This window comes from Phoenix dactylifera, unplaced genomic scaffold (assembly GCF_009389715.1).
Source record: "Phoenix dactylifera cultivar Barhee BC4 unplaced genomic scaffold, palm_55x_up_171113_PBpolish2nd_filt_p 001348F, whole genome shotgun sequence".
NCBI classification, from domain to species: domain Eukaryota; kingdom Viridiplantae; phylum Streptophyta; class Magnoliopsida; order Arecales; family Arecaceae; genus Phoenix; species Phoenix dactylifera.
In genome coordinates, this window is record NW_024068676.1 from 1 (window position 1) to 72089 (window position 72089).

Below are 72089 nucleotides of genomic sequence, written 5' to 3' on the forward strand. Positions count from 1 at the left end.
AAATGATTCAAAAAATGTAATTTTTTGAGAATAAATTTACAATAAAATATATTTCAGGGCTAAATAAATATAAGTAAAAGATAAAAAAGGTTTTTGACAACCCAAACGAGCATAGTATTCCCTCCGCAATCCAATCACGTTTTTCCAAGTTTAACACTCAGTAACGATCAAACTAGTTTTCTTACCTAACTTTGACTATGCGAGACAGCCATAGAAACCCTCTCCCCGAGTCTCCGTTTCTTCGGCCGTTACCTTCTTCTTCTCAGCGACCAAAAACCGAACACCTCGAGGCCGATCTCGATCTCCTCCAGTGTCGCCTCCACGCCGAAATCGAATGGATTTTCCCAATGGGGGCCTCTTCCTCCTAAGGCTTCTCCTCCTTTTCGGCGCCTTGGCGGATCCGGCGGCGGCCATCCGGTTCCCCGAGCGGATCCCGGAATCTGGCCGCCGGCAGCTGACCCAGCCCCTCAGGGTCGCCGTCTTCGCCCTCGGGAGCTTCTGGCGGTCGGAGGCCACCTTCGGATGCCTCCCCGGCGTCGTCCGGACCTCCGTTGGGTATGCTGGTGGGACGAAGACCAATCCAGGGTATCCGAATCTGGGGGACCACGCCGAGTGCGTCAAGGTCGGATTGATTCCGTTCTCAATTGCATGAATTTGGTGATTTTTTGTTTATTTTTTTCTCAATTAAGTTGTCAAAATTCGATATTTGGTTCGAGGGTATTGAGAACAAGGTTAGGTGGTTGATGATACTTGTTCCTACGGGTTGTTTTTTCTGTATCGATGATATTAACTATGCTAATTTATAAAATGATGCTAGTTTAGATGTCGATTCTAGTAAGGAATTGGAAACTTTCATGAAAAATGTTATTTTTATTTGAGAAAGCAGTAACGGAACCTTCAATGAATCCTAACAAAGCCTTGATTATGTTTCTCATTTTCCTTTTTTTGCTGATTTGGAATTTAAATTTAGCTTGTTATGCTGGTATAGGGGTCATTTCCATGTAATGATTGGTGTTCTTTATGTTTCTTCCATGATTCATCGGCATATTTAAGAAAGTAAGAATGATTTTTCCACTTTAAGTTGAGGTGTAACCATAGTCTTTTCTTTTGCTTCGCTACTTTGACGTAATACTTCATTTTATCTTGTGCAACTTGACTGAGTACTTTCCTTTCAGTTCTGTGAATTTGTCCAGACGATCTGAGTGTCTTTTGACATATGACAAGACTTGTTATTTAATCAATTAGAAGACCATCTATTGCCAGTGTTTGCTGTGCTCATCAGATAAATACAATCTTTTATTTGACCTTGTGAAATTTCTTTTAGCTTGCTTTCTTACAATTCATCACTTGGGTGTCGGAGGCCTGAGAATTGGTAAATTCTTGATTGAAAATTTATTAATAAATATTAAAATTTATTAATAAAAGTTAATGTTTACCAACCTATAATGTGCTTAAGTAAATCTGTGAATTGGATTCCTTCCAGTTTTAGCATAAATTGGAAGAACCTAGTTGGTGAGTAAGCATAGTACAGGAGTGTATGCTTATAGTGACACTAGAGATCAATAATTATTCTTTTGGTATCTCCTAGGATCAGAAATGGATTTCTCCCCCTGATGAGTTACCTTTCTTTAGCTTAGACAGCACCTCATTTTAACATTGGTTAGATTTAAGAAATAAAACATCTTCAAAGTTTGCAATGTTTTGTTACTGATAATCAACCTGACATGGATGCTCTAGGAACAGTGTCAAGTTCCTAACTGTCACAAGTTAAAGCTATGTCACCTATGGGAGCAAAAACAAAAAGCATATATGGTTAATCTTGATAATCAGATGGCTGCCACTGCCATCATCATTCAAGCTTTTCATATCTGATGTGGTCAACTGTGGGTCATGGCTCTAGGTTGAGAAGGTTCTAAGAAAGGCTTTAGCAGATCTTAACAAGTGATTTTCAACCTAATGCTTATTGTCTTAAGAATTGGTCTTGAGCCTAACCTTAGGAAAGAAAAGAGTTTGTCATGGCTCTGTGAGACCAATTGGCAAAACAAGAAGATATATCCTATAAACTCATGGAACTAGGCAGCAACTCTTTGAAATCACCCTAGAATTGCAAATAATTTAGAAAAAAGGGAAAATAAGAAAGTTCAATATTAAAAACTACATGTATCTCCAAGGCACAAGTTATAAGTTGAAGAGTCCAAAAAAAAAAAACAAGAAGTGGAAGTAGAAAAGAAAAGGTTTCAATGATGATCACATGTTCCTCCCTTTAGTAGGGCTGCAAACAATCCTTGCCACCGATGAGCAGGATCAGCTTGTGTGGGCTCGGTTCAGCAAGGAAACAAGCTGAATTCAAACAGATGTCATAACAGCAGAGCTTGAACACTTCCTCTTAAGCTCCTTTCAAGCTTAATCTGATCTCAAGCACCTCTTTTATATAACTAGCAAATGCAAGCAACCTGCTACTTGGCTTAGCTCAGCTTGTTTGCTCCCCTTCTCTTTAACACCTTTTTCTTTTTTTTTTCTCCCAAAAGAAATTTCCTTTCAGTTGATACACTTTAAATGTCTTAGCAATACTTCTGTGGCCTTCCTACCACACTATCAATTAACAAAGAGAGTGTACGGATACGGAGGAAGTATCGATGTTTATATTTATCAACCAATTAAAGGATTTACTTGCAGTTCTGATATGTACATTTTATTTTGTAAAATATAAATTCATATTCATCTTCCCAACCTGGTGGTAAGGAATAACTCTTAATACAATTAACTTATGAGGTGCTTAGGAAATACCAATTTCTTCCTTCATTACTTAATTCAAGTTTTAAGATTTTAAAGCAAGATGCTACATTAATATCTTTTTTACAATAAGCACAAGGCTGATAACTACACCTATCTTTAGATCATCTTTACCATGTAGTCCAATGAAAGCAAATTTAAATCCATTCCTTGCTCCAAGAAAATATCTGTGCAGGAACATGTCATCCTGATTAACAGTATGCACTTCTCTGGATCTCCAGTATTCTTAAAGATCTATACACGGACAGCAATAGAATTATATTGCTAATCTAATTGTTGCATGCAACCTTTTTTTTCACTAAAGTGATGTATAATTGGAAAAGGGATAATCCTAATTTGCTTCTTGATAGCCTTAAAGGATAAGTTTATTGCAGTTATTCTATCAAGTACTCTTAGTTTCATCACGAAAATAGCTTAATATTTAATCTACAATGGGTTTCTTCTATATATTTTCTCAACTTTCTAAAAGCTAAAAGTTGTCTATTATTGACAAAATACATAGCCTTCATTGCAATTTTAAATAAACTAATCCACAATAATCTGGTTACACAAAAGAAACAATGATTGCGACTGGGATTGCTATTACTCCAAAATTTACCTCTACTTCTTACTCACATATTAGTCTTTTTTTTCTATGTAAATTAGCTTCCACCACTCTCTCGGTATGTGTTAAATCTAATCTGGAAGTCAAAATTGCAAGAAGGTTAGGATATCCATTCTGTTAGAATATATGTTCAAGAGTAAACATAAACATTATCATGCAATAGATCCTAGCTTGTCTGAACATGGATGGTAGCGAATCAGCGCAAATTCCTAGCAGGTACTCCATTGTTGACTGCCATGTTAAGGCTACCATCCATGTTATTCCATTGTTGACTATTGTTATTCCTAAATTTAAGAAATTTAGGTACTCCATTTTGACTATTGTTATACCATGTTAAGGCTAACTCATACGACATCAAATTTAAGTAAAAAATAAAGGAATAATGCGCACAACTCTAAAACCAGTTGTTCAAGTTTAAAATGAAATTTCGGTATCTTAACATTTAGACTATTTGCCCTATTAATATCATTATAAGTTCTTCTTTCTAAAATGTCAGATTGGGTTGAGCACTATGAGAATAATTGGGTTGAGCACTATGAGAATAATTGGATTGACGTGGATACCTACAAGCTGTTGACAACTTATGCTATTTATTTATCAACAACATTCAGCAGTAGTCTTGGTGGTGATGCACATAATGAAGCTTTAGTTTACCCCTTTTTTACTGGGATGAATTAAAAACGAGCTACTTCCAGCTAATTGCTTTGTTTATTATTCACATCCCAAACCATGAGAATATTGCAAATGGTGAAACTCTTTTATGCTTTATTGTATTACTAGGTGCTCAATTTCTCTTGCTAAATGTTAATATTATGTTCCCATACTTGCATTCATTTGTTGACTTCGCTAAGGTCTAGGTAGAACTCTTAATTTGGTATTCCAGCATAGTTTATATAAGGATATGGGATTCATTTTACTTTTCGAAACAAAATGATTCCCAAGTTCCTTATGATATATGTGTGTACACACACCTGTCAGGCTTTCAATTTCTTATGTTGCACATGTTGTGAAGTAGTACTTATTTCTTATCCTCTTTTGGTAAAATTATGCAGGTTGAATATGATCCCAAAGTGATTCAATTCAAGCAGCTTTTGGATGTCTTCTGGGCTAGTCATGATCCTAGGCAGGTCTTTGGCCAAGGACCAGATGTAGGTAACCAGTATAGGTAATTGAACTCTTAAAGAAAAAGAAATCTCAAACTACTGATAATGTTTGACATTTTAAACAGGAAAAAATAATAGAGCTTTTCAAATATTGAAATATTAGTTTGAACCTATAGCAGCCGCTGAAATGATGCTTATAGCTGATCACTCCTTAATCTGGATTATCTATTCGATTAATCACACTTTTCAAAGGTTGATCAAAAACATTGCAAAAGTTGGAAAATTCTAATCAATTAAAAGATGAAGTGATTTTTAATAATGAAAAACCTGCATATTCCATAGCGTTCAGTTCTAGGCTTAAGTGTACAGGGGGTTGGGCAGATATCCATACATAGGATAGATGTAGATTTCGATGTTTATATAACCTCTGATATATCCTTGATGTTTGAAAATCATGTGACCGAACTTTTTAAAAATTTGCATCCCTCTTAAACAAGGACTTTCCTCACTCTGCAGATCAATTATATTCACAAATGGAACCCTAGAGGCTAGGTTAGCTGCTGCAAGCAAAGAAAGGGAACAAACCAAGAGTCGGAGCAGTATTGTGACTACACAAATCCAACAAATAGGAACATTCTATCCTGCTGAATTTGAACACCAGGTATTTGCCTTTTAGCTTTAGTTTTTGGATATTTGATGCATTCTTATTTATCGCTCAAAGGGATAGTGCTGTAGTTGGTGTACAATTGATTGTAACCTCCTGTCAGTTTTGTGGAAGACAGAAAGTTCAGTTGCAAACAAGAATTAATTGATAAATGTAATTCCTTTGTTTCTTTTAATAGACCAAAAGAGTGCAGTTGCTAAGTTTTTAATACAATTTGTTACATATCCATATAAGTTAGAAGCAACTTGGAACTTGCCAGATAAGATTTGGATATAAATGATTCAGGTATCCTGCCAGGAACAGCTCGTCATGTATTTGGTTGAGTCGCCTTTAACTTTTTCTTTTCTAAAAGAACATATTTTGAAGTTTGAACTAACAAACAACAAAGGCAAGCTTTTTCTTACATCTTCATTTGTGGTTTTTGCTTGTTTCATGTGGCAAAGGAACCATGCTTGGGAGTTATATTGTGCCTAAACTAGATTAACTCAAACATTTCATGTTTTTTTAAATGTCACATGACTTTGGTATTTCTCTGTGCCCAAGATATTGACAGAACCAGGATGGTCTTGGCACTAGCCAATTTAGTAAGAATAAAATGAAAGTAGTGGGTACAGATATTCTCTTCTGCAGAGTTTTCATTATTTTTCTTGCTATTAAGCATTCCTTTATCTCTGGTGTCCCACCCAAAGTGATTATATACGCCTATCATTTTCTGATAGCTGAGTGGAAGTTATAGTTGAGATAACTAGCTCAGAAAAGGCATCCTAAAAAATGGATTAGGAGGGAAAGGTAATTATATATTCTTAATTGACGAAAGTAATTATATTTCCTTTTTCACAAAATTATATCTGGTAAATACATGATTTGAACTGATCGTACTAAATTAAATATAAGGGAGTAAATCGAGTGACACCAAGAATTTAATAATTTGGGGTGCCAAAGGTGGAGTCAAAGTCATCGAGTTCAGTGTGGAGTATGGAAAAAGCACCTAAGTTTGATCTTGTTTGTTTCATTGGTTGAGATCACTTCTCATGTTTAATCTAGAGAGGTCTTCCAGACCTTGGGTTTTCTATAAGTTATCATTTTGTTGGAATTAGGAAAGATCATAGGAGACTAGGCTTGATATCAAGTCTGAGCATGAAAAGCAATCCGGCTTGCTGAATGCTTGGAAGGATAGACCAGGCTTTTGAAAGAAAAATTCAATATCGAGAAGATTAGATTGGTTCTTTGGAACATGGAAAGAAATAGTATAGATCTTAAGATAATCTGATATGCATTTTATGGTCTGAGAAGTATATAAGCGGAGAGGAGTAGAAAGAAGGAATTTGGACGACAACTGTAGGAGCAATTTGACGTCCACTTGAAAGCAGCAATTCTTTAGCCCTTCAACATTAACAATTCGCTATAAGTTTTCTATTTAGTGTTCACAACAACCATAAAAGCTCATACAAACCATCATATGTATTCTAAAATGTGACTATTGTTATATGCTAATGTGCAGCAAAGACCCAGACAGGTACGGTAGCTTAGAGGGTCAGAAATGAGAGGAGGCCTAAAATAACATGGATAAAAGATGTGAGGAAGGATTTGAGATCTAGTGCTGAAAAAGGACCTTATTCCTAATGAGAGTGAATATGAAGAAGGATTTAATAATGTCAACTGAGACAATTGGTTTGTAGAGGTCATGACTTTTACAAAAAACTGAGCTGATCATCCACCTAACATGTTTTCTCCTGGGTAACATTTCACCACTTTTGTTGCTTATTCACCCTGATACAGACCATATAATGACATACATATTAGTTCTGAACCAAACTGGTTGAGGATCCGGTGATTATAAGCTTTTGACAACTTGAATGACATGATGTGTTGGATATTGATCATACATGAACTGCCGTCCATTACTGGAGATGGTTAAAATTGATACAAACATTTAGATTATCTGTACTCTGTTGTACAGACCTATTATGCAGCTGTTTCAATTCTTGATTGAATGGCTTTCCGTGAAGAAACAGTTCAACTTATGATGAGGCATCTCCTGCATGTGCCATATGATGCTTCATAATGCGGATCAATGTGCATTCATCACATTTATGTGAAAGTTTCTCATCATTTCAATAGGTTTCTCATCAATCATGTGAATGGCTTTTGCCAAGCCTTGACAATGAGATATATTGCCTTTCAGACTTCGATGCTGCCATATTTTTCACCAGCAAACCTCAGGGCCAGAAGAAAGGTTCCCTGATGTGCGATAGGCATCTAATTTATAGTCATAATTATTGCAAACATATTGACTTTATTGACAACAGATCTTGTCAAATCTCGTTAAAATGTAACAAGTTCAGATGCTCATGATGTTCCTTGCTTCTAACTTTCCTGCTTAAACCAAAACACTTCCGTCAGTCTGCATAGACACTGAATCCTACTAAAACCTCTTTACAATGACTGTAGTTTATATGTTCTGCAGAAATTTGAGCTGAAGCGTAACCGATTTCTCCTGCAATTGATTGGAAGCATGCCAGAAGAGGAACTTATGACATCAAGCCTAGCTGCAAAGTTGAATGGCTATGCTGCTGAGCTTTGCCCTCCAAGAATCCAAAAGAAGATTGATGCCAAGATTGATGAGATACTAAAAAATGGTTGGCCTATATTAAGGGAGGTTTAGATGTGTTGGGGCAAGGGAGCTTTGGTGTGATGAATCTTGTCACATTAGTGTCTAAAGTCTTGTAGCAAACAGCCATTAGCTTGTAGCAGGGTGAGGGTGGGAATTGGTGTTGCATGGTGTATGTTTAGATGGTTTTGGGTGCTGATGATGCTGACATCTCCTTCCTTTCTTTTGTATCTATTGTTTATTTGCAACATTCTCTCTCTTGAGTGTAATGAACCTGCTTCAGATTTGTTTCTGGCTGAGTGAATTGGGAAATAACCAGACAACATCGATAATCTCCAGAGGACCAGAGCCGTCATGCTTTGCCGCAAAATTCACTGATCGGCTTCCAATGTGATTGGAACCATGGGATCCCTTGTTGAGACTTCATCTGTCACATAACCTTCTTATCAAAGCTAGCTAAATGAAAGTATAATGGTAGGTTTCTTGCTTTTTCTTGTTAAATTAGCCAATGTCTTAAAGAGTAAGACTTTGGAAACCTGCTGAGGTTTCAAATGAAAGGTGATTAACCGTAAATGTGCGTTATAGTTAAGGTTGAGTGGTGTTTAGTGATTGCATCTTATGAAAGAGGATAATACCATCCGCTTGAGAGAAGGGTTTTATGGTATCGCCGGAGCCACAAATTAAGAAAACAGAGTTAATATACAGTTATATGCATATGATAAAGAAAAGGCATAAAAGTTCAACTTCCAATTCTAGCCTTTCCCCTCCAAAAAGGGAGATTATGGCTTCATTTGAAAAAGCTTTTGGAGGGCTAAAAAGTACTTTTCGGCCCTCCTAAAAGTATTTTTTGATTAAAAAAAATATTTGGTAAAAAATTTGAAAAGCTATTTTAGCTTTTTCATAAAGCTAAAAACAACTTTTTGCAAGAAGCTTTATTTTGAAGCTTTTTAAAAAAAAACACTTTTAGGCCTCGTCGGAAAGCTATTTTTTTGGCCAAAATATCTGTAATAAAATATAATAATTACACAAAATATTTCTTTATAATCCTAAAAAATTAATTTATACTAATAATTATAATATTTTATGCCTTTATTATTTATTATACTATAACTATAATATTATATTACATTATATCATAATACATTAATATGCTATGTTAAATAATTTAATAATAAATATAATATTTTATATCTTTATTATTATATTATAAGATAAATATAATATTATATTACATTATATCATAATACATTGATATGTTATGTTAAATAATTTAATATTATATTAAATTATTATGCTATAGTATACAATGTTATAGTACTATATTATAATAATATTATATTATATTACATTAATATTATACTATATCATATATTTATATATTAATATATATTATATTTTATTATACTTTGTTGTATAATGTTATGCAATGTTTTTTATGGTTATTTTGTCATACCAAAAGTACTTTCTCAGTTTGTTTACCAAACACATGTTAAAATGCTACAGCACTTTAAAAATATAGTTACCAAACAACAAAGAATTTTTTATTAAAACTCTACTTCAAAAAGCTTTACTTCCAACAGCTTTACTTTCAAAAATTTTACTGCCAACACTTTCCCAAATAGGGCCTATGTGATTGGAAGAGTTCAGTTATACACAGCGTGCCCAAAATTTATACATTTCTAAGTTAAAGGCTGCGAACAGTTTCACGCCCCGAACCCAGCACCCGGGACCGGTACGCGACCGGCCGCATCAGCCCTAGAGCAGTGCCCTAAAGATCATACAAAGCCTATGATTAATAAAAATTTCAATAAATCCATAATTAATTTAGTAATTCAAATAGACAAATCCGACATGTCCAAATAAACAAATTAGCTCAATTACAAGATCTTCAAATGTTCATCGACATCAAAGAAGGATAAACTAACTAACTAACTAACTAATGACTCTGGTACTCGCACTCTGCGCCCATCCTATCCAAATCTATGCATCCTGCAACTCTGATAAAAAAAAGAAGAAGGGGTGAGCTTTACAGTCCAGTAAGAATCCCTACACATCCATACCAATATAATAATATTATGAATTTGAAACCACGACAAATCGAAACACATATCATGAAGTCACATACCGACTGTCAAAATCTCAAATAATAAATATAAGTATGTACTTCAAAAATCAATAAAAGTCCAATCATACAAGAATGATAAGGCATATGATAGCTCATAAATCTTTGTTATAGTTTCAATGCTTTTTCTTCAACTTGATCAGGATCAATTATTCTTCTGACTTTGGGCCAAATCCCGATCACGTTTCCAGCCCGTGACGGGGCAAACCGACATTATCACACTTAGAGCCTATGACGGGCAAACCAATAGTGTCACACTTAGAGCCCGTGATGGGCAAACCAATATTGTCCCACTTAGAGCCTATGACAGGCAAACCAATAGTGTCACACTTAGAGGCTGTGACAGATAAACCAATAATGACGAGACGGCCCAAAGTCAATGTTCATTTAATCAATTTCACACCCACACATCAATCCCTTTTTATTTACAGTAATAGACTAACCCGGTCATGTTTCCAGCCCGTGATGGGGCAACCAATATTAACAAGGTTAGTCTATAACACCACATTCATAAATCTAATTATGCAAGCGTAGGTTATGTACATGCATACATCATAATATCAATCACAAGCTAACACAATCAAAATATAATTTAATATACTATTTTGATTTGTCTGGATCATAGCATATTAATTTGGATCATAGCATTTCAAACATATATAAGTATAAAAATATTTATATCATGCAGGATTGGCGTACGAAGATTCTTACTTTTTGTTGAAAACTTAGATAACCAATCACCTGTTCTCACGGCGATAAGGAACCGGAATGCACAGAATCCTGCTCAGCGTCCTCTCGTCCAATAGATCGTTCCCCTACAAAATCAAATCAATATTAAAAATTATTCAAGATATATGACAATCCAAAACCCTCAAAACAATGATCTCCCTGAATCTAAGTTTAGAGAGAGAGAGATCCCAAGTAGAGATAAACTAGAGAGAGAGAGAGAAGAGAAGGATAAAGACGAGTGGCCCTTCCCTCTCTCTCCCTCTCCTTCTTTCTATTTTTCCTGTGGCGTGCTCGGTGGCAGTGGCCACCTGTGGCCGGTGACCCTAGTGGTCGACGGCCCCCAACGTGGTGCCAGCCATGCGCCACGCCCGATGACGGCCGGCCACGCGCCACCTCGACGATGGACAGTCAGAAAGAACTATTCAGATTTTGGAAGACATGTTGAGAGCATGTGCCATGGATCTAGGAGGAGCGTGGGATGGCCACTTATCACTGATAGAGTTTGCTTACAATAATAACTATCAAGAAAGTATACAAATGGCTCCTTTTGAGGCGTTGTATGGCCGGAAGTGCCGATCCCCTATTTGTTGGGATGACGTGGGCGAGAGAAAATTGTTAGGCCCAAAGATAGTACAACAGACTATTGATAAGGTACAAGTTATTAGAGAATGACTTCGTACAGCTCAGAGTCGCCAAAAAAGTTATGCTGATAATAGAAGGAGAGAACTAGAATTTCAAATTGGAGATCATGTTTTCTTGAGAGTGTCATCTACAAAAGGTGTGATGAGATTTGAGGTTCGTGGCAAATTGAGCCCTAGGTATATTGGTCTGTTTGAGATTTTGGATAAGGTTAGGGAGGTAGCGTATCGACTAGCTTTACCACTGACGTTATCCAGTGTACACAATATTTTTCATGTGTCAATGTTGAAGAAATATGTCCCAAATCCGAGTCATATGGTAGCATATGAGCCATTACATCTTCAAGAGAATTTGACCTATGAGGAGTTTCTGGTACGGGCGTGTGTTTAGTCCCACATCAGTTATTCGCTGGGTAGATCTTGAGTACTTATACAAGATCAAGGAACCCAAATAATACCTTCCGGCTAGCCATTTTGGGTGAGATTCTGGGTTGTTACAAATGATATCAGAGCGGACCCGGCCCATAACCTATGTAGACTAGGGGACATTGCAGCACGGATCCATTAGGGCTGACCACGAACCAATCATGATGTTTGTGATTAGATTTGAATAGATTTGAACCCTTAGTCTGACGAGAACGTCAGGGCTTGAACGAGGGGAGTATGTGAGGATCCGTGCGGACGTGTGTTTAGTCCCACATCAATTTTTCGTTAGGTAGATCTTAGGTACTTATACAGGATCAAGAAATCCAAATAATACCTTCCGGCTAGCCATTTTGGATGAGATCCTGAGTTATTACAAACAGTCCCGGAACCTGATAAGTAACACAACCATCAAAAAATAAGCTGGTTTGGTTGCAGGCAAAATGCAATTCTTTATCAGCTCAATTTTGGGCATGGTCATACCAATCATGGATAACATTATATTCAGCCGGATAATTAGAGGATAAACAATAGTGAATTCAATTTTTAGGAATAAAGAATCAAGTAGAATTCAATAATGAAACTCTAATAGAATCCCACAGGGAAAATTTGAGCACAAACTCTGAACTTAATGATCCATGATGTTTATAATATAGATGATTTCTAAATTTGCATTAAAAAAAACTAACTTAACTCATTCCAACAAAAGAAGTCAATGCAATACTAGAATCCATGATCACTCGGCAGATCAACCTGACGTATCTTGGCATGGTTATTCACTTGAGTGAAGTTTTGCTGTCAGGATTCTATTGATGAAATTTTGCGCATTCAAGAACCAAAAAACTTCGATGCAGTCATCATTCAAGCCTGCTTTGAGTGTCAATTACAGAAGACCTTGATGGAACCAATTTGCCATTCGAACCAGCCTCAAGCAAAGCCATTGGTGGTAGTGTCGTAAGTAAATCCAGATTTAGCATCACAAAATCTTTATGGGGCCGACTTCTCCCAGAGCTTAAGAAATTTCCAGCACCATAAATATGTAAAGCTCATGAAAATATGTCAAAATAAGGGGAGAAGGTGCACTGGCAATAGTAAGAAAGGAACTACAAATATTGGCTCCATAACAGAGACACTTAAAATTGTCATCTTTCTTTTTTATTTTTTTCAAATTCGCATATACCAACTCCTCTTTTATCAGAACAGGATAAATGTCAACCATCCTCCTTGCAGTTTTCTTGGGAAAGAAAGGAGGAACAAGCATGATGCCGCAATCAATCAAAGTAAACACTCAAATCATGTCCTTGTGAATCAAGAGACAGAGATATGTATTTCCAATTCAATGGTGTCCTTTTGCCTCCGCTTTTTTATGAGATTTTGCCTTTGCCTGGAAAAAGGAAGAAACAGGTTATTGCTCACTACAGTTGTTTATTGGTGTGAGATCATGTACTTATGATGTAAATTTTTTAACAGTCTAATATGAACAAGATACCTTGGTGAAAATGCCATATTTCCACGAAGAATGCTATGGAGGTAAACAAGTTGTTTGTGGCTAAATTACCTTGGAGTGGAATAAACTAACAATTAGAGCTATGGAAAAATGAAAGAATGACTATTTTAATATGCCTTTGGGAAGTAAAAATGGTGACAAGGTGACAATGTTTTGTGAAACATTCAAGCTTTCCTAATATCAAGCAGTGAAACACCAATTGTAAGGTCACCAAACACCAATCGTAAAGTCAAGATTAGACCGAAAGGTGTGCAGTGTCTCCAACCCATTACAATAATATACTGAATGGCTTTAATGTTCCCTGACCTGTGGTAGATTGCATGACATGCCATACAAGCCAATAATTCAAGGTTTAACACTTTCAAAGAAGGGAAAATAAAAATCCATGTTGCAGATCCACGGTAACACACTGATGAAAAAAAAATCCTATTTGAAACAGTGTCTATGAGAAATGACTACCATACTCTAGATACAAACTAAATATGTCTGACTCCTTTAACCAAACAATATATCCAAAATCATCATGAAGAGCATCAAATTGCTATGAACATTAATAGTAAAAATAAAGAAAAATGAAAACAGAGTGGCTGTTGTTAAGCAGTAATTGAGTTTTCTTTCTTGATAACCTCTATGGGATTATAAATTGGGCACCAATTCGTGCGCAATCTAGTTTCATAAAAAAATGATGGGTTAGTAAAGAATTTGATATTATATATATATATATATATATATATATATATATATATATATATATATATATATATATATATATATATATATATATATATATATATATATATATATATATATATATATATATATATATATATATATATATATATATATATATATAAAGTCCACATCTATATTTTAAACTCTTTCAGATAAAAATTTTACTAAAAAGAAATGCCCATGTCAAATGCTACTCGAATATTCTTCCATGGTTTCATTGTCCAATCCATGAATAAATAAACATTGCTGGTTACCTAACAAATTTAAATTTACTATTATCAACAGAAGTAATTAAAAAGAAGAAAAGGACAGGAAAAAAACATGGTTCCTACCAATTCCAAGCTCCAATAAAATCATTTGTTCTGAGATAGGTCAAAAAGTATAACAAATCAAGCCATTCAAAAAGGGAAAGAATAGGGCAGTCCACAACCTTGCTAGATGCCTTTAAATAAAGGGCATCCCACAATCCTACTAGACAAGTACCTTTAGTTCCTAATGTAGTCCTCTATAATCAGGGCTTAATTTAGGGTTTGAGGGGATCTAAATCTGAAATAAGTTTCAAAGCAAGTTGCAGACAAAGAACTTACAAGGATAAGCAGGAAGAAAGAAAAGTGGAGAGGGGAATAGAGAAAAACAAATTTTGATAGGAAGAGGAAATATGAGCCAACATGCTCAACAACTCCTTAATGGTAGCCAGCCATAGGGTCGAGACAAGAGAGAGGGGAGGGATCAATGCATATAATCATTTAAGCTTTAAGGGGTTTGTGACGTCCATCTGCCCCATTTCCACTTGTCTCTCCTCTTCTTCAGTTTCCTATTGGCTGGCCCTTTAATAAAGGGCCTATATGCTAATTAATCCTAAGGTCGGACATCTAAGTTAATTTGCCACTTTACTCCCTCAGATAAACCCTCCCTCAAAATATTATATTTGATGCCCAATCTCAATCATATATCAAATAAACTCACCAAAATAGCAAAATAATGACTAAAAACTGCAAATCAAGCTAAATAAATTGAAAATAGAATAAACTCAGCAAATCAAAGCTTCAAAAATCCTATTGCATCAATTCATATCAGCAAAATATGACAAGAAATGATAATTAACATTATAAGCTTAAAGAAGTGCGAACAAAGAGATGGACTCCACAAAACCCTCTTTCATAGGCGAGGAGAGATGAGTTAGATGAAGAGGATGCAAGAAGGAAAGAAGAAAAATTAAAGAGGAGGAAGCTCAAGAATAGGCAGAGACAAAAAGGAAGGAGTTGCTTAGATTAGAGTAAGAAGATGAATTTAAAAGGTATAAAGTTATATTATTTAATTAAAATTATATTATATCCTACATATCCCCAAATCTCCATTTTTCCTCTTGCTGAGTCAGACACTTGAATGTGTCCAAATCTGATTCCCATTTCATACAACACTGATTGATTGAACCCTACTAAATAAATAAAGATGACTCTAAAAGCCTCTCTGATGACTTGAAGACTCCACAAAACAATCCTAAAACCAAACAAAGTGCTTTGCAAAATAACTACTATATGACTTCCAAACAAGGTTTGGAAGCACAATGCCGATAGCTTATGCAGGACAGTACGGTACACCTCTATACCATATCAAAACATGATATGCTGCTAGAGGTGAGACATCAACTATACCATGTGTTGGTATTGTGTTTGCATCAAGTCCTATATGGTATGCCCAATACTAGGCTGTTACAGATCAATATCGCAAAACTTGCTCCTGAAGACATAAGACCCTATTTCCCTATTCAGAAACAAATATCAAACTTCAAAATTAATATATATATATATATGTGTGTGTGTGTGTGTGTGTGTGTGTGTGTGTGTCATGTTCTAATAAAATTAATACTCTCCATAATACATCTAATTCTTCATTGTTTGAATAACTATGTAAATATACAAACAAAAAAACTCAAATATTTACACTCTTACTCGCTACATCCCCTCCAACAAGAGAGAACTTATCCCCTAGCTCATCAGTGTTTTCACTTTACAGCGTCTCATACAGGCTAAAGCCCAACGCAATTTGTGATTTCAATCTTATGACACTATGTGATCCTCACAGCCAAGTCTCCATCATGACAAAGAAAAGCACGATCAATGAGTGCTAAGAAAAACACAAGTGATAAGAAATAAATGCATAATAATAAAAAAACAAAAGATGCATTGAGACCTTATTTATATAATAAGACCAAAAGCAAAGAAGACAAAAGCTTGCATGTTTGGAAAAGAAAGAAGGGTTTGAGCAGCAACATCATCTTTAAGATGGATAAGATAGATATGATGAAGGCAATGATGAGGAAGACAGAAAAAGGAGGGTTTTAATATAGGAGATAAGGAGCTTAATAAGGGGGGAAAGGAAAGCAAGAAGAGGAAAAGGAAGGAGTGCAAAGGAGCGGGGATTTTGACCAATAGAACAATTAGTCATTAATTTTCAAATTATAAATTTTGAAATTTCAGGAAGCGATAGATATTAAAAACTTTCAAATCACTAACAACATTCATATGACATGGGGACTCTCCTCTCCAAATCATCCTTTTGCTTTAGAACAAAATCAAAATACATGATTAAATATTTAAATTTTTAGGTAATGCCTGCTATCTTATAATATTCTTCCTCACTGCTGGGTGTCTCTCCCCTATAATTAGAAAGAGAGTATAGTATTTTTATAAATATGCATAATGACAATTTTAAAAATTGAAAATAATAATTTTTAGTAAATTATGATATCTTCTATTAGTCAATTAAAAAAGATTAAGGATGACTAAGCCAATCATATCATGTGTGACAAAATGCTCGCCAATTTATTATAAAATGATTCCTTGGATACCTATTAGGAAAAAATGGTCTGCCATGAATACATTATATGTTATTTAAAATATAACAAATGATAAAAAAACATTATAATTTCCATGAGACTGACACTCAGCACTGGACAAATTCTGACCATAATTGTCAAAGAGAACTCATTGGGCCAGACCTGCCCAGCTGATATGTACATTATCTCGCTAAAACCAAACCTAACACAACCATCAACAGGCATTTCTAGAGAGCACATATCATATTGATTGCTCATGTCAATTTCGTATCAGGTTAAGATCAAGTCTCGACAGAGCAACAATCAGACTCTGCCTAACCTGACTCAATAGCTCCTTGAAACCCAACCTAGCCCCATCATATGGTTCAGTTTGTTAGCCTTATGAATTAAGTGTACTCCAGGACATGGTATTATGCTTACATAATTATAAAAGGTAAGATTTAATAATTTAGTAACGATACTTCATAAGATAATGATGCTTTCTTTGTGAAATTTATGAGGTCATATTAATTCGAATTCATGCTTGGAATAGCATTTGAGAAACAAGATGTCAATGGAATCTGGAAGATGTATGAGGAAATGCTGGCTTATGGGCCTGTTGAGAATGTGGATACTTTCAATTTGGTTAATTTTTTGTGAACCTTCTAAACTATTTGTTAACGGCATTAAGGGGCAAATAATGCACTGTACAGAATTGATACATAAATTGGCTAATTGACACCTTTTAAGGTTTTGGTGGCTAAGTGTTTCTCACTAAAAGTTGAGAGGATCAAAGTGTATATCTTCCTCATAATTATATGGTCCCCCACGACAATGTATATCAATGAGTCCAAAAACGTGGAATTTTTTTTCCCAATGGATAAGTAACAGTCCTGTGAGTCTATAAGCAAGATGGAGGAAGTTCCTAAAAATAATGTACTATTACTAGGTTTAACTGATCTTGTGTGTATATCTGTACCTAATCGTCATTCTACATCGAAGTTAACCCAAAAAAAGAAAAACAAAGAAATTTGTATGTGAGATGCCAACTCATCATCGCTACCAGCATCAAAAAATATCAAAAGTAAAAACAATAAATGGACTATTTTACAAGCAACAATATGGTAATAAAATCTGTTTTGTAGTTGTTATCTGATTTATCCTCGATAGAATTCGTGAGTAAGTCATGGTCATCAATATACCATCACTTAACGAGGATGCCTTCAGATGGAAAATTAGAAACAACAAGCACTTCTCATATGACACACATGTTTAAAACAATCTGCAAACACGCAATGCGAACACAATCTTGGCTGAATAATCCAGCATGATGCATATAACAGCAAGAGCAGCAACCATAATTATAAGCACACCAATAAATGACATAAAAAAATCTTAAAAGAATTAGATCAAAGATGCTGGCCTTGATCTAACATAATACAAAAATATGAATCTAATCACATCATTCCAGTCCGAGATCCAGCAGATAACAGGATATTTCTCTCCCGATATCATGCTATAAAAATGGATAACGATTGGCAAATGGATAGAGGATGAAAAGAAAGGTTCCAATCTGATACCTGGAGGTAGGACAGCTTCATGCTCCCGTAGACGATGCCGAAGGCGAACGCCGATGCGCGAGCTACCTATCAAAGTTCGCAATCATAGAGAGAGGGATTCAGAAACGAAACCCGAACAAAGCATGGGAGGGAGGAAGGAGAAAAAGAGAGGGAGAGAGACTGACGAAGGCGAGGGTGCTGACGCCGGAGTAGGGGCCGGGAATCGCCATGGATGAGGGGAGAGAATGGGCAGGGAGAGATCTAGAGACTGATCGGGTGATTATGTGGGAGACGCCAAAACCCTAGTGATGGACGCTGGGACTGTTCTTTTTTTTTTTTTTCCTTCCTTATTACTGTTTTTTCCTCTTTCTTCTTCCTGGCTTTTTGAAAATATTACATAGTAGGGGTGGTGCTACCGAAGCCCGCTTAAATGCGGTGTTCTGATGAAATCCGGTTCATTGTTGCTAGTATGATAAAATCAGTCCTATTTTAAACATTTTCCGCCAGGTTCAAATTCGACCTGATTTAGGTTGATATTAGATGTAACTTTTTTCGGAAAAACAAGGGGATATTTCATATTTTGGCCAATGCACATAATTTGTATGTTGGTTAAAGGGTGGGGATAAGAAAGTTATCTAGCTGACCAATCAAACACTACTCAAAAATGAATAAATTTAATAGTTAATAGCTGAAAAGGTTCTGAACTAGATTAGAATTGTTTAGAAAGGTGAAATATTTTTTACCATCAAAAAGTCTTACTCTGTCTTTACTCTCTTTTTTTTTTTTTTTCTTTTTTTTTTTTGCTAAACCGGGTGATCTATACAACACGTGTACAGATACACCCAATAAAATCGGAAAACAAAACATTCCGGAGCTCCCGAGGCAGCTCCCCGTCCCTAGCCCATAAGGTACTACCGGCATGGTTAGCCACATACGTGGCCACCCAATCCGCAGCCCCGTTGGCTTCTCTAAACACATGCTTCGCCTGGACCACCCCTCCGTCTCTCATCATCAACCAGATATCGCGGATCAAGAGATGGTCGGCAGCACCGGCTCTCAGACCCCCCCTGGATCCAACTAATGACCGTAGCCGAGTCACCCTCCAAGATGACTGATCTAGCTAAGAGCACATGTTGAGCGTGTCAAAGACCCGCCCAGGCAGCTCTCAGCTCCGCTCCAGGAACCGTGCAGTCAAATACCTGACAGCCTCCGCCGCCACTACCCTGGAGGTCGGGTCCCGAATAACAAAACCCGCTCTACCTATCGTGCCACCATCCAGCACGGACTCATCAAAATTGACTTTGAGGAAGCTTGGGGGTGGGGGCTCCCAGGTGAAAAACACCGTGTGAGAAGCTGCCGAGGCAGAAGGGGAACCCCAGATATCCCGAGCTATCAAAAGTCCATCTAAGGAGGAAGCACGACTAATCTCTGCCGCCTGCGCCCGGGCGCTCTCCGCCACGAGCCTTGGCGACTTGCTCTGCTCACCAAAGGTTCGAGCATTTCTGGCCAGCCATATCTGGTATGCTGTGCAGGTCGCTCTAACCGCCTCTTGGCGTGTCAATGGGTTACCCGACCACCAGCGGATAGTTCGTAAGAACTGGTCCCCACGGGTCCAACCCTCCCATGGCAGCCCCGCCGCACACCACGCCGCCCTCGCCCATATGCACTGAAACAGTACATGGTCCACCGACTCATCAGCTCCGCATGCCCCGCACTCGAGGGGCATCCTTAAGCCCCGTTCGCTCAATACTGCTCTTGTCGGAAGCCGAACCCAGGCGACCTTCCATAAGAACAGTGCGACCCTCGGATGGAGGCCTAGGCGCCAGACCCAGACACACTCCGGCCCTGGCTCATGCTCTGGCCGGAGCACACGGGAGAGGTCCCCCACCCTCACTCCGGTCCTGCATGACGTGCTCCACACCCGGGTATCCGGACCCACATACCCCGGGATCGGAAGGGACCTAACCCTCTCAGCCAAGTGTGCCCCAAACATGTGACCCAACCTAACCTCATCCCAGGCAACCCCGCCCGGGACAAGGAGGTCACAGACCCGCAGTCCCTCCACTGCCTCAATGTCAACCATAGTCGGTTAGAGTCTCAAGGGTAGGGCACCCACCCATGGGTCACCAACCACATCAATACTCTGCCCATTGCCTATCAATCATCTAGTGTTCTCCTCGACCGTGGGAAGATATCTGGCGATCTCTCGCCACATGAATGAACAGCGACGCCCACTGCGAATCGCCCCTGTAGTGCCAGTACGGCCATATCTGGTAGCCATGGTCTGACTCCAGAAACCCTGTGGCTCCAGCGTGAATCGAGCTGCATGTCGGGCAATCAGCGCCTCACGTCGCTCCACCAGAGACAAGACTCCGAGGCCACCCTCACTCACTGGTGGGCAGACGCTCTCCCATGCCACTAGATGCATTCCGTGACCCCCTCCATACGACCCCCACAGGAAGCTCCGAAGTAGCCGCTCAATCCTCATTAGCACTATTTTCGGAACTACTGTGTTGGCCATGAAGCGGACAGGCATGGAAGCTAGCACTGACCTAATCAGCGTCAATCTACCCATCATGGAGAGTGAAGATGCCCTCCAACCCTCCAGTCTACTCTGAATCCTCTGCACCAGACCAGAACACTCCGCCACCCGTAACCTCCGACCCGTGATGGGTACTCCCAGGTAACTCCAGGTCCCGTCCTGATCCGGCATCCCAAGTAACCCCCGAATCTCCTGTCTGACCCTATGCTCAGTGCTAGGGCTGAAGGAAATTGTTGACTTCTGAAGGTTTACCTTCTGACCCGACATAGCACAGTACTCTGCTAATACTCTCCTGAGTACTCGTGCATCCTCTATCTACGCCCTGGCCAGGAGTAGACAATCGTCTGCGAATAGTAGATGCGATATAGACCTAGACCCTGGGGCGGGAACAAATGCCTCTAGCTCCCGGTTAGCACAAACACCCTGCAGAGCCCGAGACAGGACATCTGAACGGATGATGAACAAATATGGGGATAAAGGACATCCCTGTCTAAGCCCCATAGTAGACCTAAAGAAAGGGGAGGGTGTGCCGTTGATCAAGATGGAGAATCTCGACCCCTGGACACACCCCAACACCCACACAATCCAGGTCTCATGAAAACCGAAGCACTCCAAAGCGCGTCGCAAGAAACTCCACCGAATTCTATCATAAGCCCGTTCCATGTCCAGCTTGACAACCATCATACTTCGTCGCTTAGAGGCCCGTCGCAGATCTCACATCATTTCTTGGGCCATCATACTTCGTCGCTTAGATACTCTTTTTTTTTTTCACCGTTTCACAATTTTGTTCTACTAACCATAGGAACGCCAACCGGATAGCGAATGAAGTGGTTGGCTGGTTAGAGAATGAATATGAATGGATAAAAAGTTACTTAAGAGACAGCTATTCAACATTCAAACATAGCCTATAAGTACTTTTATGTAAATCACTTTTAAGGATGATATCAACTCTTTCTCATCTCTGAAAAGTTGATGTCATATAAATCTGAAGCAATAGATAACTCTTTTTTGGTACTTTGGGCAAAATTTAAATAGGACTCGAAAAATGATTGATTATATTAAACGATTTTTTTAGTGACTTTATATAATAGATCAATTAAATAATTCATGAAATTATAAACTAATAAAAATTTGTTGATAATTAGTTCTTTAAGATCATTGAGTGGTTTTCTTAGTTCTCAAGAAAGATAGGGAGATCTATATAAGATAAATTACCTAGATTCGAATGCCTAGAGATGCACCATTCAAGATTTGAACCCTAAACTTTTATGAAAAAGAGAGATGCCAATAGTAGGGCATTGCATAGTTGATAGAAACTTGGCCTTTTCTGTAATGAATAATATTTGATCTAAAATATTCAATCTGACTGCGTTGTGGTATCCACTCTTCTGACACATACAAGCCTCCAATCACTTATTTGAGGATTCTCTTGAAACTTCAAATATTTGTCATCATCAAGTTACAGCATTTGTTCCCCCGGCATTACAACATCCCATTACGTAACTATTATTGGATATTAATATTCCTACCTCCTCTCGTAGATTCATTAAAGTTCACAGTTTTCTTCACAGGACATGAACAAATTATTTAAGTAAATCGTGCTCATCTCCATGAGCGCATCCACTAATTTGGAGAGATCCGATGATAGCAATCGGGGAAAACAAGCATACAGTTGACAAACCAAAAAAATACTCACTGAAACAATATACTTCGAGCCACCGAGTTCAAGTGCTGGTTGGCACCTCTCCCAGCAGCAGTTGAGCTCAGGAGAGGTTCCCAGTTTGATCCCAGGCAGTGTTGGTTTGCAATTAAAGATAAACAGCGAACTGCAAATAAATCATATATAGCAACTGCAAATAAATCATATATAGCACTAATCCACCCATTAAGGTCCTTGAATAGATCCCATGGGCAAAACCTCCAAACTTCAGTACCAGACCAAGAGTAGAAACCAGACGTAGCTGACAATCTATCCATAGAACTGAAACCACCATAGTTATACAATGAAGTATACTTCCATCAACGAAGTTTTCTACTTCAATATATCTGCCATCGATCTATCTATAGAACTGAAACCGTGACTAGAAACTAGAGGAAACTAGCAATCTCTCGAATGGAGATCACAGTAAGTTGTATAGAGTAATTACAATTTATGTATTTGCCATCAGTCACCACCCACTTGCCTTTTCCAAGAGTCCTCCACAATTAGCTCATCGACTCCCCAATCTTCATAGCTGCCAGTGTCACATAATGGTTCAATATTATTATTCATGATGATGAGCTGCCTCTTGATTTCACTGGCAGAAAAATAAATACAAATCATTCATACCTTCCATCAGGTAAGTACCGGCGAATGGTGAAAGGAATCTTCCGTTCCCTAAGCTCCTTCATTGCGATCTGAAAACAATGAAGAATAAAATGGATGGGCAACCACGTAAGTGTACAGCTCCCGTCAATATAAGAGAATATTCCAAGTTACCATGCCAGCCAAAAAATAAAATAAAACAAAACAAGTTTGTTACCAGATCAGAAAAGAGCATTCATTAACAAAGCGAACACTATGTTAAATTGCACTATGCTATGCCATAAACAGTGATCATGGTACTTCCGAGGCCAGGTTAACTTGTGATCACTAAAGTATGGCTGGTTGCATGTCAATATAGAACATGCACGTAAATCATTCTATTGGGGCATTATAACAGTCAGGAGTCAGGCGAACAAATTACAAACTTTTAATAGATTTATAATAGTCCAAAAAAATAATCTCCATAATATTTCCAGACATTTAGAATCTAAAAGACTGCCAGGAAAGATATTGCAACCAAGGAGTAAGAAATTTGCTTTTCCCTAACAGTTTACATTAGGTGCCATGATTGGTTGATACCATATCATGAGACCTAAAATCAATTATCCATAAATGCTTGCCCCATAGAACTTCAGTAAGTCTTTATACCTTGATAAGAGATCCATAAAGCAATTAATGACAATTGCCATTCAGGAATATTATCCACAATATGGTGCCATACAACTTCACACTCATGGAGCCTTAAACATTAGAAATCATATTTATAGTCTCCAGGGAAACACCGTCATGCAAACCAGTATTCGTAAGGAAAAACCTTGACCAAATAATCCAATTCAATTCCTAAAATAGAGAAATGCACAAGCAACAAAACTAACACCTGAAGATATTCAGAAACCGCTAGAGTAATAAAATAAGGGCAAAAAAGTGGGAACTACTAGAAACCAATTTGCAGGTGCTCTCCAATGTGTTTACCATATGTTTTTCAACACCTATTTCATTTCCTGAAACCTCCCTCCCTCCCTCTCTCACAATAGTTTCACACATCATGTACAATCTACCAATTGGCAATTGTCTTTTTTGAGTAATATGAGGCCTACAGGTTATTCCACCCCTAATGCACTAGGTTTGCAAATAAGGTCCAGCCGATGTTGCCTTGGCCCAAAAAGATCAGGCAGCTCGAGCGAGCAAGTATAATAGTCTAATTATGATAGCAATAGATACAAAAATCATGTATACAGAGAATTTTTAAATATGTGATCATGTAAAAGTTTATAATTATGCTGTAATGTATCTACTTATGTGTGCCACTGCTCAACCAAGGGGCTTACCTCCAGTGGATCAGTCTCCCCCTCCAGCTCAACCATCACAGGAGCATTCATGCTGTTCAATCAAGTTCAAATGCCACAACAAATTTAATACCCTGATATTCAATGGACACATATTTAAATGTTATGACACAAGTGTGGGTGGAAACCTAATCTGAAGAGCACGTGTACCCAAGATTCTTGCACGCTCATACTTGGTCATGTACTTCGTAGTTCTCCGAGGTCGTTCCACTGGTGCTTGCTCCTCCTTTTCTTCAGCTCCTGTGCCTACAAAAGTATCAGGAATTTCTTCATTGCTATTATCTGCATCCTCCTCCTCTGCTCCTTCCTGTACAATTACCAGCCAACATCTTCACTTGTTTGAACTCAACACAAGTGAGAATCTTTATTTAGTGCTTTTTCCAATATATCCATACCTCAATCTCAGGCTCTGGAGGCTCATCCTCATATCTGCAGAAGCCATCTTACTAAATCAGTGAGATGGAATGCTCAAAAACGTCACAGAGTAGAACCATGACTTAGTTGTGATGATTACTAAATTTATCCATTTGCAACAAGAGACACCTAATGAGAATGGTCTACTGATATAAAACCCATAACACACTGATGGGAGTAAAATAACAATGAATATTAATAAAATGGAACTGATGAATTTCAGATACCATTTTAGGTCAGTGATGTAAAGAAAGGAATATTTAACTTCAACATCATAATGAACTACTCAACCAGAAGTGCTCCAATAGCTTAATAGTCACACCCAAATCTTCTTTATATTAGTTGTGAAGAAACCACAACTATAAAGCATTAGATGCTCCAAATACAATATTCTCTTTGTTTGCGTTTTTGTATTCAGTTCTGTAAAAAAAGTGCATGCTTTCTGAATTCTACATAAGGTGAAGAGAGTGCATCAAGTCTTGTAGGAAAAACAACCACATCTGAATTTCCATCTTGAGATTACAGTGAATAAGAGAACGGCCTGATCTTAAGCTGACAGCATGCATATAAATTAACTTCATCATTGAGATTGATACCACTATGGTTCAGCTTTGCCACACTTTCATGATGTTTCATTTTTCATGAAAGATGCTAAGCTTAGCTATTTTAATCAAAATGTGGTTTCAGAGAGAGAGAGAGAGAGATTGTGAAATTATCCAAAAGACAGCTTGATGCTGCTTTTCACATTGATCAAAGCCTTGAAGAAATTCAGGATTTTATTCAACAAGAAAAACTGAGGTTTTCGAGTATTTGAAATTAATCCAGATGTCACCAAACATTATAAGAAAATCCTGAGATACAAACGAAAACCTGTATGACGAGTACAAATGCTTCGAGCAACTAGGCCAGAATGATTCTAGCTCCCAGTCATGATGCTAGTGAGAACCAAAATATCTCGAAAGATTCTCTACATATATAATGCAAGCTCTTAAACGATGTCTCAACTGACCAAGCAAGTTATAAACCCTGTAGCCACCTGCTGTCCCTTGCAAATCCAGTGGACTAATGTAGTTGAACTGCCCTCGTGGTAAATGCATTCAGTTTCATTTTTATTTTTTTACTTTTCAGCAAAAAAAAGTGGTGGCAATTATGTATTGTGTACCGTGAACGGCTGGTTTGACTTACATGGGATGTCTAACTTTTTAAGAACAACAAGAAGAGAAGGGGGAAAGTTATGACCAATTTCTCGAATGTGAAAACTGTTTTTTAGCAACAAAGATATTGAGAAGAACAAGTTGGGAAAGAAAGGTTAAGGAATGAGGTAGAGAGAGAAGGAAGAGGGACAAAAGAATGAAAAAAAGAGAGAAATGTAGGCAAAGTAAGTAAAAGATAGAGAAAGAACAACAGACTTCCCTTTATATGGGTGACTACTAAGTGGTCGAACGACACTGATATGTTTAGAATATTTTTTATTGGGTGATATGTCAAACATTAACCACACGAGCATGCCATCAATTATATTGTTGCATATGTCATGAAGAACATGAGATATCAAACTCATCAAAATATTGATATAAAAAAAATCAGGAAAAGGATGATGTCCCTTTGTTTTTATTTTTTTTACATTTTTCTGATTAAATGATTTTGAACACTAAAACATCAACAATGGTCCTTGCATCACACTGCCCAATAGTTCATGTTTTTTCATTCAATGTCTTTTACCAGTTACCAATCACGTATAACCAAATTCCGTCACAAAGCTTATTAGCAAAAGCGACACACTCTCATTTCTTCATGCAGCAGCAAGAATTCATCCATCTTTTTGGAGTTTTACTCCATTCATAATTCCATACAGAATTTCACTTAAGGCAACAGTTTTACTCATCCTTCAACACTAATCATCCACTCTTGAATACATAAAAACTCAATTCACCCAGCTTGCAGGATTTTTTCTTAAATTTTCTTTAAGACTTGACCTCAAAAACAACAGAACACAGTAGAAAACTTTCCTACTGATTTATGGTTACTTGGTAAAAATAAACCAAATGGCACTATTAAAGCAGTCCACTGGGATACTAACAAATAATGTTCCTACACTGCTCTGCATCACTAACAAGTCAAAGTCGTGTTCCTTCTGAATGACCTCATCAAAATTCCCCCGTCTTTGGAGATTTTCAAATGACCACGAACCCTAATTCACTACTGAACCAAATTACGTTAAAACTAAGATATCCTCAAGCCAAATCATGATGAAATGTGTCGACTTGATTCGAAAATTATCAAACTTCAAGCTGAAATTTTAAAACCGACGCTCAATTTGCTAAAATCTGAACTTAAGAAGAGATCATAAAATGAAAGAAAGAGATATAACAAGATGAAGATTCCAAATTCGATATCGGGATTCATAACTCGCTTTCCCCTTCTGTCAAAATCATGCATAACACTAAAGTTAGATCAAGTTTTCCATGCATGCAATTAACTAAACCCTAACCCTAAAATTTTAATCCCCCTTCATGGTATTCAGAGATTCTAACACTCCGTCTACCGAAATAACAAATCAAAAGAAATATCTTGCATCGAATAGATTGAGGAAAGAACTCGCGTGAAAAGAGTAAGGAAATCTTTCAACAACAATACTAAAAAACCTCAAGGAAACACCGAAAGGTAAAACCAATCCCTCAAGACTAAGAGAAGCAGGAGAAAGAGAGAGAGAGAGAGAGAGAGAGAGAGAAGGCGGAGGGGACGAACCCCATGTCCATGTCGTTGTAGTCCTCGTCCGCCATTGGGAATTTGGAGACCTCGCTCTCGCTCTCGCTCTCTTCCCCAACCAAACCTCCGCTGACCGCGCGCTACTTTGAAGGAACAGCGAAGTATCTAATCACGAGGGTCCGGCGAAACGACGAAAGCACCCCTCCCCTCAGCGTTAGAAGTTTCTGGAAACTTAGGAGACATGTAAACGGGTCGGGTTCAAGTTGGACCCGAATAAATCTATCCAACCAACTCAACGGATCCAAGTGAGATCCAATCCGTCACTCCAATCCGCAAACCCATTTACAGACCCGTCCTAACCTAGACCCATACCCGACCCCGAACCCGACCCTAGACCCCGATAAATGGGTTGCATGTGGGTCCTCTCCTAGGGCTTTTAGACGGACCAAATCTCGATCCCAGTTAATTAACAGGTTATTTATATATAAAACATATTAGTTTGAATTATATATCTCTTAGTATATGGGAATTTTAGTTTAAAACTTAATGGGATGGAAAGAGTAAAAACGGCCACATGTTTGAATATGTTTGAGTATATCTTTTCAATTTTTTAATTATTATTGTATTGTTAACTATTAAGTGCTTGTTGGTCATAATTTAATTTTTGGATATATTATAATTAGTTTATCAAAGTATAAATGCTTTTAACTTGATTAATCTTTCAAGATACATGTTTGATGCTCGATAGAATCTCGATTTATGCTCCAACAAGACCCAAAGACTTCATGATTTTTATGATATCTTTTTATAACCCAATCTGAACTTGACCTAATCCTTCTATGGCCATGTAGAGAATAGAATTTAGACATAAAACCATAATGGTGCCCTATTGCACATGATATTTGGATTTGTTAACAACTGGATATCCAATCCAAAAAAAAATGATAAGATGATTTAAACGTTGGTGAGGAGGGAAGAAGTTTGTTTCAAGTAGTATCTTATTCAAGAATTTTAAATGAAAGACTTGAGATCACTGGCTTACTTCTTGGATCTTAAAATTACATGAAGCTCTGATGGGTATTATTTATCACAGGCAAATATGCATCTAATCTCATTTTTAGAGATGGATTAACAAATAGCAATGGCAAGGTTACTTCTATACCTCTTGAGGCTCATGCCAAATTAATACCTAGCAGTGGAACTCCTCTTTTTGATACTATTCGTGATAGTTAGTAGGTGGTTTTGTATATCTCACAGTTACTTGCCTTGACATATGATAAAAGCACAAAAGTACGATCTACATACCGCTTAAATTAGTATTATTGCTAACCGATAATGACAAAATTGCCGATTTAATATTATATTTTTGTTGAGTGCAAATGATCGTAAAATCAAAGCTGAAATATACATTGGGTTCAAAAAGATGCATCACCGTAGGTAAACAGTCAACCGTATGGGGTCAGCCCCAGTTACACACTAGAAGGAGCATTAGCAGATTAAGTGCAGCCACATGCAGCAACAGCATACCCTTCCCATCAGTGATCTTCACCGTCTGCGAGCCCAAGCATCTCAGTTTCTTCCGCGTTGGATCTGCCCTCCACGCGTCTCCGCGTTCGCATCTTTTTGTGGCCCAAAGAAGGAAACAACGCTTCATTCTTCCAGAGCCCATGATCCATGCTTCCTCTTCCGTATCTTGCCATCCAGGATGGACCCGCATCCGAGCTCTCACGATTCTGCGCCCAGCTCTTCTCGGATCTCCTTCCGAATCAGCTTCCGGATTAGCATCCCGCAATCAGCTCGCTTTCAAGTCCATGTCTCGATCTTCTAGTTCAGCTCCCACGCGTTCCAACCGATCCCAGCTCCCGCGATCAACACCCTTCCGCGTCCGAGTCTGCAGCTTTCGAAGTTTGCGATCTCTCGAAGGTTTCCACGTCCATTCATCGGTCCGTTCACAACACATCCTAGCATCACACGAAGCATCCGGATCCGCATCCATCCGCATCCTAGCTTCTTCCCGGCCGTCCGCATGCAATCCTCTTCTTCCGCCCGTCTCACGCGACTCCCAGCATCCCGCGATGCATCACAGGTTTCGCATCTCATCCAGATTCCAGCTGTTCGCGTGAAATCTCCCGTTTGCGAGCATCTCGGTACCCATCCGCGCGTCTTCCGGATTCGCGATCGTCTCAGCTACCTTTTCCATTCCCAGCCGTCTGCCTCTTCCCTCCACGTCCGGTTATCCCGCGGCCAGCCGGGAGGTGCATTTCGAACGATTGCCCACTCCCAGCAAAATTCAAGGGTCCGTTTTGATTCGTTAGGAAGTTTATTTGAAATTTGGAGAGGTTTTCCTTGAATAAATAGGAATAAAAAACAGAGGAAGCTATGTTTTTCCCAAAAAGAAAAGAAGAGGGGAGATTTTCATGTCAATGGCCGGCTAACTTCCTTGGTCAAGGGCGATGGAAGAACCCTTGACTTATTGCTCTCATGAAGTAAACTCTGAACTTTGGTTTTAATTGATTTACAACTTTTCATATGTTCTGATTCTCTCATATTTATTTATTAGATAGATTTGTTATAGTTTATATTTATTGATGCACGAATTGCTCCGATATTTGATTTGTCGTAGACATAACCGATACAATGAATGCTTAGAAGTTGAGTTCATGTATTCAATCGATATATTTCATGATTAGAACTATTTTATTTATTTGATCCTTAATCGAGAATCGTCAAGTTTATTTGCTAAAAGTAATATTGTCAAGGAGGATTATGTATCCCTAGCCATTTCCATATTATCGAACTTAATCTATTAATTAGTTTCTCTAAACTTCTAAAAGCCATCAAAAATCACATCTGAAATTACACTAATAATACATAGATCGCTCCCTGAGGAATCGATCTCGGACTTCCGAGTTTTACTACTTGTGCGATTCTCCTGCACTTGGGAGAGTAGTTTTGCGAACGCATCAAGTTTTTGGCATCGTTGCCGGAGAATGGCTGAATTATTAGTATATTTTCAGATTTAATTAGAGATTTAGTTTAGGTAAGTTTCAGTTTTTTTAAAATATATATATATATAAAATAAAGTAATAATAATAATAATAATTATATGTTAAAGTGGAATAGGGATGACACCGGTCGATTGAGTCGTTCATTTTTTTGACAATTTCTTGGGACACAATCTTAAAATTCTTCGTAGTATTTTACACCCTGTGAGATGACTGATTTAAATGAAGATGCGGGGAGTCACCCCGATCGAGATTATGAACCCCCCGCTATGACTTTGAGACATACCTACAACCTACTAGAACTAATCAGCCTTCATGCATAATTTTTTCTGATAATGTAGGACATTTTGACATCAAACCAGGGGTAATTCAATTACTACCAAAATTTCATGGATTAGAGTCTGAGAGTCCTTACCTTCATCTGAAAGATTTTGAAGAATTGAGCATTATATTTAGAGTGCCAAACGTCACTAAGGATGTCCTCAAGCTGACGTTGTTCCCTTTCTCTCTAAAGGATAAGGCCAAAACATGGTTAAACTCTTTGCGACCTAGATCAATAAGAACTTGGCAAGATATGAAGAGAGAATTTTTGAAAAAGTTCTTTCCCGCACAAAGGACCAACTTTCTGAAAAGATGTATCTGCAATTTCCAACAAAAAGACAATGAAACTTTTTATGAATATTGGGAGAGATTTAAAGACCTTCTTCTCTCATGCCCTCATCATGGGTTCGAAACTTGGAGAACTATTAGCTTCTTCCATGAAGGTTTATCTCCACAGTTGAAACAGTTTGTAGAGACCATGTGCAATGGTAGATTTTTAGAAAAATAACCTGATGAGGCATGGGAGTATTTGGATTCCCTTGCTGAGACTGCCCAACTTTGGGATAACGGGGATAGAAACAATAAATCTTTGCCCAAGCCTACTAGCTCTACGCAGGGTGGCCTTTACAACTTCAGAACTGAGAATGATCTTCATGCTAAAATGGCAACCCTCACTAGGAAGGTAGAAGAGATTGAACTTAGGAAGGTCGAGCCCGTTAAGACTATAAAGCTCAGAAACGAGTGTTGTGGGATCTGCGACATATCTGGTCATACCACTACAGATTGCCCCACCATACCGGCATTCAAGGAAGTTTTGCACAATCAAGCAAATGCTATAAACTCCTACCAGAAGCCTTATAATGATCCATTCTCGAATACCTATAACCCTGGTTGGAAGAATCATCCGAATTTTAAGTAGAGAAACGATCACCCTTAGCAGTCATACCATTCAGCTCCTCCACCTGCACATCCTAGTTTTGCATCACCTCCCTCTCAAAAATCGAATATCGAGGATACCTTGCAATCTATACAATCTTTTCTACAAGGTCAAGCCAATATCAATGTTCAAAATACTCGAAATTTTGAAGATATAAAGAACAATTGTCAATGTTGACTACCGTCCTAAGTACCTAGGAGAAGGGTAAGCTTCCAGCTCAACCCCAAACTAACCCACAAGTGCATGGTAGTAATAATACGGCTCCTTCTAGTTCGCATACAGAGCATGCAAAGAGCATCATGACTTTGCGTAATGAAAAAGTCATTGATCAGACTGTCCTATTGAAACCGCCAGTCACTTCTAATTCTGATGTGCCCAAAGCCGATGAAAAGGGCAAAGAAGAAGTTGAGGTCCCAACTTCTACCAAGAAAGTCGAATGCTCTTTTCCTCCACCTTTTTCACAACGGTTAAGGCCGTTGCAAAAGCTCGAACCTAATTCTGAAATTCTTGCTTTTTAAGAAAGTAAAGATCAACATACCTCTTCTTGATGCAATCAAACAAGTACCTTTATATGCCAAATTTTTGAAGGACTTGTGTACTATCAAGCGCCGATTAAATGTTAAGAAGAAGGCATTTTAAACTGAAAATATGAGTGCTATTTTGCAGCACAACATTCTCCCTAAATATAAGGATCCGAGTTGCCCAACCATCTCATGCATCATAGGCGACTTTAGGATAGAGCGAGCATTGTTAGATTTAGGGGCGAGTGTGAATTTGTTGCCATATTCTGTATATGAACAACTTGGTTTAGGTGAGTTGAAGCCAACCTCCGTTACTTTGCAATTAGCTAACAGGTCAATCAAGATCCCGAGGAAGATTATCGAGGATGTATTGGTCCAAGTAGACAAGTTCTACTTTTCTATCGATTTTATTGTATTGGACACACATCTGGCTTCGAACTCACAGTCTCAGATTTCGATCATTTTAGGACGTCCATTCCTTACAACTTGTAATGCATTGATTAATTGTAGGAATGGCGTCATGAAGCTTTTCTTTGGTAACATGTTGCTGAAACTGAACATTTTTAATGTGTGCAAGCAACCCAATGATCACGAAGAGAGTAAGGAGGTTGATTGGGTTGAAACCATCGCGGAAGAATATTTGTTAGCTGAAGCATTTAACGATCTATCCAGCGATGGCTTAATTAATTGGTGTTCTCATGGCACCGATGGAAATGATTTGTTAGTTACACCTAGTATGGACAGTTCGAATGCCATGATGATCAATGGTTGGAGACCAAAAGTAGAAGATTTTGAACAGCTGCCACCTCGAGAGGCAAAGATAGTACCAACCCATGAACAAGCGCCTAAGCTCGAGTTAAAATCCTTATCGAAGAAACTCAAGTATGCCTTTCTTGGATCCAGGATACTTTTCCTATAATCATCTTGTCTGATCTTGATCATGCCCAAGAAAGAAAATTATTTGGAGTTCTAAAGAATTATAAAGGAGCCCTAAGGTGGTCTATTGCCGACTTGAAGGGGATTGGCCCCTTAATTTGCACGCATCGGATATATTTGGAGGACTATACCAAAACCACAAGGCAAATGCAACAAAGGTTGAATCCTACGATGAGAGATGTGGTTAAGGTAGAAGGCCTCGAGTTGCTTGACATGGGTATTATTTACCCAATTTCCAATAGCAAGTGGGTAAGCCATACTCAAGTCGTTCCTAAGAAGTCGGGTTTGACGGTAGTAGAGAATGAGCAAGGTGAACTAGTCCCAACTCGTGTCCCAATGAGTTGGCGCATGTGTGTCGACTACCGAAAGCTGAATTTGGTCACAAGGAAGGATCACTTCCTTCTACCCTTCCTAGACCAAGTGTTGGAGAGAGTTGCACGGCACGATTTCTATTATTTTCTCGATGGCTATTCTGGATATTACCAAATCGAGATTTCACCAGAAGATCAAGAGAAGACTACCTTCACTTGTCCTTTTGGCACATTTGCTTTCTGTCGGATGCCATTCGGGTTGTATAATGCACCTGCAACATTCCAAAGATGCATGCTCAAAGAAGTTTTTGGAAGAGTTCATGGACGACTTCTCCATTTTTGGCGACGCATTTGATGATTGCTTGTCATATTTACAAGCAGTCTTAGCTCGATGTATGGAAAAAAATTTGATACTGAATTGGGAGAAATGCCACTTCATGGTGCCAAAGGAAATTGTCCTAGGACATATTATTTCATCGAAAGGCATGGAAGTTGATGGAGCTAAAATCAATTTAATCGCTAATCTATCTGCACCCAAGATGGTTAGAGATGTTAGATCATTTTTAGATCACGCCGAATTTTATAGGAGGTTCATTAAGGACTTTAGTGTCATAGCTCGACCATTATATAACCTCCTATCCCTTGATACACCGTTCAATTGGACTGAAACCTATCAAGATGCATTCGAAAAGTTGAAGTCTATGCTTAGCACTGCACCCATCGTGCGGCCACCCAATTGATTACTATCTTTTGAGATCATGTGCGATGCTAGCGACTATGCGATAGGAGTTATCCTAGGACAACATAAGGATAATAAGCCATATGTCATTTACTATGCAAGCAAAATTTTAAATGATGCTCAAATGAATTACACCACCACCGAGAAGGACTTGCTTGCAGTAATATTTGCATTAGACAAATTTTGCTCTTATATCCTTGGTTCTCCTATTATTATCTTCACGGAGCATGCAGTGTTAAAATATTTGCTGGATAAGAAAGAGGCCAAACCACGCTTAATACGATGGATACTTCTACTCCAAGAATTTGACATCACTATCAAAGATAAAAAGAGAGTAGAGAATGGGTTGCTGACCATTTATCACGGCTAGTTTTTCATGATTCGGTGTCACAGTTTTCCATCAAGGACTCATTTCCTGAAGAGCAGTTGTTTGCACTTTCTACTATACCATGGTATGCTGATATTGTAAATTTTCTTGTTACGAACCGAATTTCGGAGCATTGGGGGTCGATAGATAGAAAAAATTTCTTGCGCGAGGTGAAGAATTATTACTATGACGAACCATATTTGTTTAAGTATTGTAATGATCAAATCTTCATACGATGCATACTAGATCATAATATACAAAGCATACTCTCTTTCTGCCATATTGATGCTTGTGGTGGACACTTTGCTTCTAAGAAAACCGCTGCAAAGATCTTGTACTGTGGTTTCTATTGGCCTACTATGTTCAAAGATGCCCACGAGTTCTGCAGGACATATGATCCATGTCAACATATTGGAAGTCTAACCCGTAGGCAAATGATGCCTCTTCAGCCCATTACTGTTATCGAGATTTTTGATTGTTGGGGTATTAATTTTATGAGCCCATTTCCACCATCTTTTGGATATGAGTATATTTTAGTCGGCGTTTATGTGTCCAAATGGGTAGAGGCTGTCGCTTCTAAGACCAATGATCACAAACCTGTCCTGAAGTTTTTAAAAGAAAATATTTTTTCACGATTTGGGATGCCTAAGGTCATAATTAATGATGGTGGAAAGCACTTTTGTAATAAACCTTTCGAGACCTTATTGAAAAAGTATGGTGTCACTCACAGAGTTGCTACCCCATATCATCCGCAAACTAGAGGCTAGGTAGAGTTAGCCAATAGGGAGATCAAGCGTATTTTAGAGAAAACAGTGAACCCAACGAAAATATTGGTCCTTGAAACTATTAGATGCATTATGGGCTTATCGTACTGCATATAAAACCATTCTTGGCATGTCTTCCTGCCAGCTAGTCTACGGAAAAGTGTGTCATCTGCCTGTAGAAATAGAGCATAAATCGTATTGGGCAATTAGAAAATTGAATTTTGATTTACATGATGTCGGTCTAGCTAGAAAATTGCAATTGAACGAGCTTAACGAGATTCGCAGAGATGCTTATGATAATGCTAAAATTTGCAAAGAACGAATGAAGATCTTACATGATAAATCAATTTTGAAAAAAAAAATTTGAATCTTGCAAAAAGTTCTTTTATACGATTCCCACTTACATCTATTTCTTGGTAAGTTGTGATCGAGATGAACAGGTCCTTACATTATAAAAACTGTTTTTCCACATGGGGCGGTTGAGATTGAGAGTCCGCAGGATGGTAATACTTTTAAGGTAAATGGACACAAGTTAAAACCTTTTTCTGAGAATTTTGCCGATGAAGAGAACTTCTTTTTCTTGGAGGAGCCTTCTTATGACTGAGCATTACGGCAAAGGAATGTGTATATTAGTTAGAATTATTTTTTCTTTTATTTTTAGTTTTCTTCTTATTTTGTAGGTCTTCTTTTCTGGATATCAACAGCTCAATGTATACCTCTTCTTTTCCATATTATTTTCTCTATTGTCTCTCATATATAGTTTTCTTGTATCTAGTACATTGAGGACAATGCAATGTTTAAGTTAGGGGGAGGGAAATATTTTGCAAAAAAAAAAAGAATGAAAAAAAAAAAGAGAGATTTTGTTTTTACATTTGATTTATTCTATTACTTTCTTTTCTGAGCAAATACACATGTATTTTCATATTGAGTTTGTGCGACTATTAAGGCAAGGAACACATGCATACTATGACTGATTAGAGACCTATTATTAGATCCCTGCACATGTACTTAATGACAATAGGAAGGCCTCAGAAGTTTACATTTGTTAACTGCATTTTTGTTAGCCTTATCCGTAAAAGAAGTACGAGTATCTTTGTTCGTACCATAAAGTTCATGATTTGGTTTTCACACAAAGATAGAGGTTGAATATCCCGACTAGATTACTTAGGTGCCTTATGATCCGACCTTGGTTGACCTATAGTCACGATGCAGTCACATATATAATAAAAATATCTATATGGTTCAGTCTACCTTCTCTTTTCTTGCATAATTATTATCAAAAAAAAATCCTTATGATGACAAGTCTAGCCTCATGGCGTAGTCTGGTTCGAGTAATTAAGTCTGAGGGGTGTTTCACCTAATGTCTTGAGCCAACTGGATTGGGGGTCATTGGCTGAAAGCTCGCTACCTGGACCTTACTAGAGCCTAATGGGGTTGGACAGCTGTAGTCGTTATATGTGTTGAAAAAAAATGAAATAAAAATAAGCATGAATGGGTTGGTCAGACTGAATCCCGTGACTTGTGGTAATGGCTGGTTTGACTCCATTGTATTGGACCTCTGTGTACCTGGGTTGTTTAGTTAGGATTGATAGCTCTTTTTTTACATGCGAACTATTCTTGACAAATTTAGACAATATTTGATATTCTGAAAATTTGATGAATCAGGTTCTAACAAATTGTAGAAAACACTTGTGAACTTGAGTAGTACACCTAAAACTCGGGCGGTGCCCTGTTGTGGTGGAGGTATTAGTACTCTGAGAAAGTCATGCTATTTTATGCACACTACACTTTCATATTTTTCTTGCTTTGATAGTTGCTATGCTTGAAAATATATATTAATTAATTATATGTGTATTAGCTTAGAGTTTATTTCACATTTTTATTAGGATCTCATATTATGTCATATCATTCATGATGTTTGTAGGTAACATCTCTGCAAACCCTTACGAGATAACACTCGTCCACTAGGGTAACCTAAGGATTTAACGACTTATTGCACGTGCTAAGTGCAATCGTGATTCCCTACGAAAATGGGTACATATCTTAGTTTTATATCTTTAGCTTCAATAAAAAGTCATAGGTTAAACCACACCTTTTGCACTCTCATTTTCTTATTTGCTCATTGATTGCTAGAGACTAGCAATAAGCTAGTTGGAAGGTGTGATGAGAGCACAAAAGTGCGATCTACATACCGCTTAAATTAGTATTATTGCTAACAGATAATGATAAAATTGCCGATTTAATATTATATTTTTGTTGAGTGCAGGTGATCATAAAATCAAAGCTAAAATGCACACTGGGTCCAAAAAGATGCATCACCGCAGGTGAACAACCAACCGTATGGGGTCAGCCCCAGTTGCACACTAGAAGGAGCATTAGCAGATTAAGTGCAGCCACATGCAGCAACAGCATACCCTTCCCATCAGTGATCTTCACCGTCTGCAAACCCAAGCATCTCAGTTTCCTTCTGCGTTGGATCCGCCCTCCATGCATCTCCGTGTTCCCATCTTTTTGTGGTCCAAAGAAGGAAACAATGCTTCATTCTTCCGGAGCCCGTGATCCATGCTTCCTCTTCCATATCTTGCCATCCAGGATGGACCCACATCCGAGATCCCACGATTCTGCGTCCAGCTCCTCTCGGATCTCCTTCTGAATCAGCTTTCGGATTAGCATCCCACGATCAGCTCGCTTCCGAGTCCACATCTCGATCTTCCGGTTCAGCTCCCACGCATTCCAACCGATCCCAGCTCCCGCAATCAACTCCCTTCCGCGTCCGAGTCTGCAGCTTTCAAAGTTCGCGATCTCTCAAAGGTTCCACGTCCATCCATCGGTCCATTCACAGCGCGTCCTAGCATCACACGAAGCATTCGGATCCGCATCCATCCGCATCCTAGTTTCTTCCCGGCCGTCCGCGTGCAATCCTCTTCTTCCGCCCGTCTCACGGCAACTCCCAGCATCCCGCGATGCATTCCCAGGTCCCGCATCTCATCCAGATTCCAGCTGTCCGCGTGAAATCTCCCGTTCGCGAGCATCTCGGTACCCCGGTCAATCGCGATCGTCTCAGCTACCTTTTCCATTCCCAATCGTCTGCCTCGTTCCTCTGCGTCCGGTTATCCCGCGGCCAGCCGGAAGGTGCATTTCGAACGACCGCCCACTCCAAGCAAAATTCAAGGGTCCATTTTGATTTGTTAGGAAGTTTATTTGAAATTTGGAGAGGTTTTCCTTGCATAAATAGGAAGGGAGTCAGCGAGCCAAGGATCTTCTGCTCTCTCAAGTTGTTCTGGTTCCCATGAAAAAAAATAGAGGAAGCTCTAATTTTCCCAAAAAGAAAAGAAGAGGGGAGATTTTCATGTCAATGGCCGGCTAACTCCCTTGGTCAAAGGAGATGGAAGAACCCTTGACTTATTACTCTCATGAAGTAAACTCTGAATTTTGGTTTCAAGTGATTTACATCTTTTCATATGTTCTGATTCTCTCATATTTATTTATTAGATAGATTTGTTATGGTTTATATTTATTGATGCACGAATTGCTCCGATATTTGATTTGTCGTAGACATAACCGACACGATGAATGCTTAGAAGTTGAGTTCATGTATTCAATCGATATATTCCATGATTAGAACTATTTTATTTATTTGATCCTTAATCGAGAATCTTCAAGTTTATTTGTTGAAAGTAATATTGTAAAGGGGAATTTTGGATCCCTAGCCATTTCCATATTATCAAACTTAATCTATTATTTAGTTTCTCTAAACTTCTAAAAGCCATCTAAAATCACATCTGAAATTACACTGATAATACATTGACCGCTTCCTGAGGAATCGACCTCGGACTTCCGAGTTTTACTGCTTGTGCAATTCTCCTGCACTTGGGAGAGTAGTTTTGCGAACGCATCAACATAGCTTATGCTATTCATATCGTTGGTCAGTTTATGATAGCTCCTCGATTCACTTATTATGTTGTTGCTCTGCATATTCTATACTGTGTAAAGAGTATTTTGTTTTATGGTTGCATTTTACTGCCAATTCTTTTTTGCACCTTAGTGCTTTACTCTAATGCTTGTTTAGGCTGGTGATCCTACTGAGAAATGCTCTACATCAGGTTATTGTCTTCTTTTGGGTGACTTTTCCTATTTTTTGGCATAGTAAGAAGCATAATGTTGTTTTCAAATCCAGCACCAAGACTAATACAAGCTATCGAGGTATGCGAGCCACTCATCATGATATTGGTACTCTTTACTGATATATTTTTCATGAATGTACTAGATATATTAAAACAGATTGTCACTTTATTCGCTATCACATTCGTTGTGGTGTTGTATAATTACGCTCTATTTCCTTTACTAACCAAGTTGTAAATATCTTCACTAAGACCTATCCACCTGGATGTGAATCCATTCATATCGTGGCAATGATGGAGTCATTTGGGCAACTTGTAGCAAGGATGTGTTTCCATTCTCACTTGCATCAGTGGCTATTGACCTACCTTTCAGCTGAAGACAGCTGCTGAGAAGTTGGTATACAAACGTGAATGGTGTGGTCTTAACTCCAAAGCTGGGAAAGGAACCACCTTGGCAGAAGGATCAAATGTTACTTAGAAGGGCGTCTCTAAAGTGCACTACTAGGGCTTGCATGCATAAGGATTTTCTGATACCCATGAAGCAAGATAAGCAGTCTTCTCATCCATAACGTGTTGAATTATGTTATTTCTATCTACGAACAAATTCCTTCTTCTTAGTTTTGGTAGGGGTGAGCCGGGCCCGTGCGGTAGTGCAACGCATAGGCGACTCACAAGGACCCCAGCGGCAAGCCACTGTCGATGGGCCCTTCCCCACAAGAAATTAATTTAATATCATGGTGGGCCAATGGCCCACGTATCAGATATTAAACTGATAAGAACAGATACTACACTTGATCTTAGCCAAAAGGCCGAGAAAGGTATGCTTTGGCCCGTCGCCCGTGCCTGTCTTTTATCGGGACGGATCCTGCTTCCACTTGTCCTCGCAGCCGATATGGGACTAAAATGATTCTTAGATGAGCCTCACAAAGAGACGTATTGGAGGAGTTCATACCATATAAAAGAATAGGTGCATGTGTATATTTGTATGATAAACTTAATTCGAATAGGAGATTTAAGTTCTAATGCGATCTATCATTCCAATCTATAGAAAATAAATATATAAGAAATAGTTTTCTTTCTTTTTATCAACATTCTGCATGCAAAAAAGATGCACAGAAATCAAGATTATAAAAGAGCTGTTTTTCGGAAAAATAGATATCAATAAAGTAAATTTATTAGTAAAAGCTAGTATGGATGTTATGTCAATAAGTGTTATTTGTTTGTTTGGCTTGAAATTTGACTTATAATTCACAATATGCTCTTTCAATAAAGTAAGCTCACTTACTATAGGATGAAATTTTTATTTATATTTTATTTATCAGATATCATTTTAATATCGAAATTATAGAAGAGTAATCAATAAGTTGGGTAGAGTGTATCCAGCAAAAATAAATAATATTTTATGAGACCTAGAAAGAGAGAGAGCAGTCAATCCTTAATTTGATTGGTTGGTTGGAGAAGAAGAGGAGAAAAGTTTAAAATATCTTTACATATTTAAAAAATCAAAAAATCAGAGAGGTCTAATCCTATCTATTGATCAATGATAATTAATTGATAAGACTATTATATTCCATAATAATGGCGTCTGACACTTTGTGCATTGTAACCCATGCCACTAGGTTACGTGGTCATAGCTTGATATTTTGTTTCTGGTATTTCTTTTTGAAAACAATAGTATACTTGAAAAAGAAATATGTATTATTTGAGAAATGATTTAATTTTAGTCAATATCTTGTGCTTTTAACTAATTATTTGACATGTTTTGATCCCACTTTAGGATATCATGTTGCTTACTGAGCTAGTATAGCTCATTATTATGTTTTTTTTGTTTTACAAATCTGGATACATAATTACTCGAAACTTGGAGAGTGCGCTAGTTCTTTGAAAGATACTTTTAGTTATTGAAGTTTTTAGTTAGAATATTTTATTTAATTTATAGTTAGCAAATGTTGACTTATGCCACTTTAGAACTATTGTAAGAACAATTTGAATAAGTTCTTGATTAAATTAATTTTTTAAAAATTATTATTATTTTCATATGATCTGTAGCCTTGTATGCTTGTATGGTCCACTATACAGACATGAGACATCTATTACGCTCTAGGTTAGGGGCGTGACGATTCCAATGCACATGATATTTTATTTTGTTAACAATTGGATATTTAATCCGAAAAAAAAAAGATTAGGGCAGGATGATTTAAAAGTTGGTGAGGAGATGAGAGGTTTGTTTCAAGCAATGTCTTACTCAAGAATTTGAAATGAAAGCCTTGAGATCACTGAGTTACTTCTTGGACCTTGAAAATGCATCAAACTCTAATGGATATCATTTATCACGGGCCAAATATGCATCTTATCTTATTTCTAGAGATGGATTAATAGATAGCAAGGTTACTTCGATACCTCCTGAGACTCATGCCAAATTAACACCCACCAATGGAACTCCTCTTTTTGATACTATTTGTGACAATTAGTTGGTGGTCTTGTATATCTCACAATTATTTACCCTGACGTAGCTTATGTTATTCATATCATTAGTCAATTTATAATAGGTCCTTGATTCACTTATTATGTTATTACTTTGCATATTCTATGTCGTGTCAAGAGTATATTGTTTTATGGTTGCAATTTACCGCCAATTCTTCTTTGCACTTGAGTACTTACTCTAATGCTTGTTTAGGCTGGTAATCCTACTGACAAATGCTCTACAACAGGCTATTATTTTCTTTTGGGTAACCTTTTTTTATCTTTTGGTGTAGTAAGAAGCAAAATGTTGTTTTCAAGTCCAGCACCAAGACTAGTTATAGGGCTATTGTTGATGCCACTGCTAAATTTTTCTAGCTTAGATAATTGCTAGAGGTATGTGAGCCACTCATCAGGGTACTAGCACTCTTTATTATGATAATCATAATGTCATTTAGATTGCTCATAGTAATATTTTTTATGAGTATACTAGATATATTAAAATAGATTGTCACTTCATTCGCCGACACATTTGTCATGGTACCGTGACGCTCTATTTCCTCCACTAATCAAATTGTGAACATCTTCACTACGGCCTATCCACCTGAATGTTTTTAGTTTGGAAACTCAAGCTCACTTTTGTCATACCATCTAGAGTTGGAGGAGGGGAAGGTGTTAACATAACCAGCTTGATTAACATAATATTAACCAAGTTAGGTAATGTACTTATCATAACTAAGAGTTGTTATCATAATCAAAGTTTCTTATAAGTATCCATATATGGTGGAAGAATATCTTTTTTGGCCTTTCTATGGGATTTGCGCCCCTAATGCATCTCAAGCCCGGTGCTCTTCTTTCCATGACCAAACAATGGCAGCCATGACCAGGTTTCTGTTCTGCCCCAACTCGGAGGCTTAATTGTTTTAATTGGTTCTGATGCTTGCACCTAATGGTCTCTGTATATACTTGATCATGCCAGTTTGAGATACCATTTGAATAATCCACAAGCTCGTATGGTAACATGCCAAGATTTCATGGATTAGAAGTTTAGAACAATGTGCACTATTGTGGGTGTGGTGCCGAATTTAGTTCCATACCGAGTAGGCAGCGGAAAGGTCTGTGCCTTATAAGGAGGGGAAATCTCTTTCCTCACGAGGCGCCTTTTGTGGAGCAAAATCGTGCGGGTATCTCTCCGTCAGTGCTGGACGCGCGGGCCGGAGTTCCAGAGCGGACAATACCTCGTAGAGGATGCGGGCCGTTCTCTGTCGTCAGTTGGTTGGGATTGTGCTGTTGTCGGGTCGGAAGGCCTGCAACATGCACCTTTCTACATCTCTATGGAAAAGGTTGAACGGTGCATGTATCTAGCGATTTTACGTGTCATGATGGAGTCATTTGGGCAACTTGTAGCAAGGAAGTGTCTCCATTCTAACTTGCATCAGTGGCTTTGACCTACCTTTCAGCTGAAGACAGCTGGTGAGAGACTTGGATATGATGGGCTGGACTTCATACCAATATGCACTTGTGAAGTGGCGGGTCTTGACTCTAAAGTTGGGAAAGGAACACCTTGGAACGTAAGAAGCACACTAAAGTTGCTAGGTAACCCTTCAAATATAATATATAATACTCTCTAAAATTGCATATATATATATATATTTAATAAATATATATATATATATAATATAATAATAATATTAATATATAATATAATAATATAAAGGCAAGAGCAATACACACATAATGTATGTATACAAAACATCTACATCAACATACATACATGAGTATGTATCCCTATCATACTTCAATATATATATAATAATTATATAAATACTCTCATAATATTATATATATATATATATATATGTATGTATCTATATATATATATACATATATACATACATATATATATCTATATATATGTATATACATATATATATATATATATATATATATATAGATATATATACATATATATATACATATATATATATATATACATACATATATATATATATATGTGTATATATATATACATACATATATATATATATGTATGTATATATGTATACATACATATATATACATACATGTATATATATATATGTATACATACATATATATATATATGTATATATACATATATATATATGTATATATATATATGTATATATATATACACCTTCATAAAATGCTTATTCTACATGTATATTCTTCTTTTTCTTTCTTTTTTATATATATACCCATATCATCTAATGCTCTTAAAAAATAAATGATTTAAATTTGAAATAACTGAAATATCCTTATAGGTAGATGCACAAAAAAAAAAAAAAATTATAAAGATACATATGCAAATAACAATTTTGCAAGGATATTCAAGCAATTATGCATATTTAGAAGCGTATAAACTTAAAAAAATTCAATAAATATTATCAAAATTTAGTAAAGATAATTCAATTGTTCTTAATAAAAAATAACAAAAAAAATAATATTATCATGTCACATGATCTCATATTAATATCAATTCTTATAGGATGAATCATGTTGCTTTTACAAATTTTTTGCCTCAACAAACAACAACTCGACATTTACGAACTACTAAAAAATATTTTACTGATCTAAGCATCTATAATTAATTTAAATTTTGATAGACTTTAATTTTTTTAAAAATAATAAAGAATATATAGATGTTATAGATTCAATAATGATAATTATATGAAAATTAAATAAAGAATAGTATCACCAAAATGATCACCTAATATTCTAACTTGACCGAGTCATGAATTTTTTTAAAAAAATGACAATATGGTTCAATCTTTTTTTGACCTGTTGATCCAACTGAATTATAAAAAACTTAACAAGTTCCAGTCGAATTTTGATCTTTTTTTAATAAACTTTTTGAATGTATACCCTTATAAATATGAGAAATTGAATTAATATCCTTATAAAGTTGCTATTTGCATGTATACTCTTACAACTTTTTTTTGCATATCTACCTAATTATTTCAGTCACTTTAGTTTTAAACCGTTTATTTTTTAACGGTGTTAGATGGTAAATAAACTTTTTGAATGTATACCCTTATAAATATGAGAAATTGAATTAATATCCTAATAAAGTTGCTATTTGCGTGTATACTCTTATAACTTTTTTTTGGCATATCTACCTATAAAATTATTTCAGTCACTTTAGTTTTAAGCCGTTTATTTTTTAACGGTGTTAGATGGTAAGGATGCATATGCAAAAAAAAAAATAAATAAATAAATAAACATATAAATAGTATTTTACGAAGGTATTTATGTAATTTCATATATTTAAGAGGATACATATGAAAAAAAAATCCTAATTAGAAAGGCATCTTTAAAATGCACTGTTAAGGCATGCATAATGATTTTCTGATATCCATGAAGCAAGATAAGCGGATTTCTCATCCTCGCAAGGGGAAAGCAGTACAAATTAAGAAAATAAAAAAAAACAAAAAGTAAAAATGCAAAATAAAAAATATATTTTTTAACAAAAAAATCGAGGAAGTCGATATATTTGTTTATACTTTATAACTAGTTCACTTATATTATAAATCGAGGGAGTAAACTCAGCCCATAGGGAGTAAACTTTTCATGAAGAGAGATGCAAATTTCAACAACTTGTTGCTTCTTGACTCCATGTGATTTATAATATAAGTGAATTATGATATATAATATAAGTGAACTAGTGCCAAGAGAAGTAAAAATTAGCATGCATGACCTGAGGCTGAAACTTGTATGCATGACTTTGAGAGTCATCAATTTTTTTCTCCTTCCTTTGATAAAAAATCAGCCATCTTCCATGAAAAATATTTTTAGATACATTGTAGCATGGTCTCATTTATGCTTCCATTATCAGGACCTTCTCTTGGATTGTTTTTTATATTCTGATTTTATTGAGTATATGTTTTGATATGAGTTATCCATCCTAGCAAAATAAAAAAAATAAATAAATGCAAAAAGTAAGTCATGAAACTTGGTGTTGTTTTTTAATGGAGCAAGTATCAATGCTTGCTTAATGTAATATACTTGATGACCATACATACACTATCAAGATTGGCTAGTGTAAGATCCATATAATCTCTTGATGATCTACATACTAGAACTTGACACATGAAATGCATCAAAAAAGACTATATGGAAATCATGGTAGAAGAAGAACTGGTGTCACAATCTCAAATGCTAAATGGACTATACACAAAAAAATGTAAAAAAAGAGGGTCAATCATTTTATCATATTGCTTCCTCATATTGTTTTTTTGGAAAGAGTTCCTAACTGCTAAATAATTATGATTCAAGATAAGATTGATAATATTTATAATTAAGATTTTTTTTACATAAATATCCTTCTAAAAATTTAAATTTACATGAATACCCTCTTAAAATTTATATTTATTTTTTTATTCTCATAAAATACTGTTTTTGCACAAATGATCCTAATACAGCAGTTCTTCTATCACGATTAATAAAAACCATATTTATTTGAATTAAAAATCATATAAAATTTTGAAATTACTTTTTTATCTTCTATCGCTATCACTTTATGAATATTTTAATCATTTTAATTTTTCAACAACGTTAAATGCTGTGGGTATATTAGCAAAAATAATAATAATAAAGAATAAAATAGTAAAACAAGTATTTTATAAGAATATATATATAAATATTAATTTTAAAATAATAAAAAAATATAATTAATAGGTATGGAGAAGGCATGGAAGAGAGTCAAGATCTTAGCAGGAATTTCTGCTCACAAAAGCCAAGATCTTCTGCAGTCTCTGGTTGAATAGAGATTTGCAGCTCTCGGTCCGAGCCGCCACTTGTATGGCCGTATCCCCTAATTCTTCCTTCACTTAGGGCGGAAACGCGCTTGGTGGTCCCCCTGCTTGACCCGCTCCCTCTCCTCCCTTGCCATTCCCAATTCCCCTCGTAAATTTTACGGAGAAGTCCATCCCCACGACCCCCCCAAGTTTCCCATAAATTCCTCTATCCCCCTCCGGATCTGAAGTCGAACTAAACCCCATTCCCACCGCCCTCTCCAGATCTCGATTAGGGGAAGAAAGGAAAGAAACAACCCAATGGCGTCCTCCGACTCCGCCGGCGCCGCCGGATCCGAATTCAACAACGGCCCATTGGCCTCCTCCTCGATCCCGGCGGCGGTGCCGGAGCGGCGGAAGGTGGCGCTGATCGCCGGCATCACCGGCCAGGACGGATCCTACCTGACCGAATTCCTCCTCGGCAAAGGCTACGAAGTCCACGGCCTGATCCGGCGGTCGTCCAACTTCAACACGGCCCGGCTGGACCACCTGTACGTGGACCCCCACAACTCCTCCAAGGCCCGGATGAAGCTCCACTACGCCGACCTCTCCGACGCCTCCTCCCTCCGCCGATGGGTCGACGTCCTCCTCCCCGATGAGGTCTACAACCTCGCCGCCCAGTCGCACGTCGCCGTCTCCTTCGAGATCCCAGACTACACAGCCGACGTCGTCGCCACCGGCTCCCTCCGCCTCCTCGAGGCCGTCCGCTCCTCCTCCTCCTCCTCCGGCAAGCCCATCCGCTACTACCAGGCCGGCTCCTCCGAGATGTTCGGATCCACACCCCCGCCTCAGTCCGAGTCCTCCGCCTTCCACCCCCGCTCCCCATACGCCGCCGCCAAGGTCGCCGCCCACTGGTACACCGTCAACTACCGCGAGGCCTACGGCCTCTTCGCCTGCAACGGCATCCTCTTCAACCACGAGAGCCCCCGTCGCGGGGAGAACTTCGTCACCCGCAAGATCACCCGCGCCGTCGGCCGCATCCGCGTCGGCCTCCAGACCAAGCTTTTCCTCGGCAATCTCTCCGCCGCGAGGGACTGGGGGTTCGCCGGGGACTACGTCGAGGCTATGTGGCTCATGCTGCAGCAGGACGAGCCTGGCGACTACGTCGTTGCCACTGACGAGTCTCACACTGTGCAGGAGTTCCTCGAGGCCGCCTTCGGGTATGTCGGGCTCGACTGGAAGGACCATGTGGTGATCGACAAGAGGTACTTCCGCCCGGCAGAGGTCGATAGCTTGAAGGGGGATTCGTCCAAGGCGAGGAAGGTGCTCGGGTGGAAGCCCAAGGTCGGATTCCAGGAGCTGGTCAAGATGATGGTGGACCAGGACATTGAGCTCGCCAAGAGGGAGAAGGTGCTGGTTGACGCTGGATACATCGATGCCCAGCAGCAACCATAGAGAAATGGGCCTCATTCAGTTGCAAATCTTCCTCGTCCTTCCCTTTAAATTTCGGTTGGATTCGTCTTAGATAAGAAAGTTATAATTTTTCAATGATATTAATATCTGTGTTTTTCTGGGGACATGTGGTTAGTGTTTAAAATTCTGCTGTGATATTTCTTTCTTTGATCGATGAAGTAGACGTTCTCTGTGTCTTTGTTTTGTTCTGGTAATTTCCTTTGATTATTAATACTAAAAGTTGTTATTTTTTTGAGATTAAAAGTTGTTATTAATTTATTGATTAATTTATTTATCGATGCATAATTGCTGGATCTGTTGCTCTGGGTCTCGTTATGTTACAACATGCATTGTTCATCTGAAGGTGGTAGCAGAGAGATTGGATCGTATATGGTATCATCTGTTTGAAGTTTTTCTCCCTACTGTAAGGCTAATTGTATAGCTTATAAAGATTTGGATCTGATCTGATGTACTTTGTTCTTTCGGCTAATCTACTGCTCCATCTGCAGTTCCAAATGCTTTTTAATAAGAGAACCTCTTGCTGGGTATGTGGCCTGTTATGGGTTTTTGTATTGTAGATAATCTCCGTCAGCTTGGCTTTGTGTGCATTCATGTTCTTGTCCAATCTTCATATCTGGAACTGACTCCAAGGTGTTTGTCTGTTAATGATTCAGTGTTATCCTCTGTTCATGCTTAGGCTTAACTGTATGTGCTCCTCCTACGTCTTTGTATGAAAAGATTTGGATCTGATCCAATCAGTTGCTTCCGACTCCAAGTTTCACATTGTTCTGTATAAAAGTCTAAGAGTCAATGCAATTCCAAAGGCTTTACCACAAGCGAACTCCTTGTTGATTGGTTTGTTTTCATATGTAGGATAATGAGTCTTCTTGATTGACATTAGTCTTGTAAGTTGCGGATGCTGCCATCGTTAATACCACTTTTGGACTGCTATGTTTCTTTGTTTCACTTTCTTATTTTCTTATTTTTGTTCTTGGGAATTGTGTATCTGATCAGAATCTGACACAGAACTTGTATTGCTACAATTTGGTCACTGTCTAGGAGGATTATTCCCTTTCAGAGGTGTATATAGACTTGGCTTGTCTAGTGTGCATGATTTGACGGTAGTAGGAGGTGCTTATTCGGTCTGATCTTTTTTTTATTTAGATAAGCAAATGCAGGCTGAATGATATAATCATAGAGATTTAGAGGTTTGCTGTTGTGAGATCTGCAGCAGGACAAATATGAGAAGAAAAGGGTTTATATAGTGGAAAGTTTGAATGCCAATTTAAGTCTCAAAGAATATGGATGGTGGATGTAATCAGGTATGCAATCAGATTTCCATCTGATCTGAGGAAAACGGAAAGAAAATAGATATCAAATAAAGGAGAAAAAAATAGCTAGATGTAAGGTTGTTTTGGATGTTATATGTCTTTCATATGTTGGATTCAAATGTTTTTTCTAGGTTGGATTGCAAAATGATCTGTTGACAGTAGGAACAAGCATAAGAGCAGCTGCAAGTATCATGGAAAGGAAAGTGAAGAAAGGAAGGTTTAGAAACTTGGTTTAGTTACAGTTCAGCTAGACCCATTTAGTTTAATTTTGATTGCTTTTGTGCTTTGGGGAGTTTCCGTCTGACTTCTGGAGCTTTGATCAAAAAAAGTCAGGAGGAAAATTATAAAAAAAAAAAGAAGCAAGCCATGGAAACATACAAAAATTTGGGGTTTTTTGTAATGTTTATGATCAGTGGATGCATGTTTTCAATGTTTTAAGCTGAAAGTTTGATATTATAATATAAACCATGTTAAAAACCAACAAAAACGATAAAAAGATTCATGTGAACATCATTTCAAAGTTTAATATATGTTTCAGTTGTTTGATAAAAAATTAATTATTATGCATAATAATGTGAATTTCTTTAAAAAATAAAATGTAAAAACATAAAAGATAACCAGACATTAACATGGCCTTGTTAATGATGATTTCTGTCGCATTAGATTTGCAAAAAATTAGAGTTGGGGCTTTTATTCCCCCATGTTGTTTGAATTCTTTGGCCTTTCCAAGCGAAATTTGTTAGGCATCCTGGCTTAAGCAAGGTAGTCACTTGACATTTTCATCATCTTCTTCTTCTTCTTGGAAGTGGAGGCTGCAGATTTGCTTTCCGTGGCTTAAAAGTAACCCATCAAAGTAATTTGAGAAGGAAGAAACTCGAACAATGTGAATGGTTTATCCAATATTGGAGCATGAATTTGTTTGAGCAGGAATAATTATTTCATGAAAATTTCTAGTTGGTGAGAAGTAACATAGTAAATTTTATAACTTTGAAAGTAAAGATAGAATTGCTAGAAGTACCTACTCACAGATGAGGAATTCTACTATGCAAGCCAAACCTTTTTTTTTTAACTTAGAAAAATTGAGCAAGAGCTTAGAATCAACAATAATTTCCTAAATGGATTTAAAGAAATTAAGAAATTTATACTAAAATGATACTAAATACAAATAATGAATAAAAATCGTTTCCAATCTTGTTTCGGCCAAACGGTCTGAGACCACCGAAACTGGAAGAATATGACCAAAACTGCAGGTTAGTTTCAGCTTGATCTTGGCCAAAACTGATCAATATTGTTTGAAAACCAATTGGTTTTAGGTGAAACCTGAAACAAAGGAAGTAAGCAAAATTACTTTTTCTCTACTATAGAATCTTTAAATGAGAAAATAAGTTGGAGAATGAAGAGTCAGCTGGGGAATTATAAATTTTATGTTGCTCAGGAAGTTGACTGAGAAGTTTCGAGGCATGGTTCAGAAATGTTAGACACAACTTTAGTGATCCTTTGTCGAAGTATCTACTATAGGGAAAAAATTTACAGGGGTCTGTTGAAATTATTATAGCATATGATGTACAACTTGGCTGTTGGATTTCCTCTAAGTCTGCTGTGAGTTTCTTAAATGTCCAATTTTGTCCCAAAAATTGATAATTCTGTCTTGAGATGTTGGAAGCATATTTTTCCAGTGATCCGGGTTCGTGTGGATTTTATAGGACAACCTGATTCAAGCTGTTTTGCAGCACATTTGACTTGGTTGAATCGTGATTTCGCTGTCTTTCCACGTGAACAGTTCATCATGAATCTACTGCTGTTGAAGAAACTTTAATTAACACTCATCCTTGTTGAACAGTAGAGGTAGATTTTTTCCTCCTATTTTTTGTTCAGTCGAGAAGGATAAGGACAATATTGTTCAAATCAATTTAAATGTTACATATATAGGATTTGTTGTTTAGATTCTTTCCATGTGGTACAATACCATGAAAATGTATTTCAACTAGGAATGTCAATCCATGCTCTTTTCATAATTTTGATATCAAGCTGAACTTTCACCTTATTAGTTAGGGAACCTCCTGGCTTTGTCTAGGTCTTTCCCATTGCTAATCACTAAATATTGACAATCAAGTGATTGAGCTTAAAGTATTTCTGAGGCTACTTGCATTGCATTCTGCTTGGTGAAGCCTCTCTGCAGTGCTCAGGGGTGAGTAATGATGTCGAAGCTTACCAATTTAATACACCTAACTTTATCTGGGATCTGCTGATCTGGCTGTCAAATTAACAGGTCCACTTTCCTCTTACCTTCAAATTTCCCCTACTAAGTTGTCTGAACTTTTTTGCACATAGAAATGTTGTTTGGATATTGGGAACATACCTGCTCTTTTTGCACTTATTCTAAATAGTGGCCTCCAATTTTCTAGTTGGAATCATCAGTGTGCACTGTTTTATTCATCCTCCTCAAATTTGAAACATTTTGCGATGTAGTTTATATTGCTGGAAATATACATTAGGTGCTTGCTGGTACCAACCTGTCAGAGAACTGTTTCTTTCTGGAAAAAAGAGATTTTTTTCATATCATATTATACTACAGTTTTTATCATAACATAGCTTCTGCTATTTTTCTGAGAACTGTCTACCGAAAAAGGTCAAGCTAAACTATATCCACTACCCTATAGAAGATCATCCACCTGACATCTTGATCTATTTGTACTCGTAATGTTGCCATCCAGATGGCTAGTAATGCCAGCATTACTCATGTTTACTTTGCTTGTCATGTAAGCATAACATGCATAATTTATGATTTTAATCTCTTTCGATTGCAAGACTGGCTTAGTTTTTCCCTATGCTCTACTTCCATTTTTTTTTTCCGAAGGGTGCTTGTCTTAAAAGCCATCGTATAGACAGAAGTATTTTCAAAAGCATGTGAAACATTATAACATCAAATGAGATGAGTTGCGAGATATTGGAGGAAAATAAAAAGCCTTGAAAAATCTATTAACAATAGAATTTCCTATAAGGATTAAAGTTAGTTTCATGTTCTAAATGGACAAGGTGTAGTAAATCGAATTGTATCCACATGGTATCTTAAACTTATTCTAAGACCAGAAAATGGATCGATTTTTGTTTATTTTTTTTACTTTATTTATTGGCATGCAAAATTTATTATATAAAGATATTCAATTAGATGTAAGTTGCATAGTATTAATAATTTTTGGATTAAAAATTCAGGATACTTGAAACTTTACTAGGGCAAGTTTCAATATTATTTCCTTTTAACTATTTTTCTTTTGTTAAATTAACCTATTCTATAATTATTTAGAATTAATATATTCATATAATCTATCCTTGAATTGATCCATGAGATATCTTGCATATTCAATACAAGGACGCCATACACCAAATCAAATAAAAGAGATGATGACCACAAATGGTGTTAAGTATCCAATGAAAAAAATGCAATTGTAGGGTGTCAAGAAAAGTTTTCAATTTTATTATGATTATAAAGATTTTCACTTTTATTTATATGGGTGTGCCAAATATTTATTTTTTTAAATCAGCGAATGAATGAAACTATCCTTAAAGATAAGGCAAATATGTAATACTATATGTGTTGCATATCCAAGGAATATAAATACTTGACAATCAAGGCTTCTCGTGTACTAAATAGAATATCGTTTTAGAAGTATCTTTATCCGCATACTTATTTATAATCATCTGTGATTAGTTTTATATTGTTTTATCAAAAATTTATAGTTTGTGGATGATAGTTGATGAGCATTTTCATTTAAACATGTGAAGGGGGAAAATATTAGAGGAACGATTCCCTCGATCCCCATTTGATGATAGATTCACCTGCAGGCGATTTAAAGAGTTCTAAACATCATTGCTCCGCTCCCTACTACTAATTAGTGTTAACGTGGCCTTCTGGAAATTGGGATGCACAAAGTGCACATACCTTTCTCTAACTCTTTCCTTCTTTCACTCTTCTATGGTATTTCGCCATGGATGCTTTTTTGGTTTCTTCACACATCCGGGGGTAAAATAGTTGATGATCGAACTTTCCTGTTTTAAGGGATGAATGTGGAAAACATTAGAGGATATCTAGATTTTCTCAATCCCCATTTGATGATTGATTCACCTTCAAGTGATACGGAAAATACTGAGACATCAATGGGCACTCTGCAATGCTGATTGGATGCCACTTTGCCTATTCAAATTGCCTGCACCGAATCCAAGCCCTTTAGATTTTGCAAAAACTTTGAAAAGTCCTCATCCATTGCCCTAAGGGGGAAATGGTATGTGGTGAGAGGCCGAGGAAATGCTCAATTGAACGAGTACACTGCTCGCCCCCCTTGGATTCATTCCTCTCTAACCACAGGAAAATTCTCAGCACTACGTCTAGTGCTGAGAATACCAACTACCAAAACACAATGCTGGAAGGAGTCTGAATTCAGTGTACGGTTCACTGAATCAAGAAAAAGAAATGTTAAACTACTGCAACATCAAGTATCCAAGTATCCACATTGGTGATGGGTTTAAGAAAAAGAGAAACATAAAAAAATATCATTCCCCTGGTAGATTTGAACCATGAGACTGTGTCTTGAAGATGGTTTGATCGACACCTTGGTCCTGCTTGATCTGACAATATTAACGACAAAAGGTTGTCTCAATTTATTACAATCAAAACCCAACACATCAGGGTTGCCTATGGAAGCACAAACAACTCCCCCGAACCCAGCCGCATATCACAAAAAACGCATGCTAACATAGAAAACTATGGGCAGAAGCTTATGTTAAACAATAATGTACATCATGTAATCTTGATCTGCTCCTTGCCCATCACTCACACCATTCACACCATATGCTAATAACAAAAGCACAAGATGTATCGGAAACATGACTGAATTAGCTAACCTTCCATTTGACATGAAATCCATAATATTTTTAGGATGAGTTCAGATCATATGTTGCTCAGAAGGCTTGGTCATCTTTGCCATCTCCTCTCTGAAAACAGAGATTTCAAGATGTGAGACAATGATCAAGATATCAGTAAGGTCGAACAAAGAGGGTAGTTATTAATAATCAGGTTAATAGCAAAATTACAGCTTAAGAACATGTTCACTCAAGGAATGCCCAGACTCAAGATGAACAGGATGGATGAATTTGAACTTCGGTGCCATATCAAAAAGAGGTTTTGGAATTTCAAAAGAGTGTCAATTTGTCATTTTTATATATTACATGTAATTTAGCTTTTATTATTATCACATAAGGATATAGTTAAGTGAACATTGAAAAACTCTCACCCTATTTTATATATGTTTTTCATCTTTCTAACATCCACCACAGGTATTCTTTATTTTTTCCTCATTTCCCAATCTCCTAATAGACCTAACACCCCGCGCCCCCCACCAAAAAAAAGAAAAGTTCTCCCTCAATGTCCATGTTCTCAGTTTTCCTAATATTTCAGTTTTTTATTTCCGTATTGCTTGCATTTCATGGTTGCCCGTCTAGCTCAGTTGGTAGAGCGCAAGGCTCTTAACCTTGTGGTCGTGGGTTCGAGCCCCACGGTGGGCGTTTGTTAAATTTATTTTTTATTTCCTCAGCTCTTGTTTGTCTTCTTGTTTCATTTTTGTTTTGTATTTAACTATTTTTTATTTAACCGCTTCATGTTTCATACTTTACATTTTTTATTTTATGTTCTATTATAATTTTATATATATTTGACTTTGTTTTTATCTTTTTTATTTTTTTTATTTCATTTATTTTGTTTTATTAGAATATTCAGGTCTAGGGTATAAAGCTCTTCATTTTCTATCAGGAATACTATATAATTGATTATAAATAGATAACTAAATTTAAAAAGCAGTAGTTAATATTCATATTTTATTTATTGTTTGTTTTATGAAATATGTAATACACAGCTATTTGCCAGTCCAAAGAAAGTGCATGCTTTCCAAATCTAAACAGTTAATATTTAGAAAATTCTTATATTGTAATCCTAGAATAGCAGGATGTTTGATTCACCTAGGATGAATTTCAATATTAGAATTGTTTAAAGGAACTATAACTTGATGATGCATGTTTAAATTTACTCGTTAATGCACTACACTGTCAGCTATCATGGTAGTGCCAAAAACTGTGAACAAGTTCTGCAACTTGCAATTTCCTCAGCTTCTGTGTTAAAGTTGGCATCAACAATGCCATTTCTACTGTCAGCAAACTTGAGCCACAGGAGTATAATAGGACAACTATTTGATTTCACTTAAATCCAGTGCTCCTAACTTGGTGTGACCACAAATGTTATAAATAAAAAATTGATACTGTTGTTTTATGATTACAAATTTTAAAGTCCAAAGTGATTGTAAATTAATATCTGAAGCTTTGCTTATTCAGTGATTTTACAAACAAATTTGATGAAAGTTTATCCAGCTGTAAGTGGACTACAATAGATGACATACGAGGGGTAAGATCTATTCCAGCTAAAAGATTGTAGTACCGCTAACAGAACATAATGCCAAAAAAAAGAAACATAAGATAAAGATTGTACATGTTAAAAGAGCTAGGTTAATCAGCATCCACAATGGTTAACGGACGTTTGCCAATTAGAATGATCCCATCAAACAATTCATTACAGGGCACTATACTAGATGGCATTGAGCATTAGATAAATCTAAATTAGTTGGATTAGCAAACTAAACAAATCTAGCATCTGCAGTGCATGATAGAAGTGGACGGAATATTGACAAGTTACCTGCAGAATTATGAGGAGAATGAGTGGCATTGCCCTTTGAATACTGTTGTGCTTGTGATGTTGACCTCTGCATGCGTGGGGAGGAACCTTGTTTGTCATTCGCCATAGGTAAGGAATGTCTTTTCTTCATTTGATTATCATGCACATCAGGGCTCAATTTTGGAGAAATACTTGCATGGGCCTTAGCCCTTGCAGACTTGGTGGCTTGCATGTAACTTGGAAGGGAATTGCTACTGCTGATCCTGTGTTCATGATCAACATGATCCGGTTTAGCCATCCCGAATGAGCTGCGCCTCTTTGCATTCTTTGAATCCCTTGTCAATTGTTCAGTCCTTCCACCTGAATCATTGTTTGGATTAGATGGTGACCTCTTGCCTGCCAGTTGAGATCTTTGCTTTTGAATAGGCATATTATCATCTTTTTTGCTCTTTTTGGCATATACCGATATCTGACTTGATGGTGTTCCATGTGCCTCAGTGACTGTTGTACAGCTTTTGGGGGTTCCTTCTAGTGATAACCGCATCTGTGGATCTACAGAATTTTCCAGTTGAGTCGGCATATCTGCTGTGGTTGGCTCAGCGGGCTGTTGTTCCACCTGCACTACATCATTGGCAGCAGTTGAGTTGAGTAGATTTCCAGCACTTTCCTCAGGTTGTTGCGGCTGAAGGACCTCCGAATCAAAGGAAGAGTTCTTGTCTTCAGTCTTCATTTTAAGATTAAGATCAGTATCAGCATCACCACTGACATCATGGTGCCCTTTCTCCAAAGATCCAATTTCTAGGACAATTTCCCCACCTTCAGTTTCAGATCTGTCTGGTGAGTCGAGTGTGGAGGAGATAGAAATTTCAGTGTCGCATTCTGAAGCAGCAATTTGAACTCTTGGATCACAAGATACACTGTTCTCTGTAAAGCTTATGTCCTTACTCTCTTTTGAAGCATCTATCTGAAAATGATAACTATCTAATTTTGACTTGGCTGTAGCATCTTGATAAGCAGAATTACTACACCTGCTGATAGAAGAGCTTGAGGTCGGCACTTCGAATTTTGACTGTGCAGCAGCAAATGCTGGACTGCATGGTTTTCTCAACCCCTGTACAAGCTTCTTTCCTTCAGTTCCTACTGGCTCAAAGACTGCACTGTTAGAAGTATTCTTCAGGCCATTGCAGTCAAAATCAGGCTTCTCAGAAACATCATCAAGCACTATTTTTTCAGCTGAATTTGATTTCAAATGCTTTTGACTTGAGAGAGAATCTGTAGTTGTTTCATTAACATTTTCAATCTTCATATGATTCTCTTGTGTGATACCCAAAGTCTCATTTTTGAACTGAGTTTTTTCCTGGTCATCCTTCACCAATGAAATTGAGCAATTATCTGGAACAGATATTGGAGCCTCAAACTTCAAGGTACCAGAATTTTTAGCTGTAACAACCCCTTTGCCATTAGCTAGCACTCTTATTTCCTCTGGAGCAAACTCTGCATCATATGACATAAAGACTGCAGGTGGAACCTCCTTGCTTGCTTCGAAATCAACCAACTCCGTGTTTTCTTCTCGTCCCTGACAACCCTGATTAAACTTTTTCTCCAGCTGCTGCCCTATATCTGATGAAGTAACGGCCATCCACCTCTCCAACCATTTCCATGCCGAATCATCAGATTTTGAGGCATCACATTTTATGTGAATGGGTTTTTTCTTTGGCGCAGCCTCCAAAAGCTTGATAAAACGGAAACATGTAAATTAATTTTAAAGGAAAAAAATATTAAGATTACAAACCACTGTTACAATGGTGAACTTGTAAAAAAGATAGAGTGCTCGTACCTGATGAGCAAATCCATTTGAAAGGAGTATCTTAGTTGAGGAATATGTTTTGTTTGGTTTTATGCAAGAATTTTCCTTCTCCTGCACCCGGAAAATATCAATCTGGTAAGACATAAAACAACAAATATAATGCTTCACAAGAAGAAGAAAGCATTTTCATAGCATATGATGACAAATATTGAACAATGTGGCACATAGCTCAGTCTATTGATAAATACAAATACTACTTTAAGCAACCCTTCACCCTCTTCTCAAAATGCAATCAAAAATTAATCCTCTAATGAAAGTTGAATAAGCCAGAGTTATTTATGACCGATTCCAGGAGAGATGAATATATGTTGCAGCTTGAATAGGAAACATAGGACGAGAAAATATAAAAATAACAAGATTATCCAAATCCCAATCACAGTCAGCCACAACACATTTGCTAATAATGTGATGGTAGGGTCAGAACTGAGTCAGCAGACTTACAAGGTGAGTCCTGCCAAGATCAAGAGTTGCATTGGCTAAGATCTTTGATTGTAATCTAAGGCTAGAAAGAGGCTGCTCATAAATTCTTATAATAGAATAATGGAATCTTTGTTGTAATTTAGAACATAATTATTTAAAAATAGTGAAATAAAATATTTTATGCAACCCCAAGGTCATTCTGCTCTATGATGTGAATCAATAATTAGTGAAGCAAAAAGGACTTTACCAATAGTCTTGATCTCTGGGAATGTACCTGGAGCTTATTCTCTTGTGCAGCTAACTTCTCAACTAATTGACATTTATGACGAGCTCGCACAAATGCTTGCAATTTTACAATGGCTTGGACACAACGCAATGTTCCAATGGCCTGTCTTCTAACCAAATGTCCACGTACAGCAGCTTGCAATTTGACAACACTCTTAAGTTTTTGTAATCCTCTCCTAGCCTGAACACATTCACAGGAAATCAGAGAAATATAATACAAACCCTTGGAAAATACGCAAAGCAATTGCAACTGAGAAAAGAATATACCAAGAATCCCCGAGTGGCAGCCTGAATGACAATAACAACAGATTCATCGAGGTGGATGTCATTGGCAATGGAATTTTCATCAGTTGCCAGCAGATTAGCTACTCCAGAATTCATGACAGCAGATGGTAAGGGGAAGGTTTCATTTATCTTTTGTTCTGTGGGTTTTTTTCCTGGAATAGAAGAATATATTGGAGAATCAAAAGTATTCGTCGGGACTTGTATGCTTTCCTTGTTATAGCTGACAGACACAGGATCTGAGACCACACTATTGCTTAGCACTCTGTGCCTGGTTGATCTCTTTCGGAAACTCCATCGGCGTCTATCTGATGAAGTTTTGCTCTGAGAAAGAATGGATTAAAGTCAGGAAGCTTCAAATCAGTAAATAATAATAATAAGATAACATGGGACAAGCAATGGAGGAATCAGCCTATCTGAAGCTTCACATGCTGCCAACTTTTATTGTAACAAGGAAGGACAGAGGAAGAAATCCACATGCAGTGCTCAAGTTATATTATTTTGGTATTATGTTGTCATGACTCGTATGTCTCTGATGAGGACAAATTATTCACCAATTAGGCAAGTGTTAACTGCGTCCTCAATTTGAGAAAAACTTACAAGATGCTCATATAAAGTTGTATAAGCTAACACAATCACCAAACCAATTCAGTGTTGTGCCAATTATCTCCCAGTATTTTCCAACTCATGCAAAATCCAAGCAAAGACATTCTCGAACTCAGATCCATGGTGCTGGACAACTTAATTGTGTTTCTTTTTTTTTCTTCTCTCTCACATTTTCTTAGTAAATAATTAAGATCAACCGCCACAGTCCTGCTCAATCAACACATCATTTCCCAACCGTGCCTGCAGTTCCTGACAAGCCCCTACATCCGATCCATCAGGTTTAAGGAACATCTCATAAATTGTCCCAGCCAGATCTAGTAATGGGGTGTTCCCAAGGGATCAAAGATTACAAAACACAGTTGTTGGCTACATTAAACTTTTGGATCAAATTAAAATTATAACATCAACATCAATTCTTTTCTCCCAAAAAATTATGAGAAAAATAATCACAAACCTAATCTCTCTTTCAGATCCAAAACGAACAGAACATCCACTTAAGCAGCACCAACATTTAATCATGAAAAACATGCACAAGTAACCAATTTCCCAAATCAATGCATTCCAGCACCCCGATCAATTCCCGGTCCTCTTCCCGAAGGGCAGTACTCACAGCAGAGAGAAAAATCAACACTTAGAAACAAACAATGTGCCTCTCAATGCAGCCCAGTAGCAACTCCTAATAGAACCCAGACACCCATCGCAAGAGAAATAGGGAGGGAAAGAGAAAAGGACAAAAATGATATTTTTATGAGACCTCTGCACCTTTTTTGAGCATCCACATCCATGGATCTGGTAACTATCCAAAACAAACCCAAGCCAGTAAAAAGATCAAACTTTACCCAAATTCCACCACAATCCCCACAGTTCCAACTCAACCACAACCAAACCCACCACGCCACTCTCATAACCTCATCTAAGCCTCCACCAAATTCACAACTAAAGAACAAGAAACAAGCTTCAACCCTCCAATCAAACAGCAATGCACAGCAAAACGAACAAAGAAGAGACCGCGACAAAGAGAAGCAATTACCTCAGCCATCGAATTATCCCCGTCGTCATCCACATCCGCGCCGCCAGTGCAAGCAATCATCCTCAAGCAGGATCTCTTCGATCTCCCCATCGCCCCCTCCGACGATTTTTTCACGAATTCTTCTCCCTTTTCTCTAGGTTTTCAGAGAGGGAGAGAGAGTGCTTCTCCTCGGTTTCGCAGTAGCGTTTCAGCTGGCGGCCATGCCGCTCTACATCATTTATTTTTTTGGGAGCTCGACATTGTCGGATTTTTTAGGAAAAAGAGGAGTGGGTTTTAAATCGGGTTTAATTCGGGGGCTCGCGTCCACTATTTTCCACGCGCGTCCTCTTCCCAACCGTTTTGCGTCGCCTCTAAAACTTGCCGAATGAAGGAAAGAAAGGTCCGTTTCCGTTACGTTCCGGTCAATCGACAATCACGGACAGGATGTGGTAAGCTCACTGCGGTGATGGGATCCGGTTTTCATGTTTCCGGTGGATGAGGCGATCCCAACGGCAACCGGTCACGAGATTCGCGAGAAACCGCCCCTAGATACAGGCAGCTGGCCGTATATTATTTCGTTGCGTTTCGGCTCAGTACGTACGTAGTAGACTCCAGCTCAGAGGCATGGTTAAACTTAAAGATGACGGCCTTTTTTTCGTCGTAACGGCTACCATAGATATCCTAATAGAGAAGAAGCAAATAATTCTCAACACCCGGCTACTAAATAACTTCTCAAAATTTTCAAATATAATAATATAAATTCAAATCTCTTTACAAACTCAAAAAATATTATAATTTGAGTAACAAGGTTGTAATAATATTTTTTTTGATGATAATAAGGTAAAAATATTTTTGCCAAACCATATAAGTAAAATAAATATTAAAATTTCTAATGTACTACTGATCCATCTTATATTTTGTGCAAAACTCATAAGTTTGATGCTGATTCCAATTTGCAGTAATAGAAAAGAAACACTATTAAAGTGATATTTTATATTTATAATAAAGTAACAACATGTTTATACAGTTATTATAATATAGAATAATTGCTATTATGATCAAAAGTGAACTATAAAGTAGCAAATAATAAAAGAATTATTGGGGTAGTAACTATTTTTTGATTATGTTAATTAATTATAAAATAAAATATTTTTAAATTTTAAATTTCTAATTGAATATATAAATAGTTAAAAAGCCAAGTCAAATTATTGTAACTCTGGCTATTGCTTAAATATCCGTGCATATATATAGATGCAAAAAAAAAAAGGATCACCTGAACCATTCTTCATGGCCATTGTTTCCCTGCTTTTGTTTTCTGCCTTTCCTTTTATAGTAACTAAATTAATTATGCCAGCTCAATTTATTATAATCAAATTTCTACGACAAAAGAGCTGCCCGTTATTTTCTACCTAATGGTAATTAACGGTTGATTAGGATAGGGATAAACGGCGTTACTAACTGCATCGGCTAACGGACGCCACCTTTCATGCGCCGCTGGCGAGCGGGGGACCAAACTGAGATCTCTGCGCAGATACTTCTCAGGAACAACTTTATTACAAGAATCAGTCACTCAATTTCGCGATCCATGGATGGCCCATCAGGGCCCAGTGCACCAAACTTCAGTCATTTCAACGGTTCCTGCGGAACATCTGAAACTATCAAATATAGCCGTACACGGTGGGGCCCGGGAGGCAACGGGGGTTGTCGAGGACCGCTGGGGCAGCGGAAAGTGCAACGTGTCATCATGCCATCGGCTATAATCCGGGACGCGTGCTTCTGGCACGTGCAAGGAAAACGCGTGTGCAGACCGCGCCGCCCAAAGTTGATCGTCCCAACGATATGCGTCCTATGATCCGATCCTATGATACTGACCGTTGGATGTGAAAGGGGAATACAAATTAAACATTATAGCCTTGTTCAGCATGGTTTGGGAAAGTAGGCTATTTCACCTGTTTGTTGTTTTTTCTTAATGAAAGTCCTTATAATTGAGTTGTAGATTAAGGTTTGGAAGGTTGGATAGGTTGTCTTTCATGATAAGATTATTATTGGTAAGGTGTTTGGGAGAGTCTTTTGTCATGAAGATAGGAGACAAGGACACTCCACTCCATGTTGCTTGTGATGGAAAAAAGAGGCCTGGGATACAGGATCATAATAAGTAGGGCAGCATCTAGTATGCTTTTTTTTTCCTTTTTTGGTGAAACATCTAGTGTGCCTTTGAGGGTGGCACACTTCACTTAAAGACTCCATCTCTAGGTTTTCTTAAGATCAACTTTAATAGTAGTATGGAATTCGTGATTCGGAACTAGGGACATGCATTGGTAGCTACAGAAGGATGTCGGTTGTTTGATGTAATTATCCCTCTTATAGAGATAAGACGAGCCTAAGAGGGCTTAGTTTATATAGCTATAGTCCGAAAGGCTCCTAATGTAATTCTTGCAGGGGATTCTAAAATGGCTATCGGTTGCTTATTAAATTAGCAGACCTATGCTCACGATTCCCACCCCATCGTGGGGGACATTAGAAGGATGATCAGCATCCTGTAGTCTTTCAAGATTATTCATATTTATAAGAAGGCCAACAATGCGGCAGACTGAATGACTTTCTATTTTGCAAGATACTCGGGTTCAATTATTTGGAATTTGCCCTAAGGAGTACCAACTCAATTGAGGATCATGTAACCGTGCTGCCCTACCCCACCCCATCTTCGTAGTCTCAGCATGTGTAGAACTTTGAGTACAAGAGGTTCCCCTAAGTGAGAGAAGTTTAGTTGCTTATATTATGTTATGTGAACATTATTAGACCTTTTGTTCTTTTCCAAGTGACAACTTATTGTCTTAGCTGGAAAATTCCTAAAGATCATGTATGTGTAGCTGGAAAAAGGGCCACTGTCTCTCAAGTCTAACAAATTGTTGATTACATTACATGAGATTTTCAAACTCTGCTAGAATTTGATGCATAAAATAGTTTTCATATGATGTGCAAGTCAACTGTAGAGAAAATCATATACACTCTATCCCTAGATTATCAAAACTAAAGAGGACAATAAAATGTGAAAGTTTAACAAGACAAAATATTACAGGAAGCAGGAGTGAAATGAAGATTAAATCTTGAGCTATTAAACTTCTAGCCAAAACTATCAAGCAAGAAATAAAGGTTTTACAGGGATATGGTAGTCTAAGGACCTGCTAATGCACAAATCCCCTACCATTTCTAAATTTTTGCAGGCAATGCATGGATGCAAGTTGGTCAATTAGGTTTTAGCTCAACTTAAACTAGATTATGATTGATATGTCATTGCAAGATTAGATGGATATCCAGGTCTATTAAATGACTACCTGGATTTTTTTTTAATTACTTTGTCAGCTCTATGCAAATCTATCTGAGCCTAACCTGTTAGTCAATTCTGCCACTGCCACATACATCCACAACCCATCTGGAGTTCTTGTGACAGTTTGGGGACCATATCTGAAGCACAAGTCATGAAGCTTGGCCTATCATGCTCACTTTCAGATGCCAGTTAGGTCTACAGGCTCAAATCACAGCATGCCACTAATTGTATGTGGGTCTTGACCATGTCATATTCTCTCTTTTTTTCCTTTTTCTTTAATAAAAATCTAAACTGTTTGCCTTCAACTTGTTGGAGTAATGTGAGGTATATGACACCACAATTGCAGTTTTGACATGGAAGTCTCTTATTCTTGCAGGTACTGGATGCATGCAGAGGTGATCCATGTGCTGATCTTGGTGTCAAGGACACAGCTTTCAACCCTAGTAGTACCATGTGGACCATTAAAGTCATTTAAACTTTTAACTACAACATGGGCTCATCAGTCCTGAATTTCCTACATGGAAATAATCCAGAATGTGAAATAATCTTTTCTTTTCAGTTCAATACTCAATGTTTAATTAATGCCAACCACAAAATGAATGAATCTTGCAAGGCCAAACATGATTGTCACCATCTGTTAAACTTTCCTATTCATATTTCCTTGTCGCTTTACTTTTTAGCAGCTGTTTCACAAAAAAAAATTATAATTAAACCGATCAACATAGGTCAATTTAGATGTATATGTTCTTGTCAACCTTAAAAGCTCATCGAAAGTTCAAATGCTTCCACTTTGTTCATAAGGAGCATCCTTATTAAGTCAACATTTAGAATTAACGCAATGATCTCAGGTTAGCAGCCATGGCTTTTTCTGTTGATGTTGAAAACCATTGCTAACCTACTTTTAGGAGATCTGAAACAAGACACAGCCTAAATTCCAGCTTTACCTACTAGGAATTGCAACCTCCTTTATGAACAATTCATGTCTAAAATGCAAATGGTGAAACATAAACTTTAGAAAGTCTTGATGATGATTCGTTGTCCCCCGGCAGATCTAACATCACATGAGCGGAGATCATAGAGCCCACACAGTGCATATTTTGACGATTGCTGACCGAAGAATGGTCCCATTCAACAACCAACTCTTAGTGATGTGCTATTTGTCAAAAAGCAGTGCTCCCATTGCCCAATGCTTCTCCTTGCACAACCGATAAGAGAACCTTCTGTTTTCTTTGGACTTGGAACCTCTTTGATTTAGAAGCCATCTATGATTGAAAGGTTATTGTGCTTCTCACTCTAGCTCAGCCATTAGTTAAAACGTTGAAAGCAGTGTCATCAGATGTGACTTGAGCTAATCCTAGATGCTACCTCTTTAACTGTGTTTTCTCTCTGTCTATATTCTTTGGCACTAGCCATAGTCTTAATGTTATGAGATTAAAAACCTCTAATTGATCAGGAATTAATGTTTAGATTCATTAATTTTATGCCTTCATTTTTCATGTCTCCAGAGTTTGTCATGACCTTTCTGAATCCAAAAAAAAAAAAAGAAGTAAAAGTTATCTGGAAGGATTTTTCTGATCAAAATGAGAACTATAAAATTCTTACTACATGTCTGTGAGTTTATTGTTTCTGTTCATGATCTTTCCAGTCAGACTGCCATATCTTTGCTTCTAGTCCACTTCGCTGCTGCATAAAGATGAACGACATGAGAAGCCATCTCAGAGAGCACGAGCATGCTCCTTGTCGCCGCCATTATCTCCCTGCTTGCCTGAATGCCTATCATCATCATACTGCCCAATACCAGTATACAGCAAATGATTTCCTGATGGTCCACATGGATCTCCCAGTAAGGACTGATATTTTTATCAGGAAGGTCTTGAAGGTGAAGATGGCATAAAATGGCGCAGTCATAGCTTCATTGAAAGAATCAACTTGCCAACTATTGGCTGGTTCATTTGAAATGAATGGAGGAGTTGCCTTTCTTCTTTCTTTCCCAACTTGATCTAGGTTCCCACAAATTACACATTATACAATTATCAGAACTCAAACCTGGAAAATGCCACAAACAAGTGGCCTTGGAATTTCTTTCAATCAAATGAGCAGTGCTGAAGATATGGAGTTTCTCACCACCAAATACAACCTTGGAGTTACTTATTAATTGATGTAACCTTGGAACAGTTTTTATTCATATGTCCCTTTCCTATGGTTAGAGACAATGCAGGTTATTTCACTAAATCAATTATTGAATCGGACCAAAAAGTAAAGGAACTCTCAATCCAATCTAGAAGTTTTATGAGTAAAAAAGGTGAAAGACCATCCAGTTTCTATTGACAAAAGGTGAAATCACAGGGTATATTGCTCTCAAGAGGTCAGAAGAAATTTTGGATTGCAGACACTCTTGGGGTGTTTGGGTGTATATAGGCTAACATATGACTATAGAATACCATATGCCAGAGGGGCTTGGTGACAGAGAATGGCTATTACATACTGAAGTCACAAACCCTGTGAAATGCTGATTTTCTACTGGATTTAGGCTCTGTTTGGGAGAGCTGTTGGCAGTAGAGCTGTTGGAAGTAGAGCTGTCTGAAGTAGAGCTGTTATAAAAAACTGTTTGCTGTTTGGTAACTACATTCGTAAAGTGTTATGGTACTTTGTTTTGTGTTTGGTAAACGAACTGAGAAAGTACTTTTGTATGACAAAATTATCATAAAGGACATTGCATAGTATTATACAACAGAACATAATAAAACATAACATATATTAATACATAAATATACGATATAGTATAATATTTTTGTAATATAAAATAATATTATTATAATATAGCATAATAGTAATATAATTATTAGAGTAAATTAATATTTGGTAATATAATATAATATTAAATTATTTAACATAACATATTAATATATTATGATATAATGTAATATATATTATATTTATAGTATAATACAATAATAAAGGTATAAAATATTATAATTATTAATATAAATTAATTTCTCATAATATAACATAATATTAAATTATTTAAAATAATATATTAATGTATTATAATGTAATGTAATATAATATAATATTTATAGTATAATACAATAATAAAAGGTATAAATATTATAATTATTAGTGTAAATAAATAATAATGTTGAAATATATTTATTTATTATCTTATTTATTCATTCATTCATTCATTTATATAAATATTTATTTATTTATTTATTATATTTTTTAAATTTTCTTTTCTTCTCTTTTTTTCTTTTCTTTTCTTCTTTTTTTCCTTTTCTTTTTCTTTTCTTTTTTTCTTCTCTTCTTCTCCTTCCTTCCTCTCCCCCGTTCTCCTTTCTTCTCCTCTCGCGCGGCCGGCGGTGCCGGAAGGGGGCCAAGCCACCGCCGCCGCGGAAGGGGGCCGGGCCGGAGCCGGCGGCGGCCGCGGGAGGGGGCCGGGTCGTGGCCAGCGGCGGCCGCGGCTGGCCCCCTAGAAAGTGCTCTCCCGCGAGGCCGACAACACCGGGCTGGGCCGTGGCGGATGCGGGAGGAGGGCGGGTCGTGACCGCCGGCGGCCGCAGGAAGGGGGAGGGCACCCCCTTCTTCTTCCTGTTCTTCGGCCCCTCCCCACCGTGGGACCTCCTTCTTCGGCACCGCCCCTTTCTGTGACGGGGACATCATCGCCGGCGGCGGCTGCGGGAAGGGGAAGACCACCCGTCTTCCTCTTCTTCGGCACCTCCCCACCATGGGGGCGGGGGAGAGAGAGGGGGTGCGACGGCGGGGCAGAGGGAGAGGGTGCGGCGGCGGGGGAGAGGGAGGGGATTCGGAAAACTCCAAATTGGAGCTTCCCCCCAAAAGCTGTTTTCAGCTTCCCGCAAAAGCTGAAACAGCTTTTCAGAAAATTTACCAAACACCATTTTTTAGCTAAAAGTAGTTTTGGAGGGCCAGAAAGTGCTTTTTGGCCCTCTAAAAGCTCTCCCAAACAGGGCCTTAATCAACTGTACTCTTGGATTGCTATCGAAGGAATGTAACCATTTTGTTTGTGATGATTGCTATGAAATAGGAATTTGGTGGAATGTATAGTAAACGTATACAAACAAGAAGCAATCACAATAAAAGGATGGAAAAAATGGGATTGGTTAATTAATACTTTTCTGATATAGCATGATACAAAAGGCAGTCCAAGGTATCAAGGAAAATGAAGAAAACAAGCAAGTGACAACTCAAGTCCAGCTACCGCAATAAACACTGCCAGATTTTTTGTGCTTCCCATGATTCTAGGATCAGTCAAGCAAGTGACAACTCAAATCCAGCTACTGCAATAAACACTGCCAAATTTTTGCGCCTCCCATGATTCTAGGATCTGTTTTTTATTTTTGTAAATATTACCATTTATTGTGTTGTAAATTTTCTTTTAAGTTACATATTTTGTACGCCTAAAATTATGCTTCTCTAATTGTATAAATATACAGAGTATGAATAGAAATTATTTGTGAGTTCAAAATTCAAAATCATAGCAGTGTGCATTCTCTTTATGGTATCAGAGCCACAAACCTCTAACAAGTGTCTATCCTTTCTTGCTTCCTGCGACATGGCTGCCATTCCTACATCTACCACTGATTCCCCAATTATCACCATCAATGCCGCAACTACCATTAAGGAAAAACTCACCCCTTCTACCTTCCCTCAGTGGAGGGCTCAAGTTGAAGCATTGCTCATTGGTTATGATCTTATTAACTTTGTCACTGGTAATAAAAAATGTCCTACTATTGATGAAACGAACTCCGCTGCCTCCAAAGTCGCGAACTCCCACTGGGTTCGCCAAGACAAACTCATCCTCCACGCAATTCTTGCCTCCACCTCCACCACTATTACCCCACTCCTTGCTGCATATAAAACATCTCATGAGGCTTGGGCAACACTTACCCGTTTATATGTGGGAAAATCACGAACGCATGTGATGCAACTCAAGGAGGATTTGACCTTGATCACTCGTGGAAATCGTACAGTCACTGAGTTCCTTCAAGCAATCAAAGTGATTGCCGATGAACTTGCAGTCATTGATCATCCTGTTTCGGAAGATGACTTAACTCTCTACATCCTCAATGGATTGGGTCCCGAATTTAGAGAAATTGTGGCACCCATTCGTGCTCGAGAGACCTCTCTGAAATTTGAAGAAATACATGATCTTCTTGTAGGTCATGAGAGTTACCTTCGACGATTGGAGAATCAATCAGCAGCAAGCTTTGTTCCCAATTACTCTCATCGGCAAGGAGGAGCTCCTGGACAGCAAAAACAAAGCCCTAAGTATTCCTCCAACAAGCCCCGCGGCAACAACGGACATAACAAAAATGGGCCCTCGCAGTAGTCTTCCTCCAATTCGGGCTACAGGAAATATAAGCCGAAGTGCCAATGGTGTGATCAAATTGGCCATACGGCCAAAAGCTGCCCAAAAAATAGTTTACAGTTTTAATAAAAAAAATAGGTTACTGTTTAATTAAAGAAAATAGTTTACTGTTTAATTAAAAAAATAGTTTACTATTTTAATCAAGAAAACATTTTACTGTTTTAATAAAAAATAGTCTACTGTTTAATAAAAAATAAAAACAGTTTACTGTTTAATTAAAGAAAATAGTTTACTGTTAAACAAAAAAATAAAACAGTTTACTGTTCTAATTAAGAAAATAGTTTACTATTTTAATATAAAAAAATAAAAGTGGCTAGCTGACTCGGCGGCATCTCACAATATGACCACCGACCTCTCTAATCTGTCAATAAATACTGAATGATGGTACTGATGAGGTGGTAATCGGTGATGGATCAGGTTTACCTGTATCTTATATTGGTTCATTATCCCTTGCATCGTCTAATCGTGTTTTTTCATTTATGTGATACCCTTTGTGTTCCCACAATTCAAAACAATCTTATTTCTGTTCACCACTTTACCAAGCATAACAATATTTACCTTGAATTTCATCCTACTTATTTTTTGGTGAAGGATCGGATCACGGGGGCGACACTACTCAAAGGCGAATGTGAAGATGGAGTGTACCCATTTCCGGAGACTCTAGAAGCAAACTCCAAAAATGCCGTTGTCTATGTTCATGAACATACTACCACCGATGGATGGCACAAAAGACTTGGTCATCCATCTTCAAAAATTGTTCGTCATTTAATTAATGCTTTTTCTTTACCCACCAATAAGCATAGACATCTATCTCTTTGCACTTCATGTTCTCAAAATAAAGCTCATCGTCAACCGTTTAATTCTTATGGTCTCACTAGCACTACTCCCCTGGAATTAATTTACACGGATGTTTGGGGTCCATCTCATGAAATTGGTATTGATGGTTCAAAATATTATGTTATTTTTGTTGACCACTATACCAAATATATCTGACTCTATCCTATGACTCATAAGTCCAATGTTCAAACAATTTTTCTGCAATTTCGAAATCTTGTGGAAAATAAGTTTAATACAAAACTAAAGAGTCTTTACTCCGATAATGGTGGAGAATATATTGGCCTCAAATCTTACCTTTCCGTCCATGGGATTAGTCATTACACAACCGCTCCCTACACTCCACAACAAAATGGTATGTCTGAAAGACGACATACGACATCGCCATCTTGTTAAGACTAGTCTCACCTTACTCACAGACGCTCACATGCCTCTCTCATATTGGCCATACGCATTTCAAACTGCTGCATATCTTATAAATCGCATGCCCACCTCGACATTGAACAATCAATCTCCATTTGAAAAATTGTTCAAACAAATCCCAAATTACATCAAGCTCAAGCAATTTGGCTGCCTATGTTATCCCTTAACTAGGCCATATAACAAACATAAACTTGAGCCCAAAGCCCAACCATGTACATTTGTGGGTTACTCACTCTCCCAAAACGCATATCTATGCCTTGAGCCCATTATACGAAAGCTCATTCACTCTCGGCATGTCATCTTCCAAGAAGGGACTTTTCCTTTTCAAAACACAAGCCCTAAAACTCCCGTGCCCACCTCACCTACATCAGTCCAAGAAAATCCCTCAGTCATGATCTCGTTGCCAAAAGTCATCTTCGCTCCGCTTCAAGCTCTAGAATCTCCGGTATTGGGTGCTGAAGTCTCGCCATCGTCTGCGACTGGGTCACCTCCTGAACCGCCTCCTCACCAAGTAAGTAATCCCTCTTCCTCTACCTTGATTTCGAATCAAATTTCTCCATTAGAAGTGCATGAATCCAATGTTTTTAAAAATAATGAAGTCTGCACTCATCGCATGACTACCCATTCTATGAACAATATTTATAAGCTAAAAAAATCATTTGTAGTCACTAAGCATCCTCTTCCACCCTCCTTGGAACCCACGAGTGTTACTGAAGCACTCACCGATTCACGATGGCGTGATGCCATGTCCTCTGAATTGACTGCTTTAATGCGTCACAATACATGGCAACTAGTTCCACCATCGAGTGATTGTAATATTGTTGGCTGTAAGTGGGTGTTTCGAATTAAGAGGCATGCTGATGGATCTGTTGATCGATTCAAGGCCAGACTCATGGCAAAAGGGTTCAATCAGAGACCAGGATTGGATTACATAGAGACATTCTGTCTTGTAGTAAAACCAGTCACCATACGCACTATGTTAACCCTTGTTGTTATGCAAGGTTGGTCCCTAAGGCAATTAGACGTCAATAATGCCTTTCTTCATGGGCATCTCACTGAAAAAGTATATATGAGGCAACCACCTGGTTTTAGGAATCCGGAAAAACCATATCATGTTTGTTGTCTTACAAAGGCAAAATAAAACAAGCACCTCATGCTTACTACTCTGTCCTCAAACAAGCACTGTTAGAATTTGGTTTCCTCAATGATAAATCTGATTCTTCTCTATTTGTGTTTCATGATGGTTCCATACTTGCCTATTGCTTGGTGTATGTTGAT

General features: G+C 37.6%; 4 protein-coding genes, 2 long non-coding RNA genes and 3 other non-coding genes across 11 annotated transcripts; 3 read left to right on the forward strand and 6 right to left on the reverse strand.

Moving 5' to 3' along the window:
- Positions 1-186: 186 nt before the first annotated feature.
- LOC103716335 (peptide methionine sulfoxide reductase A5-like) lies at positions 187-8074 on the forward strand. The gene is made up of 4 exons (XM_017845010.3): positions 187-622; positions 4450-4562; positions 5017-5161; positions 7632-8074. Exons 1-4 carry the CDS (start codon positions 335-337, stop codon positions 7827-7829), a joined length of 744 nt encoding a protein of 247 aa, XP_017700499.1. The 5' UTR covers positions 187-334; the 3' UTR covers positions 7830-8074.
- A 4668-nt stretch (positions 8075-12742) lies between these two features.
- Positions 12743-18643, reverse strand: LOC103716334. The gene is made up of 3 exons (XR_605506.4): positions 18489-18643; positions 18325-18390; positions 12743-13071 (listed from the first exon to the last, which is right to left on the reverse strand). It is a non-coding gene; the product is annotated as an uncharacterized LOC103716334 (long non-coding RNA).
- Positions 18644-22685: 4042 nt separating this feature from the next.
- LOC103716333 (DNA-directed RNA polymerases II, IV and V subunit 6A-like) lies at positions 22686-27828 on the reverse strand. The gene is made up of 6 exons (XM_008804288.4): positions 27659-27828; positions 24892-24925; positions 24625-24803; positions 24479-24530; positions 23175-23242; positions 22686-23079 (listed from the first exon to the last, which is right to left on the reverse strand). The coding sequence occupies exons 1-6, from the start codon at positions 27691-27693 to the stop codon at positions 23010-23012; spliced, it is 438 nt and encodes a 145-aa protein (XP_008802510.1). The 5' UTR covers positions 27694-27828; the 3' UTR covers positions 22686-23009.
- Positions 27829-31244: 3416 nt separating this feature from the next.
- Positions 31245-31353, reverse strand: LOC113461701. Its single transcript, XR_003383988.2, has one exon. It is a non-coding gene; the product is annotated as a small nucleolar RNA R71 (small nucleolar RNA).
- Positions 31354-40265: 8912 nt separating this feature from the next.
- Positions 40266-40463, reverse strand: LOC113461953. The gene has a single exon (XR_003384207.2). It is a non-coding gene; the product is annotated as a U2 spliceosomal RNA (small nuclear RNA).
- Positions 40464-46924: 6461 nt separating this feature from the next.
- LOC103716331 (GDP-mannose 4,6 dehydratase 1-like) lies at positions 46925-48589 on the forward strand. The gene has a single exon (XM_008804287.4). It carries the CDS (start codon positions 47195-47197, stop codon positions 48326-48328), a length of 1134 nt encoding a protein of 377 aa, XP_008802509.2. The 5' UTR covers positions 46925-47194; the 3' UTR covers positions 48329-48589.
- A 5586-nt stretch (positions 48590-54175) lies between these two features.
- Positions 54176-61112, reverse strand: LOC103716349 (protein IQ-DOMAIN 32-like). Of its 3 annotated transcripts, none has more exons than XM_017845015.3 (6): positions 60862-61112; positions 59211-59549; positions 58933-59124; positions 58209-58310; positions 56393-58103; positions 54176-54645 (listed from the first exon to the last, which is right to left on the reverse strand). In XM_017845015.3, the coding sequence occupies exons 1-6, from the start codon at positions 60949-60951 to the stop codon at positions 54626-54628; spliced, it is 2454 nt and encodes an 817-aa protein (XP_017700504.3). In that variant the 5' UTR covers positions 60952-61112; the 3' UTR covers positions 54176-54625. The 3 variants fall into 3 exon arrangements, with proteins under 3 accessions (XP_017700504.3, XP_038978001.1, XP_038978002.1); XM_039122073.1 differs by having other exon boundaries at positions 58209-58289; positions 58906-59124; XM_039122074.1 differs by having other exon boundaries at positions 58209-58289; positions 60862-61111.
- Positions 55143-55215, forward strand: TRNAK-CUU. The gene has a single exon. It is a non-coding gene; the product is annotated as a tRNA-Lys (tRNA).
- A 3826-nt stretch (positions 61113-64938) lies between the features above and the next one.
- Positions 64939-69400, reverse strand: LOC120108471. Its single transcript, XR_005509812.1, has 2 exons — positions 69360-69400; positions 64939-66168 (listed from the first exon to the last, which is right to left on the reverse strand). It is a non-coding gene; the product is annotated as an uncharacterized LOC120108471 (long non-coding RNA).
- Positions 69401-72089: the final 2689 nt, after the last annotated feature.

What these genes read in the sequence shown, in the direction of transcription:
- LOC103716331 (XM_008804287.4), top strand. Translation starts at nt 47,195, where the DNA reads ATGGCGTCCTCCGACTCCGCCGGCGCCGCCGGATCCGAATTCAACAAC.
- LOC103716335 (XM_017845010.3), top strand. Translation starts at nt 335, where the DNA reads ATGGATTTTCCCAATGGGGGCCTCTTCCTCCTAAGGCTTCTCCTCCTT. An exon ending in ACCACGCCGAGTGCGTCAAG is followed by an intron (nt 623 to 4,449) that starts GTCGGATTGATT and finishes AAAATTATGCAG; the next exon opens with GTTGAATATGATCCCAAAGT. An exon ending in GATGTAGGTAACCAGTATAG is followed by an intron (nt 4,563 to 5,016) that starts GTAATTGAACTC and finishes CTCACTCTGCAG; the next exon opens with ATCAATTATATTCACAAATG.
- LOC103716349 (XM_039122073.1), bottom strand. Translation starts at nt 60,951, where the DNA reads ATGGGGAGATCGAAGAGATCCTGCTTGAGGATGATTGCTTGCACTGGC. An exon ending in GGGATAATTCGATGGCTGAG is followed by an intron (nt 59,550 to 60,861) that starts GTAATTGCTTCT and finishes ATTCTTTCTCAG; the next exon opens with AGCAAAACTTCATCAGATAG. An exon ending in CCCAGAGATCAAGACTATTG is followed by an intron (nt 58,290 to 58,905) that starts GTAAAGTCCTTT and finishes TTCCGGGTGCAG; the next exon opens with GAGAAGGAAAATTCTTGCAT.
- LOC103716333 (XM_008804288.4), bottom strand. Translation starts at nt 27,693, where the DNA reads ATGGCGGACGAGGACTACAACGACATGGACATGGG. An exon ending in CTCCAGAGCCTGAGATTGAG is followed by an intron (nt 24,804 to 24,891) that starts GTATGGATATAT and finishes GTAATTGTACAG; the next exon opens with GAAGGAGCAGAGGAGGAGGA. An exon ending in GGGAGACTGATCCACTGGAG is followed by an intron (nt 23,243 to 24,478) that starts GTAAGCCCCTTG and finishes CATTGTTTTCAG; the next exon opens with ATCGCAATGAAGGAGCTTAG.